Genomic DNA, 72,089 nt, shown 5'->3' on the forward strand with positions numbered 1-72,089 from the left:
CTCAAATAAGCCATAATCTCGCCTCTTAACACCGTCTTGGAAGCCTCCCAAAAAGTTTCAATTTTATTTCTATATTCAATGTTGTTAAAACCGTACTCCTGCCATTTTGATTGTAACCACAACCGAAACTTAGGCTCAGAACATAAAAAACGGGGAAAACAAAATACCGATTTTTGTACCTTATCTTTTTTCAAAGATGGGAATATTAATGAGATTATTGCATGGTCCGATATCAGAATCTCCCTTATCTCTACCTTTGATTGCCAAATAGATAGAGACTCAGAGACCAATAATAGGTCAATCCTGGAAAATGTCTTGTGGGCTCTGGATTCGCATGTATATACTGAAATGTCAGGGTTTTGAATCCGCCAAATATCTGTTAATTTTAATTTGTGGCAGAATCTCTGAAAATATTTAGCACTTTGTCTATTACTACCTATGTTTTTGCGTGAAAACCGGTCTATTGATGGGTCTAATGTCATGTTAAAGTCTCCACATAAAATTAGATTGTTCCCTATAAACGGAAATACCTTGTTTTGGATTTTTCCCCAAAAAACTGATGAAAGTTTATTAGGAGCGTAAATATTGCAAATTATGAATTTTATATTTTTAACCATTATTTGAAGTAAGATAAATCTAGCTTCAACATCGGTCTCTATCTTAATGATCTTATAGTCTAATTGTAATTATAGTCTAATAAGTAATATTGCTACCCCGCATTTTTTATTAGGACCGTTAGTGGAAATTACCTCCCCGACCCAGTTGATCTTAAGTTTGACTGCTTCTATCTCTTTGAGGTGTGTTTCCTGTAGACAGACCAGATCAGGTTGCAACCCAGCTAAAGTTTTAACAATCAATTTGCGTTTCACTGGAGAAGCAATACCCCCCACATTCCAAGAGAACATCCTAATTTCTGCTGTCATTTCCAAAATTAAAAATCAACACATTGTCCCCAGGGATAGAGAGGGAAGGGGAGAGAGGAGAGAAGAAAAAAAAAAAAGAAAAAAAAAAGAAGGAAGAGAGAGACTGATCCAGAAATAAACTATGATTTCTTATCTTTAACAATGCTCTCAGAATACTAAGAATATAGTATTTATATTTCGTCATTATCCCAGTGTCTTTAAAAATTCAATTACCTCAGTTGTCTCACTAAATACCTGCCTATTGCCATTGTCCTTCATTATAATTCTGTCCGGATAGCTCAGCCATGCATTAATGCCTTTATTTATTAATTGCGTACAATACGGGGCCATAACTTTCCTCCTAGCTGAGGTCTCGCCAGAGAAATCCTGGAACAACAATACTTTGTTGTTACCAAATATAAATGGCTCTTTTTTTTTTTTAAAGAGATTTAGGAGCTCAATCTTATCCTGAAATTTCAGGAGCTTGAGGATAACCATCTTAGGTCTATTGGACCCATTAACAACAGGCTTCCTGGAGCCAACTCTGTGCGCTCTCTAAATTACCAATGGTACCAAATGTGTAGGCATACCCAGTGCCTGTGGTAGAGTAGTAGAAGAGAAAGTCATAAGATCCTCAAACTCCGGAGATTCCGGTAGGCCAATGATTCTGATGTTATTGCGCCTGGAGCGATCTTCCAGATCCTCCAGGCGCAATTGCATACTGTTTAGCTTAACCTCTTGTTTTTGTGTAACTGTATGTTGCGTGTTTGCCTGATCTTCTAGTGATGAGATCCTCTCTTCAGCTTCAGAAAGTCTTAATGAAAATTGTTTTATTTCCGTTGAGAGTGCCCCTATATCAGCAGAGATAACTCCTAACTCTTTTTTTATAGAGTCAAATTGTTGTGAAAAAATAGCAGCTAACTGGCTGATAAGGGCCTGAGTGTCTATAGTTAGGGGAGTCATATCAGGTATATTTTCAACGCTATTATCAGCCGTCTTGGCTTTTTTATCTTTGGATTTGGCTGGCATTTTTGGGGAATTGGTTTTTGCTTGTGTAATGAATTTTTCCATTTATAGTGTGAAAAAGTGAAAGATACAATTTTGGTGAAAAAGGTACAGAAGAGACACTACTGGAGAATGTCTATAAATATTGTGACGTGAATAAATCCAATGAAGAGCCTTACTGTCTAGCTCAGGGAACTTGTCCCAGTGAATGGTGCTTTTTTTTTTTTTTTTTTTTTGTGATGGGAAAGTTAGTAGCTTGTGCAATTACTTGAGTTAGTGTTGCTAAAATTAAGCAAAATGATATAGCAAAACCAATTTACTTTACTAATTTCCACTGGCCTGTGCCATTATATATCCAGAATTGACAAAGAAGAAAAAAAAATAGCCAAGCAGCACCACCTAATGATAGAGTACTTATGGCTGAATACCTGGCCCTTTATATTCTATCTCAGGTCTCAGAGTTATATAATTTTACCTTATGACTGTTCTATGAACTGTGTGTCAGATTACTATCTATAACCTGTATAGCTGTTATATATATAACCTGAGCATAACTAAGATGCCCTTATTCGAACATTGTAACAGTTATGTTAACAAATATAACAATCTTTGAGCAGTATATAAACTTTTAAGAGACACCTCACTCCTTTCAATAAACAAATTTAGCAACACACTTCCCAACGGTTTATACAGATTGCACTTTAGCCTGTTCAGTTACAGCTGTACATTATAGGCCATGCATTTGATTTTATCATGAACAGTTTAAATCCAGCAACAAAGCAAAATCCAGCAAGAAAGAAAAAACTGTAATATACTTTCAGGGTTTTTTGTACTGGTATTTAGATGACAAACAAGTAGGCAAAGTTTGTTACAATAATGTCATTTTTTTTTTTTTTTTTTCACTGAGTTCCAATGACAGGCGTGAGAATAATATCTGGATTTTATCGTTCACCAGAGTGAGCTGAACACTTGATTGAACCCTGTCCCGGTCTAGCAAACCATTTATTGGCAGGGTCGGCTTTCTTTATAATTAAAATAAATAGAGCTTTATGTACACAGTCAGCACAGTCAATTATACTTGCGGGCTCTGCGAGACAAACCAGGATGCCTTCCTTGCAACGGGCCGCCCTTCAGCTGCGGAGACACCAACCAATGCAATGCCACGAGTTGCTGCTTTCACTGCTGAGCACTACCTCTGGTGTCAGGTCCTCGGTCCAATAGACTGATAACGCGAGTTCTTTCGGCACTTCACTGCCAAGCGCTGTAAGCGGATCCCTCCGCCGTCATCATGACAACAGTACTCCCTCGATCTAGGGAGCAATGCTCAATGTCCCGGTGTCCCACTCTCCTCTACTCCGGTAAGGCTATGTTCGTGCAGGGCCCCCGATGATTTTCTTGAACCGTATATAAGACCAGGCTGATCTAGGCAGGGGCAACAATATACAGACACTCTACAACCTGGCTAAACCACAGAATTTTTCCTCTCCTATTCAGGTTGTTTCTGAGAGTGCCAACTGAATCAGTCTCAAGATAGAAATGCGGCCAAAACCGCTGACCACATTGGCCACTGTAGATTCTTTCTCTGGCAAAGTCAGATTTGCCGCGGCCCCTCTGAACCACAGAGATCTGGGGCTATGGAGCTAAAAGAGGGGGATGAGATGTTAGCGGTCGACCTGAACGCCGACATGAGACATGCGGCCATTAGTCTCCACCCCCAAACAGGAACCTCCGGGACCAATTACACCTGATTGGAACAGCCAATAGAATGCGAGCTCAATCCTATTGGCTTATTGGATCAGCCAATAGGATTGAACTTCAATCCTATTGGCTGATTGCGTCAGCCAATAGGATTTTTCCTACCTTAATTCCGATTGGCTGATAGCATTCTATCAGCCAATCGGAATTGAAGGGACGCCATCTTGGATGACGTCACTTAAAGGAACCGTCATTGTTCAAGAAGACGTCGGATGAAGAGGATGCTCCACGTCGGATGTCTAGAAGATGGAGCCGCTCCGCGCCGGAAGGATGAAGATAGAAGATGCCATCTGGATGAAGACTTCTGCCCGTCTGGAGGACCACTTCGCCCGGCTTGGATGAAGACTTCTCCCGGCTTCGTTGAGGACTTCGGCCCGTTTGGGTGAAAACTTCTCCCGGTAAGGTGATCTTCAAGGGGTTAGTGTTAGGTTTTTTTTAAGGGGTATTGGGTGGGTTTTAGAGTAGGGTTGGTTGTGTGGGTGGTGGGTTTTAATGTTGGGGGGGACATTTGTACTTTTTTTTACAGGTAAAAGAGCTGATTACTTTGGGGAAATGCCCCACAAAAGGTTTAATTAGTGTAATTTAGTGTAGGTAGGGCTTTTGGGGGGGCTTTTTTATTTTGTTAGTGGAATTAGATTATGTGTAATTAGTTTAAAAATCTTGTAATTTGTTTATTATTTTCTGTAATTTAGTGTTTGTTTTTTATACTTTAGATAATTTTATTTAATTGTATTTAATTTAGGGAATTAATTTAATTATAGTGTAGTGTTAGGTGTAATTGTAACTTAGGTTAGGATTTATTTTACAGGTCAATTTGTATTTATTTTAACTAGGTAGTTAGTAAATAGTTAATAACTATTTAGTAACTATTCTACCTAGTTAAAATAAATACAAACTTGCCTGTAAAATAAAAATAAACCCTAAGCTGGCTACAATGTAACTATTGGTTATATTGTAAATATCTTAGGGTTTATTTTATAGGTAAGTATTTAGTTTTAAATAGGAATAATTTAGTTAATGATAGGAATTTTATTTATATTTATTTAAATTATATTTAAGTTAGTGGGGGTTAGGGTTAAACTTAGGTTTAAGGGTTAATAAATTTAATATAGTGGCGGCGACGTATTAGGGGTTAATAAATGTAGGTAGGTGGCGGTAGATTAGGGGTTAATAAGTATAATGTAGGTGGCGGCGGTGTAGGGGGGCGGCAGATTAGGGGTTAATAAGTATAATGTAGGTGGTGGCGATGTAGGGGGTGGCAGATTAGGGGTTAATAAATGTAGGTAGGTGGCGGCGGTGTAGAGGGGGGGCAGATTAGGGGTTAATAAGTATAATGTAGGTGGCGGTGGGCTCCGGGAGCGGCCGGATAGGGGGTAAACAGTATAGTATAGTGTGGTTGTTTAGTGACAGGGTACCAATAAAGTTGGGAAAAAGCCGAAGAGAAGCGAGATCGATGACTGTTAGTAACAACAGTCCGCTGCTCATCGGCTTTTTGACAGCTTTTTTGATAATTTTGGAGAACGTATTCAGGTCCGCGGCAGCGATGTTAGGCGATCTTAGGCGAGCGTATTGGTGAAGTGGAATGCAAGTAAGTTGACGGCTTGATAAGTAGATGCCATAGTGTTACTCTGCACATAGGAGAAGTGTTTTTAATTAACTTTTTGTGAGTCGGCAGCCAGATACTTACCTACACCTGCTGTCTTTTAAATTAATAGACAATAAAAGTTACTTTTTATTATTGTTTTCTTTACTATGATATCCATAATGTAATTAGTGCAAAGAAGCATTCTTTTTTGGACATTTCCATCTTCTGTAGGTTATGTCCTTACAACTATAATTATAAGAAATATATACAACGCCCACTGTTTATTTCAAACTATATCAATCATACATAGTCTATATGGGCATCGAAAAAGGGTGTTTTTCAACATTTTTTAAAAAAAGATGCTATTTTGTAGATAAAATAATATCCTAGTTTTATTTTCAAAAAAGCATGCACTTTAAAAAATAAATTAGCTCCAAGTGAGTTTAAAACAAAAAAAGACTTGATTAATATAGATCTTAATGGAGAAAAAATAGTAGGATTTTTTCCATGTATTACATGTAAGTCATGCAAGCATAGCACTAAAAAGAAAGAAAGTATTGCAACAAATAATAAGAAATTTGAGATAAGAGAAATGATTAAATGTACATATAAGAACGTTATTTACATCCTGCGGTGTTCTTGTAATTTATATTATTTAGGTCTAACCAGCAGAACTTTAAAAGATAGAATAAGGGAGCATTTACTAGGCATAGAACACAGTAGATTTGCAAAGGCAAATGAAGATCAGGATATCCGGTATAAAAGGATGAAATAATGAACCTTCAGGCATCTTGATAAAGGCCCAAGGGCTGAAACACGTAGAAGCTGCTGAAGGATACGTTTGTGTGTTCAATACATACAATTCCAATTGTAACTATCACCTAAAGAACAAATACTAACGTTAGCTAAGAATCTGGCAAGAATACTGCATTTCTGGGTACTTTATATCTCAAGTATTCACTACGAGGTATTCATAAGTATAATTCCCAGTCACTTGCTACTAGCAAGGTCAGTAATACTGCTTGGATATTCTTGAGCTGCAAAAAAGTTAGTTCGTTCTAAAAATCTGCAATACCCCTAAAGAGGGATTTGAATTTGTACACTTTAACTGTCATTGGTGGAGACAAAGAACAGAAGGATTTCTGACCAGTCAAATTCTATCACGTGACAAAAATCATATGACGTAACATCAACGGACTTTTGTGGACAAACAGTGAGTAAAAGAAGAAACATTGATACACTGTATAGACTGCTAAGATAAAAGGAATATTTTTCTTTTGTACCAATCCCACAATGAGATATTGCCATTATCAAGGAAAGACATTTTAATAGACTTGTTAACATCCTATTTGCAAGAAGATAACCGTTTTGCAAGGAATTTGTTGATTCAAAAATGTATTATATGATTTTATGCGCTCAAATTGCAGAATAAGAAATATGTATTCATGAAATGTGAACGGATACATCCGGGTTTTTATAAAAGTTGATTTGTAGAATAAATTACTATTTGTATCTAAACATTATACATTAATTTATCATTTGGTTTCTATATAAACACTATTTTAGGAGGTTAGGTTAGGAGACCTGTTAGATTTTTGAGGTTTGAGCTTTTTATTCACATAGAAGGAACTAGGTATTTGTGTATTTATATTGCATTATACGTCTTGCCACCCCATCATACATTACAGTCCATACCGTCTGATCAGAATATTTGAACTAAAAGAAACTGTACAAAAGACCACATTACTAATACCTAGATAGAATTTGTTACAATACAAAATTAAAAAAAATGAATGATGCTAAACCAACCTTTATTACCACATATAGTCTGGACTATTCTAAAGTTAGGAACATTGTGAATAGTTGTTTACCAATTTTGAAATGAGACTAGAAATTAAACTTAATTGTATCTCAAGGTTTTAATTATGTTACCAGAAAAGCTAAGACAATGAGGAATATTCTCTCACCTTCTATGTTACCAAAGAAAACATCAAATTCATGGTTTGCTGCTAGAATGGGCTGTTATAAGTGTAATGGCAATATTTGTAAAACTTGTAATTACATAAAAATAGGAAGTAAATTTAATTCAACTGTCACTGGAGAGGAATGATATTCTTCATAACATGCACACAACACGTCATATATTTGTTGACATGCAAAGTATGTGACAAACCATACGTGGGGCGCACTACGGGACAGAGCCCTCCAACACTTAAGAGATATCAGTAACACTGAAAGTAATACCCCCATAGCTAAACATTTTAGATATGAACACCAATCAAATGACATGCTTTTACAAATACAAGGAATTGACCATGAACCCAGACATAGAAGGGGCGGAGCTAGGGAACGATTGTTAGATCAGAGAGCGGTTTTATGGATCTTTACATTACAATCCAAACATCCAGATGGTTTAAATTCAATTATGGACGTCAATTTATTTTATTGAGTCCATTATAAATATTAAGGTTTCACAACCAAAGAGTTTAAAAATCAGAATAAATTCAACAAAAGTATATATACAATGACAACTGTAATATGATGCTGTGTTTCTTCCTTCAGTCCTTTTTTTTTTTCTTGTGAAATGTAATAATTTGAAGCATATACTAAAAATAAGCATATCAATGATACATGTTAATGATATATGTTAATTAAATTTGAATTGTAGCCATGAAATATGAGTATACGTTCCTTTAAGAAGTAATTAAATCATGTGCCCAAGTGTAACACATTTGGCTTTAAATAGCAGTCTGGTTGGAATTGGTGTGTATGCCAGTGATCAAGGGCTAGGGGAAGGCCCAGAACATGTTTGGCACTCTTTTCCACCAGACTGTGGATTTTTTCAATTGATTTTATAGCTTTTCTACAGTTTTTAATATATTGAGAATAAAATTTGAGATTTTTTTTTATCTTTGGATTTCCTTCTTTTGAGAGGTGCGGATTATACCTGTTTCCTATATATAAATATACATATATTATATTTTGTTTTCATGATTCAGATAGAGCTTGTGATTTTAAACAACTATCCAGTTTACTTCTATTATTAAAGTCTTGTCTTCATTCTCTTGTTATCCTTTGCTGAAGAAGCAGATATGCACTATTGGGAGCTAGCTGAACATATCTGATGAACCAATGAAAAGAGGCATTTATGTGAAGCCATTAATCAGAAGCTAATGCACAGTTACTCCTGAGCCTAACTAGGTATGCTTTTCAACTAAGGATACCAAGAGAATGAAGCAAATTAAATATGAGACGTAAATTAGAATGTTGCTTAAAACCATACAGGGAGTGCAGAATTATTAGGCAAGTTGTATTTTTGAGGATTAATTTTATTATTGAACAACAACCATGTTCTCAATGAACCCAAAAAACTCATTAATATCAAAGCTGAATAGTTTTGGAAGTAGTTTTTAGTTTGTTTTTAGTTATAGCTATTTTAGGGGGATATCTGTGTGCGCAGGTGACTATTACTGTGCATAATTATTAGGCAACTTAACAAAAAACAAATATATACCCATTTCAATTATTTATTTTTACCAGTGAAACCAATATAACATCTCAACATTCACAAATATACATTTCTGACATTCAAAAACAAAACAAAAACAAATCAGTGACCAATATAGCCACCTTTCTTTGCAAGGACACTCAAAAGCCTGCCATCCATGGATTCTGTCAGTGTTTTGATCTGTTCGCCATCAACATTGCGTGCAGCAGCAACCACAGCCTCCCAGACACTGTTCAGAGAGGTGTACTGTTTTCCCTCCTTGTAAATCTCACATTTGATGATGGACCACAGGTTCTCAATGGAGTTCAGATCAGGTGAACAAGGAGGCAGTGTCATTAGATTTTCTTCTTTTATACCCTTTCTTGCCAGCCACGCTGTGGAGTACTTGGACACGTGTGATGGAGCATTGTCCTGTATGAAAATCATGTTTTTCTTGAAGGATGCAGACTTCTTCCTGTACCACTGCTTGAAGAAGGTGTCTTCCAGAAACTGGCAGTAGGACTGGGAGTTGAGCTTGACTCCATCCTCAACCCGAAAAGGCCCCACAAGCTCATCTTTGATGATACCAGCCCAAACCAGTACTCCACCTCCACCTTGCTGGCGTCTGAGTCGGACTGGAGCTCTCTGCCCTTTACCAATCCAGCCACGGGCCCATCCATCTGGCCCATCAAGACTCACTCTCATTTCATCAGTCCATAAAACCTTAGAAAAATCAGTCTTGAGATATTTCTTCGCCCAGTCTTGACGTTTCAGCTTGTGTGTCTTGTTCAGTGGTGGTCGTCTTTCAGCCTTTCTTACCTTGGCCATGTCTCTGATTATTGCACACCTTGTGCTTTTGGGCACTCCAATGATGTTGCAGCTCTGAAATATGGCCAAACTGGTGGCAAGTGGCATCTTGGCAGCTGCACGCTTGACTTTTCTCAGTTCATGGGCAGTTATTTTGCGCCTTGGTTTTTCCACACGCTTCTTGCGACCCTGTTGACTATTTTGAATGAAACGCTTGATTGTTCGATGATCACGCTTCAGAAGCTTTGCAATTTTAAGAGTGCTGCATCCCTCTGCAAGATATCTCACTATTTTTGACTTTTCTGAGCCTGTCAAGTCCTTCTTTTGACCCATTTTGCCAAAGGAAAGGAAGTTGCCTAATAATTATGCACACCTGATATAGGGTGTTGATGTCATTAGACCACACCCCCTCTCATTACAGAGATGCTCATCACCTAATATGCTTAATTGGTAGTAGGCTTTCGAGCCTATACAGCTTGGAGTAAGACAACATGCATAAAGAGGATGATGTGGTCAAAATTCTCATTTGCCTAATAATTCTGCACTCCCTGTATGTTCTGTCTGAATCATGAAAGAAAAATTTTGAGCTTCATATCACTTTAAGTATAGAAACTCTCAGTATAGGTAGGGATACTACAAACAAAATCAGCTATTTCAAATGCCAAAATAAAGTAAAATTAGCTATTTTTAGACCATTTAATACACTGTAGCAGGTAAAATGGATCATTGGTAACAAATAAATGGGGAGAAAAAATTAGGGTATACTGTCCCTTTAAAAAATGTCTAAAAGGGGGCGGAGCCTGACTGAGCTCAGAGATGGACGTGTAATCTCTGAGCTCCAAGCTGAAAAGTATAGAAAGTCAGCCAAATAGCTTAAAAAACCTAGCAGAGCTACCTCAAAGTTCAGGGAAAGGGGCCCAGACATCAGGGCCACAAGTTAAGCTGCCAGACAGATAAACCGGACCTGCAATACGGACCCCAGAGTGCGCAGTGTGTTCGCGCCGAAATCGGAAGAGGCCCTGCAGAGATAATGGCGCGCTGAGCAAGCGCCACTCACTATCCCACAGCCAGACTTAAAGGTCAGAAGGAGATCGGCTGGAAAACACACGGGGACAGAGCAAGCAAACCAGATGCAAGGGGGCTCGCTTCCCGGACTTGTCAGATCCCATAAAGACTCACAGGTAGGCGGCAGCCATTAGTGACATACTCAGGCCCAGAGTAATCTGTCTCAACTAACATCTCATAGTTAAGAGCCGGAGGGGGGGACTACCCTGTCATATCAAATACACTACTTTTTACCCCTCCATGCATTATACGCTGAGCAGCATCAGAGCAAGGGAGCAGATGTCACAGCTCCGGTTCCTTTTCAAGCAATGAAGGGGAAATACTAAACATAGAGACATTAGATAAGACCATCTGAAGCATACTGTGAATCAGCAAAATTACAAGGAAGGGCTATTTTATATTAAATAGAAGAGTGCTGGGGCTAACTTGAATCATAGGATTAGCAAATAAAGTTTGCAATACACAGACACAGGAACGCTGCTTTAAAGGGAAAACTAATAACAACTTCACTACCCCTACTATTTAAGCCCACGCAGCAATAAAGAAGAGATACTAAAAAAGACCTGCATCTCAGTACAAGCATATAAGCAGACAGACTTATTCCTCTCAAATAACCAGAAACATTTTTTTTCTCCTCATTCGATTAGCAATTCTGCTCTGCATCACTACAATAATACTTCCAATCTGAAGGTTCCACATACCCATATATTACATCTCTACGGAATACAAATCTTATTCATAAAAACAGACAGCTAATATGTCAGTTAAAAAACCTGTTAAAGGAGAGAAAACAAATAAACCACCAAACGTGAGCACTTTCTTTAAGCCCACACGTCACACCAAATCAGTTGAGCGAGTAACCGCTGAAATGGATAATGACTCAGATACAGACGGAGACTCTTCTCCCCTTAGTGAGACAACTCCAGTAACAAAAGCAGATCTTAGAGAGTTAGTCTCAAAACAGGACATAGCGGCAAATTTTGAAAAATTGTGGGGGAAAATAGACTCGATGCATACTGCTGTCACGTCTAGCCTTACTGACATTCGAGCTGATTTGGCAGACCTGGGAGGGAGATTGGAAGTTCTGGAGGAGCACAAAGACACAGTAACAGAGGAACTAGAAGCTACGTCTCAGGCTCTACAATTACAACAACAAACCATTGATAATTTACAGGACAAGGTCGATGACCTAGAAAATAGGTCGCGCAGAAACAACATCAGACTAAAGGGAGTCCCTGAAACAATCACTAACCCTGACCTCAACACATATCTGCAACACTTATTCAGAAATATTACAGGGGAGATGGAAGAATCAGAATTTGCTATTGAAAGGGCCCACAGAGCGCTCAAAGCAAAACCCAAAGGAGAAGCACCCCCTAGAGATGTCATCATCAAGCTTTCATTCTTCCAAGATAAAGAGAAACTTATGCAGGCCTCCAGAAACAAACCAACCTACAAATTTCAAGGCAGCGTCATTCAGTTCTTCCAAGACCTCAGCCTCAGAACTCTTCAAAGAAGAAGCTCTTTACGCCCTCTAACGTCTCTTCTACGCAAAAATCAAATAAAATACAGATGGGGCTTCCCCTTCGCCCTACATATCATCAAAGATAACAAAACCATCACAGTTCAAAATACCGAAGATATCTCATCCACTTGCAAAGTACTGGGGTTGGAAACCCCGATAACACCAATTGAGGAACAGTCACAATCGACACCGGGGACCTCCGGCCAAACCAGATGGACAAAAGTAAATCGCAAAAGAGTTAAGAAATGACACACATCTGACACAAGAGAAACTGTTTCTTGCTCTTTACTTCTAGGACACCACACGGGCGTTCCCTAGGTGGAGCACCTGTGGTGGATATTTTCACTCTGCACCTGCAGCAACCGAACAAAGTTAATAGTTTACTTCCTTCTATACGAGGAAGACAGTTGAAATCAGTTCCTGTTTAAAAACACAATTAGTTAGGTTAAAATGATTTATCAGACGCTGACACACCAGCAGAATATATATCCATTGTTATTACTCAGCTTATTTAATTAGCCCTTAATTGTTCTTAGGAATAATGTACATTTACCTACCAGTTAGGTGTAAACTTTCTTTTTACAGATTTTATTTTTACTGTATGTTTTTCATTAGTTCTGTTTTATTAATATTTTCTCTTTTTTTTTAAGGATGCCGAGACTGCTCTCCTCCACAAGTCAGAACAACACATAATTATCCTCTTGGTGAACTCATTCATTTTTCCGGGACTGTATGTATTAATAGTTTGGGTTCTTAGATTGACAAAGACTATGCACCACAATACACTAGTTACATGATCCCACAAATACACCTCATATCTCATAATGTGAGAGGTTTAAATACCAATATCAAAAGACGTACAGCCATGTCTCAATATCACCTCCTGGGGGCCAATATTCTATTTCTCCAGGAAACTCACTTTACCAGAGATATAATCCCAAAATATTGGGCCAGAAATTTCACACAACACTTCCATGCAACTACAGCAACAAAAAAACGAGGGGTGTCAATCCTTATTCACGCAGATTTAGCCTTTAGACATGAATCTACTATAGCGGACAAGGAAGGGCGATACCTTATAATTAAGGGCCAGTTTGGTGAAACTAATGTTATTCTTTGCAACATATATGCACCAAATGACAACCAACACTCTTTTTTTGGTCATGTTTCCAACCTTCTCACTGACTGGTCCCAATATAAAGTTATACTGGCAGGTGACTTTAACATTACCATGACCAAATTTATAGAATCCAAATCCAAACTTACAGCTAAACATATAAGACATAATAAAATAGTGAATTCTATTCAGGAACATCTAGCTCCACATGCACTGTTTGACTCATGGTTCACATTATATGGAGATACAACAGACACGACTTTTTACTCAGCCGCCCACAAACAATACACGAGACTTGACTATATATACACATCAGCCAGATTTTACAACCACTCCTCCAGACATCGACAATCCACACATGTGTGTGGTCTGATCATTCTATACTATCCCTTCATCTAGAAGGACTTGTAGATACCCAGAGAGCTAGATCTTGGACGTTCGACTCATCACATCTTAAAAACCCCATACATAGAGATAAATTTGTTAAGTATTTGACTGACTTTTGGGAACTCAATAAAGATTCTACGTCCAATCCAATATCCCCTTGGGCTGCACATAAAACATACATGCGAGGATTATTCATCCAAGACAAATCCATTAGAAATAAACAGTACAAAACCCAACTAACACAACTACACAAAGAAATATCTGACCTAGAGAAACAACACAAGCTAACCCAGAAAAAGGAAGTTCTATCTAACCTCACAATTAAGAGGAACAATCTGGCCAACATACTAAACAACTACTCAACTAGAGCAATACAGAGACTAAACACACAATATTACATCCATGCGAACAAACCCGATAAGTTCTTGGCAAATAAATTAAGAGAGAGGAGTAGGGCTTCTATTATCCCCTCTATCTTTCTCACAGATGGCACCTCCGTGTCCCATCCACAGCGCATAGTGGACGCGTTCGCAGACTTTTACGGAAAGTTATATGATGGCAACAAAGTAGCACATTCCAATAAACTAGAACACCTCACTTCAAAATTCTTGAGGGACTCTGATTTACGCACACTCACATTAGAGGACAATGACACACTAAATGCCCCAATCACGAGAGTAGAAATCTTGACGGTCATCAAGGACCTCAAGACGGGGAAGGCTGCAGGGCCAGATGGATTTGCAGGGGAATACTATAAAACATTCAAAGAAATATTAGTTCCTCACCTTACAGATTTTTGTAATTTCATTCTAGAAGGTCATAGTATACCGAAAGACATGTTACAAGCCAAAATAATAGTGATTCCCAAACCAGGTAAAAACCATAAGCTGTGTGCAAGCTACCGCCCTATTTCACTTATCAACCAGGACTTGAAAATCCTGACAAAAATCCTAGCTAATCGGTTAAAACATATTCTTCCAAAACTGATACATCCGGATCAAGTAGGGTTTGTAAAAGATAGAGAAGCACCAGACAATGTACGTCGGTTGATAGATATTATAGATTATGTGGGGGGAACTCGGATGCCTTCTCTGCTTCTATCGCTGGATGCGGAGAGGGCATTCGATAGAGTAGACTGGAGATACATGTTAGCTGTGTTACGACAGATGGGATTTGGGGGTGCCTTTATCAAAGCTCTAGACGCAATCTATTCGATCCCCTCTGCCCAAGTATCTGTCTCAGGATATAAATCTAAGACTTTCCCCATACTAAATGGAACGAGACAGGGATGCCCGCTTTCCCCTCTACTTTTTGCGATATGCATAGAACCCCTTACGGCTAAAATTAGACTAGCAACAGACATTACAGGTGTGAAGGTCAGAGACCAAGAATATAAGCTGACACTCTTTGCGGATGATATCCTTCTAACACTTTCGAAACCACTCATATCAATGCCCAACCTATACGAACTATTAGACCAATTCTCCCAAATTTCGGGGTATAAAATTAACCTTGATAAATGTGAGGCACTATCTTTAGGGCTTCCACAACACACCAAAAAAATCCTAGAAATTAATTTTGAACTAAGATGGGCCAATCATTCACTTAAATATTTAGGAATAAATCTAACATCCCAGATTAACCAACTATATAAATATAATTATGAACCTATATACAAAGAGATCAGGAAAAATATAAACAAATGGAAGACACACACTTTTTCGTGGTTGGGCAGATTGGCGTCAGTTAAAATGTCAATCTTACCCAGGATACTATATTTATTTAGGACCCTTCCCATTAATGTACCGATAAATGATCTTCAAAAACTACAAAAAGAGTTAATAGCCTTCATCAGAGGAAATAAAATAGCCCGAATATCAACCGCACTTTTTACAAAACACCGGGGGTTGGGAGGAGTAGGAGCACCTAATATAATAGACTATTATAGAGCAGCGAGGTTAGCCCAGACGACATTAACAGGGGGAAGAATGGAAGGAATCATATGGCCCTGCCTAGAAACCAGGCTTAGAGACTCAACCTATCCTGACGATATTCTTTGGAATAGACACATTACGAAGGGGCTCACAGACACACCAGGCTTACATGCCACAACTCATTCTATTCAAATGTGGTCTTTTTTGACCAAAAGACAAAACCTATTATCTAACCAAACATTAGTATGTCCAATCAGATACCTACTTCCTAAAGATCTACATCTTACCTTAGATAAATGGGCCAATAAAGGCCTATATAGGGTGGCAGATTGGATGGAGGGTAAGAAACCTAAGACATTCAACCAGATTCAGACCCAACTAGACTCAACGAAATTACATTGGTTCCAGTATTTGCAAGTCAACTCGGCAATACATGATTATACAAAAGACCTCCTACCTAGTGTACCCACTGCGCTGGAGGCTCTGCTTAAATCCACACAGAGACCAAAGGGGGCCATCTCCAAATTATATTTGCAGATCCAAACATCTAGTAACTCACCTAAATCTAAGATGCTCCTGAGCTGGGAGAAAGATTTAAACCTGCACAAAGATAAAAAATGGTGGGATGACTTGTTTGATTCAGCTTGTAAAGGGCTACTAAGTGCAGACATGAGAGAAAACACAATCAAGACCATGTTTAGATGGTACCTAACTCCGGTTAAAACTGCCCACATGTCTTCTAGTCACAATCGGTTTTGCTACAGGGGATGTGGGGAAGTAGGCTCATATTATCATATGTGGTGGGAATGTGAGACAATACAAGAAACCTGGACTAAAATATCCGGCTTACTTAGCTCAGTCTTGGAGGAGCGCATTCAGTTGACCCCAGCTCAGGCTTTACTACATATACCTCTTTCACAATTTAATAAACAAATAAACACATTTATTAAAATCATCTGCACGGTCACCAGAACCTGTATTGCAAAATACTGGAAAATCACAGCTCCTCCATGGGAGGAAATATATAACAGAATATCCTTAACATACCGCATGTACGAATCGGCCTCACAAGTGATGGATACACAGGTACAATTTGAGAAGGTCTGGTTTTACTGGACAATGAACAAGGCGTTAACCACGGGGGTCTAGATGTGGCCGTGAGATGTAGAAAGAGAGAGAGAGACTTAGGGGTTGACAAGTAGAAAGAAGTGCAGGGGGGACTCTCGGCAATCCTTTATCCTTTTTTCTTTTTCCTTTCTGATACCCTTTTTTTTTATGCACTGATTAATTGGAGAATTTGAATGGTTTTTAGGAGTTTAATTTAGATCCTATTTCAGTCATTCCTAGTTGACTAATGTTACAGACTTTTCATATTTTTTTTTATTTATTTTTTTTTCTTACTTTTTTGTTATAATTTACTGTTATAATCTTATGTAAAATGGTATCTGGGAGACATCACTTCTTGGAGCCATTCGGAACCTGTAAACACACAAGGCTTGATCAGATATTTAATGACTAATCGACATGATGATAATGATCATTTGTATAGCTTCTATTGTTGAAGCAATTTGAAATGGACATGTCTACTCTAAATACTACACCTTGTATTCTAATCTATTCAGTGTACCAACTGCTCCATTGATGTGTTATTACCTGTTACACTTCGCATACCTTTAATAAAAGATTTAAACATAAAAAATGTCTAAAAGATTCCTGCATACAGTTTCTACAGTCTGAAATTTTGTTAAGAAATGGAAGACAAGCTGCTGAAGTGAAGAAAACATCTCAAAGACCAAGAAAGCTACTTGTAGAGTGGTCAGGAAAGCTAAACAAACCCCCGAAATCACTGCAACGGACCTGCAGGAAGATTTAGCTGACATTCAAGTAGTGGTGCACCTGTCCACTGCTCAGTTGTCAGCAGAAGTAAAAGGCAATAACCAGGACATTAGTGTGCAGGGGTTAACTTAAAAGGGAAATGAAACTGTTGGGTACAACTACACTATCATGATTACTGCTCACCATATTATTATTTTTCCTCCTGTGCCTGTAGATTTATTTAAAGCCATTCTCTTATTTGTAAACCTCTTACCAGTGCTGGTTAGTGAAGTATTTTTGTGATTCTGTAGAATAACATATCAGCCAAGTCTAGGCGGTTTTAAAACAAATAAACCTTATTTTTACGGCAATTGTTTATCAATAGCAAAACTCCCCCCACGATTTGACTTATTTGGAGGAGCCAAGCAGGGATTGAGTCTGCAGACAAGGCTAGCCATTGTATAATGTTAGTATAAAGTCAATTGTTTTCAGTTATTATCAGTTAAAGACAATCTGGGAAATATATGTAGCAGGTCAAAGGGACACTAAACCCAATTTTTTTCTTTTATGATTCAGACAGAGCATGCAATTTTAAAGCAACTTTCTAATTTACTCTTATTATCCATTTTTCTTTATTCTCTTGCTATCTTTATTTAAAAAGCAGGAATGTAAAGCTTAGGAACCGGCCCATTTTTGGTTCAGAACTCTGGATAGCGCTTGCTTATTGGTGGATAAATTTAGCAACCAATAAGCAAGCATAACCCATGTTCTGGACTAAAAATGGGCCGGCTCCTAAGCTTTACATTCCTGCCTTTTTAATTGACATAGCAAGAGAACATTTTTTTTATATAATAGGAGTAAATTAGATAGTTGCTTAAAATTGCATGCTCTGATAAATTTAGCCACCAATAAGCAAGCATAACCCAGCTTCTGAACTATAGATGGGCCGGCTCCTAAGCTTTACATTCCTGCCTTTTAAATTAACATAGCAAGAGAGCAATTTTTTTTATAGGAGTAAATTAGATAGTTGCTTAAAATGGCATGCTGAATCATGAAAGAAAAGATTTGTGTTTAGTATCTCTACGTCTATTTTGATGAATTAGTGTCCGGTTTTTAATAAACCTATTAAAAACAATGGAATTCATCAAAATTGACATTTCATTGTTTTCTTTTTTTTTTTTTAAATTTTATTTATAACCAACACATGGTACAGTGATAAAATGCATATCCGTGACGCACCACGCAGGGTGCAGTAAAATAATATAAGAATAACAAGGCAATTTGGTATACAACTGCATATTTTTACCAGATATAGTAACACGCATTGCTCACATTCGTTTTGAGAACTGCAAAAGATGTATATGAGTTAGAAAGTGTTCTAGCATATGTATTCCCTTGCACCATGATGTTGGGATTTTATTATTTTTGTAAACAAACAAACCAACCTAAACCTAATTTAACATAAAATACAAACACACAAACCAAACAAGCAGACTAACCCATTCACACAAACAAGGAGTAAGTAGCCTCTCCACGTAGGTGTTGAGCCGTACAACACAAGTAATCTACTGTGCAGTGCCCCATTTCACGTTAGTAGCCAAGTTTCTAGAGGCATGGGATAACAAGTTAAGTTACTAAGCAGCTTATATATGTGCCTGGACTATATGGAACTCTAATAAGATCCATGTTAACAGCCTAATGCTGAAAGTGTTACAGTAATGTTAACGTGTATCTTTAGTTTCGATCAGAGTAATTCTATGAAGTCAGGAGGAGCCCCTAGAAGCCAGTACATGCATAATGTCACCAAGCAGTTCTATATTGACCTGCCAATTAGATAGCCAATACATCCAGCGTTAATAGCTCCTTAAACAGAAAATCATACAAATTCATGATGGATTCTATGTTGTTAGCATGACATTGGAGTCATTGCGATAGGTTACATAATAGTAGACATGTTTAGAGTAATAGCGATCTTGGGAAACATGAAAGGAACATGGAGGTTCAAAGTGATATTCGCTTTTCAGGAATAAGGGTTTTTGTGAATTGATAAATGTGCACAAAGAGCTGATATACTTTGTCCCTAGGAGGACAAGCTAAAAATAAATGAATAATAATAAAAATGAAGCAATGAGAACTAAGTGTCGCACAAGCATACACGCACATAACATAACATAGCCCAACTTAGAAAGCAAGTCCTAGTGGCTGCTGCCTAACAAATAAGCATATTTGATGGAATTAAGCGGCTATATGTTGGCAGTCAAATATGCTGGGCATATTACCATGGTCTAGAGGCTAAGCGAGGAAGGCATGTCTAATATTTAACTATCTAGCTGTATGGGTAATGAGTGCATATAAGAAGGTTGCAAGCATGAAATAGACGTGTACATTTACGGCATGGTTAAGTGCATAGTTAGTACCTTTCTCTGCCCTTTTAGAGCTACTAATGAAATATCACTTCACACCATAACAGTATATTCACTATAAACTGGAATGGCCCCATTGTGTGTTATGAGCCACATTTTTGGCTATATACAGAAGCCAGGGTAAAACAAGGGATAATAAACATCAAACATTTCCTTAATGAACATTGCAAAATATACATAGCCACCATTTAAATGAGAAATAAAACACAGTATGGTATTAATGGACTGGTAGCAGACGTGCACAAACACTGAAGTGAGGTTTCAGCCTCTACAACCTATTGTTACAGAGTCTTTAGATTCACTCGCTCCCAGAATAAGATATTCATTAAATATTTGTGGGTACTGATAGAACATCAATTAAGGTGTATAGAGAGTTATGGCAGTTAAGAAGACAAAACAGAGCTCAGGCATACAACAGCAACCAACATTTCTACAACTAGCCAAAAATACAAAGAGGCTATGACTCCGCAACGAACAAGCAGGGCAAAGTAGGCAAATTGTCCGAGTCCAGCATAGATACAGTTCCGTGTAAGAGATGTACCGCCTGTTGATAAAATAGAATGTGCTCACATCTCCTTCATCGTTCGAGTCATGTACACAGCAGTTAGGGGAATATGCTGCAATACCCAAGAAGGGACGAATCAATCTTGCGTAGTTTTATCCCACTCCAGCTTTCGGTTGGTGCAGCCTATCTCTTAATCGAAGGCTGAGGCACAGTAAGGGGCTAGGTATAGGAACATAGAGCCAAGGAGAGTCGGCGGCAAAATTTGTGGCGCCAAAGACAGTGACCTTTGTGCTGAAGCTGCTAGCGGTCTGAGCATAGTGCCAGGGAGAGCAAGAGACCGGGTGTGCAGGGTTGTTAGATTTCATCCTCAAGCTACGCGGTAGGTCTCCCGATGTAGAGACAAAGTCTGCAAAGACATCAGTGGAGTAGTGCGTTTGGCGGTCGCCACCTATTCCAGTCTCCCCAGCAACCCGGCCACTCATCTGTGTTAGGACTGTGACATAGCCTGCATCTCTCGCCGGGGATGCCATGCCATGGTCCAAAATGGCCACCGCTGAAAAGGCCCCTTCTGCATTCCTTTTGCCTGCTGGTAACTGCAGTGGCACTCTCACCCCGGTAAGGGAAGTTTTTGTACTGTCGGTTGTGCGGAACACTCGTGTCTCCCAGAGTAGTTCATCCATAGCAGCCGCTAGGGAATCAAACAAGGGTTGAAAAATGTCAATGAGGGAGGAAATAGTGCGCTCCATCTTGGGTTCCGTAGAGAACACTCCCCCCCCCCCCCAAAAAAAAAAGGAGAGTGGGTTTAAATTTCTTTGTATGCCTTCTCAGTGGCCAGGAGTTGGAGCTTCCAGATCCCACAAGTTTCCCGGACACAGTTATTGTCAAGGGAGGTCTGGATGGCTTAAGATTCAGCCACAATTCTTTCAACAGCAGCTGACATACACAGAGCAGTGTGAAGCAGTGGCCATCTTGCTGAGCCGCTCACCGGAAGTCATTTTTCATTGTTTTCTTAAAAAAAATTTTACCTTTCCAGCACTTCCTCCACCCGTAGCAAGCCATCTTCGCAGATCCAAAATGATGAATCCGGCTTTCTCCAATCACAGCGTTGTATCGGGCCAAGACTCCCCCGGGGGGGGGGGGGGGGGACTGTGATTGGAGGAAGCCTGATTCGTCATTTCTGACGTCTGCAGAGGCTTCCGATGGCCGGGGGAAATCGCTGGAGCGGCATTCAGGAATAAAAGGTACGTTTTTGAAGAAAACATGTGAAATGTCAATTTTGATTAACCCATTAATGACCATAGCACTTTTCCAATTTCTGTCCGTTTGGGACCAAGGCTACTTTTACATTTTTGCGGTGTTTGTGTTTAGCTGTAATTTTCCTCTTACTCATTTACTGTACCCACACATATTATATACCGTTTTTCTCGCCATTAAATGGACTTTCGAAAGATACCATTATTTTCATCATATCTTATAATTTACTATAAAAAAAATTTATAAAATATGAGGAAAAATTGAAAAAAAACCCCACTTTTTCTAACTTTGACCCCCAAAATCTGTTACATATCTACAACCACCAAAAAACATCTATGCTAAATAGTTTCTAAATATTGTCCTGAGTTTAGATATACCCAATGTTTACATGTTCTTTGCTTTTTTTGCAAGTTATAGGGCAATAAATACAAGTAGCACTTTGTTATTTCCAAACCATTTTTTTTTCAAAATTAGCGCTAGTTACATTAGAACACTGATATCTTTCAGGAATCTCTGAATATCCATTGACATGTATATATTTTTTTTTAGTAGACAACCCAAAGTATTGATCTAGGCCCATTTTGGTATATTTCATGCCACCATTTCACCGCCAAATGCAATTAAATACAAAAAATCGTTCACTTTTTCACAAATTTTTTAGCAAACTTTAGGTTTCTCACTGAAATTATTTACAAACAGCTTGTGTAATTATGGCACAAATGGTTGTAAATTCTTCTCTGGGATCCCCTTTGTTCAGAAATAGCAGACTTATATGGCTTTGGTGTTGCTTTTTGGTAATTAGAATGCCACTAAATGCCACTGCGCACCACACGTGTATTATGCCCAGCAGTGAAGGGGTTAATTAGGGAGCATGTAGGGAGCTTTTTGGGGTAATTTTAGCTTTAGTGTAGTGTAGTAGACAACCCCAAGTATTGATCTAGGCCCATTTTGGTATATTTCATGCCACCATTTCACTGCCAAATGCGATCAAATTAAAAAAAACGTTAAATTTTTCACAATTTTAGGTTTCTCACTGAAATCATTTACAAACAGCTTGTGCAGTTATGGCACAAATGGTTGTAAATGCTTCTCTGGGATCTCCTTTGTTCAGAAATAGCAGACATATATGGCTTTGGCGTTGCTTTTTGGTATTTTGAAGGCCGCTAAATGCAGCTGCGCATCACACGTGTATTATGGCTAGCAGTGAAGGGGTTAATTAGGTAGCTTGTAGGGAGCTTGCAGGGTTAATATTAGATTTAGTGTAGAGCTCAGCCTCCCACCTGAAACATCAGACCCCCTGATCCCTCCCAAACAGCTCTCTTCCCTCCCCCACCCCAAATTGTCCCCGCCATCTTAAGTACTGGCAGAAAGTCTGCCAGTACTAAAATAAAAGCTATATTTGTTTTTTTGGTGGGTTTTTTAAAGCATACTTACATATGCTGCTGTGTACTATCCCCCCTTAGCCCCCAACCTCACTGATCCCCCCCAAACAGCTTCCTAACCCTCCCACTCTAACTTAATGGGCGCCATCTTGGGTACTGGCAGCTGTCTGCCAGTACCCAGTTTAGAAGAAAAAAGGTTTTTGTTTTACATTTTTTTAACTTTTCTGTAGTGTAGCTTCCCCCCACACAAAAACCAACCCCCCACCCCTCCACGATCTCTTTTTGTGCTTTTTTTTTGTGTGCTTATGGCACTTTTAACTTTATATTAATTTTCCGTAGTGTAGCGGTTCCCACCCGCGCCTGCCCGCCACCCTCCGTGCACGCGCGCGCGTCCGTGCTCGCCCCCGGCGGTCCCGCCCCCCTCGACGTCACACCGATGGCCGCCCACTCGCCTCCCACCCACCAACGATACCGGCCATCGATGTCCGGTGCAGAGAGGGCCACAGAGTGGCTCTCTCTGCATCGGATGGCCATATAAGGTTATTGCAGGATGCCTCCATATCGAGGCATCACTGCAATAATCGGAAAGCAGCTGGAAGCGAGCAGGATCGCTTCCAGCTGCTTTCCACACCGAGGACGTGCAGGGTACGTCCTCAGGCGTTAACTGCCTTTTTTTTTTTGAGGACGTACCCTACACGTCCTCGGTCATTAAGGGGTTAATTAAAGTGCCCTTGTTTTTAAAAGGTTTACTAAAAACCGGGCACTAATTCATCAAAATGGACCTTCACTTTAAGCCTTGAGAAGTCAAAAGGGCGCATTTGAAAGTTCAGAGAATTAGGAAATCATCAATTTCAGAGCTAAATTACATGAAAAGGGGGCAAAATAAATGTAAAAACGGTTTCATTACACACAACTAAACATTTTAAATAAAAATCTCAAGGTGTTTACTTTACATTTAAGCTAGGTAACCTAATATATGAAAGACTCCTTGTATTAAGAAAATATATCACTTGAAAACTATAAGGGAGCAGCAAATAACAATGAATTGTGGGATTACTGAATTGGTCTTACTCCTGAGATACTGTTTTCTGACTGGCTGACATCTTGCTGCTTCATTCATTTCGTTTTATTGCTGCTGAGGAGTCTGTGGTAAAGAAAAGTTTGGAAAATATTGAGTCCCTATTACTATTCATTCATTGACCCCTTAATAATTACTTGTATAATTAAACAATGTATGTCTGACGTTACAATGTTGTAAGAGCTAGCGCTATTACCAAATATGCCGTGCAGCAGTCTTCAGTGCCCCTCACAGCTAAAGTTGCAAGGTGTCCGGTAAAATATTCACAAAAATACAGGACACTTAAATGTCCAGTTTTTTTCATAAGTCCCTGTATGATAGCTAAATGTAAAAAAGCCTCATAAAAAATAGATTTCTATGTTACAGGCAGACCAGGGGTAAAATGATTGACCAGTTTCGAAAATATACATGATGGGGCTAATGTAGAGCTTTTGGGGGAGGCATTTTGTGATCCGACCAACAATTTTGCCCAGTAACCAACAAATTGCACGGTATTTTTGAAGAGGACACCTGGCAACCCTACCTGGCCTCTTGTCGGTACTTGAGGACTGGTGTACAATACGCACTACGCACACGCCATATTCATATACAGTATATTTCTATGTCAAGATATTCTGTAAATCAAATTATATTTGCAAACATTTCTTCCACTCTAAATGCGCGCGAAGTATTCTTGATGCCGTCGAGTCAGACACCTTGGTAACAGTCCCCCTGTATTACACCAACCAAAACTTCAAGGAATTACTACTGTGTTTTCGTTGGTTAGAAATGCACTATTGACATTAAAGTTGTTTTTTTACCCGCCTACCAGCGTGTAAATTGATACGATTGGTCAAGGGTGTTCGTGTGTGTTCTCATGGTTCTAGCTGTGATTGGACAATGGGGAAGTACACCTGGCTATTCTAAAGAGGAGGAAAACAGCTGACAGAAGACAGATTCCAAATAGAGTTATGTGTACAGCAGAGGCATTTACAGGTAGCGCAAAAACTACACCTGCTGCAGACTACGTATTAGTGACTTCCCCGTCTGTCTCGAACGTAAATTTCCCTTGCATCTATTGTAGATCGCTGACTGACTTAAAACATAGTAGTTAATGTTTCTATATAGCTTAGAGATTAGAGACTGGTCCTGCCTATAGATAATTTATTTCTGACATTCACTGCATATCAGTTGCTTTTCGTTTATTAGTTGCTCCGATATCCCAGTGACTAGATCTCCGCAGGTTACCAGATCGATAAATATTCTGTCTGGTATTACATTCGAAGCAGCCATAAGTTTAGTGTAATTGTGTATATTAGACCTAAAAATCACTTTCGCATACCTGTATTAGATAGGACAGGCAGCAGCAGGAAACGGTCTAATCTAGCATTCCCTATAGGTACTGACTGATACAGCATATTTTCCACTGATCTAGCATTCCGCAGCTGATTTCGTCTAAAAGTTATTGACTTATATAGTATACAATTCTTAACAATTCCAATAGTTAAATGACTGATCGTAGTTCAGTGACTGGTCTAGGTATCAAGGACATGTTACACATCCCTTGCAGATCAGTGACTAGTCTAAAATCGTATAATATATAAATGTGTGTGTATATATATATGTATATATATATATATATATATATATATATATATATATATATATAAATGTGTGTGTATATATATATATATGTGTGTATATGTGTATATATATATATTTATATATGTATGTGTGTGTATATATATATATATATGTATTGTGTGTGTGTATATATATATATATATATATATATATATATCTGTGTTGTATACAGATAAAGATGTGGCTATTGTGTTATATTTATATATATATATATATATATATATGTGTGTGTGTGTGTATGTATATATATATATATATATATATATATGTGTGTGTGTATATATGTGTGTGTATATATATATATATATATAAGTGTGTGTGTGTGTGTATGTATATATATATATATATATATATATATATATATATATATATATATGTGTGTGTATATTATATATATGTATGTGTGTGTGTATACATATAAATATAATTACATTTAAACTGGTATTGTAAAGAAAGCAAATCTTTTTGCTTTTCTTGCTAGGTTAGCATCCTTTTAAAGCGACATTTAATAGTAAATACATGCTAGATAATATGATGTATTCATAGCAAGCAGATAATACTAACAATCTATTATCTATGTTTCAAAATTATATTAAAGGGACAGTCAACACTTACTTTAACATGTTTTTATATTGAAAATAACAAAACGGAGGTCCGCCTACACTATACCCCTCCTGCCTTGCCGCCTTGCTTCTGTCCTAATCAGCGGCGCTAACTACTCTAATACCCGGTAAATATGGATGCCGGACTCCCCCCACCATTACGTAGCTGCCTTCTTCTTCAACTTATAAGCAAATCAGAATCCAGTCCTCGGACTGAAATTGCACGCGCTTGCAATTTCTGTCCGATGCCTGGATTCTGATTTGCTTATAAGTTGAAGAAGAAGGCAGCTACGTAATGGTGGGGGGAGTCCGGCATCCATATTTACCGGGTATTAGAGTAGTTAGCGCCGCTGATTAGGACAGAAGCAAGGCGGCAAGGCAGGAGGGGTATAGTGTAGACGGACCTCCGTTTTGTTATTTTCAATATAAAAACATGTTAAAAAAAACTAGAGGACTGGTCAAATAAATGGGATCTGAAATTTAATATTACCAAGAGCAAAATTATGCATACAGGATCCAAAAACCCAAAGGCCAATTATAGTCTCAATGGTACATTACTGACTGTAATTAAAGAAGAAAGGGATTTGGGAATTATTATTTCAGATGATTTAAAATTTGGTACACAATGCCGCAGTGCAGCCAGCAAGGCCAGTCAAATGCTTGGTTGCATTGGAAGAGGTTTTATTAGCAGAAATAGCAAGGTTCTTATGCCACTTTACAGATCATTAGTTAGACCAAATATGGAATACTGTGTACAGTTCTGGAGACCATATCTTAAGACAGATATAAATAAACTAGAAGCTGTCCAAAGGAGGGCTACTAAAATGGTACATGGTCTAAAATATAAAACATACAAAGAAAGACTCTATGATCTAAATATGTATAGTTTAGAGGATAGAAGGGAAAGAGGTGACATGATAGAAACCTTCAAATATATGAAGGGACTTAATAAAATAGAAGCTGAAAGCATTTTTCACAAAAAAATAAATGCCAAAACAAGGGGTCACAATCTAAAGTTAGAGGGTAGTAGATTCAGGAGAAATTTGAGGAAGCATTTTTTTACAGAAAGGGTGGTGGATTCATGGAATAAACTTCCATTTGAGGTGGTAAACACAAAGACTGTAAAGGAATTTAAAAATGCCTGGGACATGCATAAGGCTATCCTAAGGAAAAAGTAACATGTAATATGGGTAGACTTGATGGGCCTTTTTGGTTCTTATCTACCGTCAAATTCTATGTTTCTATGTTTCTATGTTTCTATGTTAAAGTAAGTGTTGACTGTCCCTTTAATTCAGTTTTGAAGAAATAAGTGTAAAGTTTTTTGTTTCTAAACTGTATTGGGTGCCACCATGTTGAAACCCAGGTTTCCCTTATATAATCTCTTCTGCTGAGGAGAATTAGGGACAAATAAAGTATGCAAACAAAACAAAGGGAAGTGATCCCATATTTGCTGGAAAAGGCAAACATTCTATTGTCTCTCAGCTGACCTTGTTGTCTATATTATAGAAGGAGGTAACTGGCTGTGGGTGTGCTTAGATTAGAGCATATTACAACATTTGAATCAAGGAAAAAACCCTATTAAAAGAATAGGGAAAAGTATGCTCTTTCTTAGCATAACATATATATTTTTCCACTTAAAATATAACTTTCACTAGTTGTTAAAAAAGGCAGCAGAAATAGAAGTTGTATCTAGCATGCCAGAAAAATAGTTAAAAACAGAACTCTGTAACTGTGATTTGTATAGAGTATTTTAATGTTGCTTTAGGTAGTCTATCACATATGAGGAGGAGGGGAAAAATCAACGATATTAGGTAAATGTAAGAGCCTCTATTTAGGAACTGTGTCCTGTATTGCCCTATATTAAGGTAGATAAGCCACTTTTTTACACTAAATATGCTATATATCTCTTCCCTATCCTTCCCACGATATGCCCCAAATGTTACAACAAATGTTACAACAACAAATAAAAATATCAATTAGTAGATAGTCTGAAATTAACAGAGTGCAGTTAAAATAAACACGAAGCCCCTGACGCGGTCGCGTTTCACTTATACGCTTCCTCAGAGGACACAGTTCCTAAATAGAGGCTCTTACATTTACTAAAGTGGATACACTAAGCGCCTACTACGTTCAGACCTCTGGCTCTGATGTGTTGACACCTAGTTGTCAACTATGGATAAGGCAAGTAATCAGAAATATACCAAAGCACCACCCTGGTGGAGGCTGGGTCTGAGTGGAACTATGTATAAAGTGCCACAGGTAACAATAGTGAAATTAAAATAGCAATTTATTTAACAAATATTAAAAACAGTACATATACATATATATCATGGATCCATGTAGTTAACAATACTAAATAAAAACAACTCAATAAATAGTATAAAATGATGATAAAAAGTTAAACAATCTTGATGAATGAGGTGACACTCGGCAGATTATGAGCGATCACAAAAGGTGAAAATGCACAACTTATACTTCTATAATGTGCTTATAAAATAATTCACAGGCGGAATGTGAAGAATACAGGTAAAATTCAGTTGGCTATTAGATTCCTATACAGGTAGCCCTCAGTTTACGCCAGGGTTAGGTTCCAGAAGAAATGGTTGTAAATCGAAACCGTTGTAAATTGAAACCCAGTTTATAATGTAAGTCAATGGGAAGTGAGGGAGATAGGTTCCAGGCCCCTCTCAAAATTGTCATAAGTAACACCTAATACATTATTTTAAAAGCTTTAAAATTAAGACTTTAAATGCTAGACAGCATTATAAACCTAATAAAATAATCACACAACACATAATATATAATTAAACTAAGTTAAATGAACAAAAACATTTGCTAAACATCATTATAAACCTAATAAAATAATCACACAACAAAGACTTCACTTGCATTTCTCTGCAAACAGTTTTTTCTATGCATTCCAATCTGGACTGAGTTATAGACAGGAAGATTTTGTTCCTTTGAAATCTGCTCTATAGCTCAGGTCTGGTTAAACTGATTAATTTCAGCTTGCTTGGCTTTACTGCAAACCAAGCGGATAGCTCCACCTACTGGCTATTTTAATAAATGCACTGCTTCTCAATGCTTTTCAATAGCAGTCACATGACTGGAAAAAAAGGTTGTTATTCTGAAACAGTGTAAATTGAACCGTTGTAAAACGAGGGCCACCTGTACATATAGAAATGAAGAAAGGGATGTAGGCAAAATGTGAATGCAGGTGGTGAAAAATGAAAGCTCACAATGTGTGCTTCAATTATGTGCTTAATATATTAGTCATACGCTGACTGCGACGATACAAATATTGGTTTTCAATTAACTATCAAATGGCTAGATGTATGTTCAAAATTAAGGCGGTGACATGAACAAAAACTAAAACAAAGAACAAAGAGCACGGTTATATTCCAAACTGGGTCTCTATATAAGTGTGTCAGTGTGAAAGTGATCCAGGTGTATAAACAAAGGTGTAAACCAACTTAGTACGTTGTCTTAAAACCAGTAAAAAGTCAAGTAAAAAATCCAAAGTAAAAATCCAAAAATGTGAAAAAATGCTGGGAATCAACGGTGATGAACTGTGCCTTTAAATTATAAAGTCTTTAACACCTGAAATGGCCTATACAAAAAATGTGTGAGCAAAAGTCCCAAAAAAATGAAGAGATGAGGTGAGGCTAGCTTAAAATCAAAAATGAAAAAGTACTTAGGTGTCCCAACTTCAGTGTTTGTGTGTCAGTAACGGCTCCTATGTTCAGTGGATAAGTGTTGTTAGACGAAAAAATATATATTTCAATCGCTGGTTCTGAATAGTCCTTCTGCCAAAGGAAAAAATATACAATAGTGTAGATTGCTTTCCAAAGAGTATAAAAATCAGAATTGTCCTTACCTAGTCAACGCGTTTCGGTCTCACAGTGACCTTTATCAAGACTAGTTTTTAATTTTAAAATGTGGTCTTTTATACCCTACTAGTTGGTGACAGCTGTTGCATAATACCGGAAGTGGTAGCTTAGTGGTTCTGGTTTTTTGAGATAGTAAATTCTATCAAACATAAATTTGCTAAAAATATAAATTTGCTAAAAATTTATAAATCATACTATGTAACAAAAAAGATCCTTATTTTACAAGTACAATATAATATATTGTAAGGCGGGTTAATATAATGTATAAACAACATTTATTCAACCAATTCATCCTAAGTAAAATAAGGATCTTTTTTGTTACATAGTATGATTTATATATTTTTAGCAAATTTATATTTTTAGCAAATTTATGTTAGATAGAATTTACTATCTCAAAAAACCGGAACCACTAAGCTACCACTTCCGGTATTACGCTACAGCTGTCACCAACTAGTAGGGTATAAAAGACCACATTTTAAAATTAAAAACTAGTCTTGATAAAGGTCACTGTGAGACCAAAACGCGTTGACTGGGTAAGGACAATTCTGATTTTTAAACTCTTTGGAAAGCAATCTACACTAATGTATATTTTTTCCTTTGGAACTATTCAGAACCAACTATTGAAATATATATTTTTTTGTCTAACAACACTTATCCATTGAACATAGGAGCCGTTACTGACACACAAACACTGAAGTTGGGACACCTAAGTACTTTTTCATTTTTGATTTTAAGCTAGCCTCACCTCATCTCTTCATTTTTTTGGGACTTTTGCTCACACATTTTTGTATAGGCCATTACAAGTGTTAAAGACTTTATTATTTAAAGGCACAGTTCATCACCGTTGATTCCCAGCATTTTTTCACATTTTTGGATTTTTACTTTGGATTTTTTACTTGACTTTTTACTGGTTTTAAGACAACGTACTAAGTTGGTTTATACCTTTGTTTATACACCTGGATCACTTTCACACTGACACACTTATATAGAGACCCAGTTTGTAATATAACCATGCTCTTTGTTCTTTGTTTTTGTTTTAGTTTTTCTTCACGTCACCGCCTTAATTTTGAACATACATCTAGCCATTTGATAGTTAATTGAAAACCAATATTTGTATCGTCGCAGTCAGCGTATGACTAATATATTAAGCACATAATTGAAGCACACATTGTGAGCTTTCATTTTTCACCACCTGCATTCACATTTTGCCTACATCCCTTTCTTCATTTCTATATGTATAGGAATATAATAGCCAACTGAATTTTACCTGTTTTCTTCACATTCCGCCTGTGAATTATTTTATAAGCACATTATAGAAGTATAAGTTGTGCATTTTCACCTTTTGTGATCGCTCATAATCTGCCGAGTGTCACCTCATTCATCAAGATTGTTTAACTTTTTATCATCATTTTATACTATTTATTGAGTTGTTTTTATTTAGTATTGTTAACTACATGGATCCATGATATATATGTATATGTACTGTTTCTAATATTTGTTAAATAAATTGCTATTTTAATTTCACTATTGTTACCTGTGGCACTTTATACATAGTTCCACTCAGAGCCAGCCTCCGCCAGGGTGGTGCTTTGATATATTTCTGATTACCTGCTCTTACATTTACCTAATATCGTTGATTTTTTCACCTCCTCCTCATATGTGATAGACAACCTAAAATCAGCAACATTGAAATACTCTATACAAGTCACAGTTACAGAGTTGTGTTTTTAACTATTTTTCTGGCATGCTAGATACAACTTCTATTTCTGCTGCCTTTTTTAACTATAACTAGTAAAAGTTAAATTTTAAGTGGAAAAATATATACAGTACTTTATGTGTAGAAAGAGCATACTTTTCCCTATTCTCTTAAAGGGATACTGAACACAACATTTTCCATTTATGATTCAGATAGAGCATGTAATTATAAGCAACTTTCTAATTTACTTCTATTATCAATTTTTCTTCGTTCTCTTGCTATCTTTATTTTAAAAAGAAGGCATCTAAGCTAAGGAGTTAGCAAATTTTTTGATTCAGAACCATGGACAGCACTTTTTTATTGGTGCTGTCCAATCAGCAAAGACAACCCAGGTTGTTTACCAAAATGGTCCGGCATCTAAACTTACATTCTTGCTTTTCAAATAAACATACCAAGAGAATAAAGAAAATTTGATAATAGGAGTTAATTAGAAAATTGCTTAAAATTGTATGCTCTATCTTAATCACAAAAGAAAAAATTTGGGTACAGTGTCCATTTAATAGGGTTTTTTTCCTTTATTTAAAAGTATGCAAACAATTGCTGTTAATAATAATAATAATAATAATAATAAAGTAGTTTGCACACTTTATGTGCCCCTGATTAGCAGCAAAAGAGATTTAGATAAGGAAAAGATTCAACAAGGTAGCATCCATTACTTTAACAAAACTCAGCGGAATGGGAAAGACCACAATTTTCAGTAAATTACATGAAAATAGGACAAAATAAATAATGAAAGTATATTTCAAACATTTTTCCATACATCATTTATTTTATATTACAATCTTAAAGTGTTTAAGGTCTCTTTAAGTTATATTTTATTTAGTTGGCATTATAATACGAATCTGTACAATCTGGTATCTGAAGTATTTTCATTCTTCATCTGCTTTTTTCTTTTCTTTCAGTACTTCTAAATAGTCCCATTGTATTAAGCAACATTAACGGAACAAATTAAAGACTGTCGTGGAAAAGAGGAAACAGAATAGTACTTGGACTGGGAATTAAAAACCCCCATTAGAGAGCTATAAACATAGGAGGTCGTCATGTTTTATTATCCCAACGTTCTTCAGCGACATACAGGATGCTTTTCTACTATATGGTATGATGGATGGATTACAATGTGTAATTATATTTCAGTTAGAATGATATCTGAGGGAGATTAATGTTCATTTGCAATAATTACAGCAATGTTGAAGCTGATAAATGATCATACCGGCTAATTACAAATTTGTGTAGAAGTAAAGTAGTGAATGTATATACACTAATATTGGCAGATTACAATGAGGTATACTTTCAATGGCATCTGCAAAATTGGTGTAGTGGTGGTATCTTATGGTAGTATTTTTTAAATGTTGCACAAGTCCTCTATTACTCACAGTTCATATATACATATATATATATATATATATATATATATATATATATATATACATACACACACACACACACACACATTTACATACACACATGGGTGTGAAAATATCACTATAGTTTACTAGTCAGAGGTTAAGCGCTACTAGCCCAGAGGGAAAAACTTACTAGTCCAATAAATGGTAAATATAGAAAAAAGACACATTTCTAAGTCGCCCGCTGCATCTCTCTCTTTCTTTCTCTTTTTTTTTCTCTCTCTCTCTCTCTCTCTCTCTCTCTCTCTCTCTTTCTTTTTTTCTCTCTCTTCTCTCTCCCCATACAGTGTGTGTATATATATATATATATATATATATATATATACATATATATATATATATATATATATACACACAGTATATATATTCCGAAAAAATATGGAAAATGCAAAAAATCTAACAAAAAGAGTAATTTTAAAATTCAATTCACCCTGTACTATATTGAAAACACATTATTAACACATTTGTCAGGGATCTGATCATTTTCTCTCTGCAAGGAGAGAAAAAGGTTTATAGGACCTCAACTGCAGAACTATTTATAATTAGAATATTTTTGTAGTTAGGTCAGTATAAAATACAGGATTATCAATGTGGAGGCAGCATATACAATCTGTATCATTTAGCTGACCCAGCAAATTATATAAGGTGTAAGTTGGCTGTGTCTGGGATGTATGAGTTAAGAACTCACCCCAGTAAAGTACCACAGTACCTATATTAATTGCAGCAATTAGCGTATAAGTTTGTAACCAAGCATATGAAATAACAGGGTTAAGTGGGGACACAAAAGAAGTACAATATATTTACTATATGTATCGTAGTTCTACAACAGAAGATATATTTTAACAATGTGGCAAGCTCATTCCTGAGAACCGTAGCATAGCTATGTGAGGCTAGTACAATTGAGTAAAATAATCAGCTTGCGTGGCTATTACTATTCTGCATTGACAATTTGAGGAACCGGTAAGCACTTACCAATATTCTAGGACAAAGTTAAACTTCAGGCTCCACGCTAAGAGACTCAGTTGAACTGCGATCGAGTGGAAGTTCGTGTGACACGAAAGCGAGGCTGGTTGCGCAACTCTGAGTTCCGGTGGTTCTCCGAGTGAGAACGTAGGCGCGTGACATCACTGCAATTGGAGAGAGATGTAGCGATCCGACGGCTTTAGATAGAGACTGGAAAAGTAATGCTGAGAGTAGGTAGGTTGATTCAAGCCTGTTCAGAATACCATGCAATTAGCTAGGTTTGAGGAGAGATTTTATGTGGTTGTAGGTAGGAGGAGTTTGGAAGGTTAAGTGCAAGAAGTAATGCACAAAGGATAGAAGAGAGCGTGAATGATTTGGAGAAACATGACAACATTATTTGATGTTTTACTTTGTGAATTTATGTATTTTTGAAAATATACACTCATTTCAAATCTGATGACTGCAACACGTTCCAAAAAGATATGTATACAGTTTGAAGCAACATATGCTGCCATCCAGATATCCATCTTTTCCAGGGATGTCCCTGCATTTTCCAGCAGGACAACGCCAAACCACATTCTGCCTGAATTACAAGCGCATGGTTGCGTAAGCAGAGAGTGCGGTTGCTATCATGGGCTACCTGCAGTTCTGACCTGTCTCCGATTGAGAATGTGTGGCGCATTATGAAGCGCAAAATAAGGCAACAAAGGCCCTGTACAGTTGCACAGCTGAAGACATGCATAATGGATGAATAGGGGAAAATTTGGCATGTTAAACCTAACCAACTTAATAAGTGTTATTAAAAGAAAAGGTGATGTTACACAGTGGTAAACAGTCGACTGTCCCAACTTTTTTGGAGTGTATTGCAGTCATCAGATTTGTTATGAGTGTATATTTAAAGTAAAACATTAAATTCACAAAGTTAAACATCAAATAATGTGTTTTCAATATAGTACAGGGTGAATTGAATTGTCAAATTACTGTTTCTTTCCTAAGATATGGAGAGTCCACAACGTCATTCAATTACTAGTGGTAATATCACTCCTGGCCAGCAGGAGGAAGCAAAGAGCACCACAGCAAAGCTGTTAAGTGTCACTCCCCTACCCATATTCCCCAGTCATTCTCTTTGCCTCTGTCAATGGAGGAGGGGAAGTTTGGTGTCTGAAGAAATTAATTCCTTTTTTGGGTACTTTTCCCTGCAAGCAAGGATTTGGATTTAGCTGAGTCCACGTCAATCTCTTCAGTAGAGTAGTGGTGGCTTTTAAGCAGTTATGAAGTTGTGAGGTAGTCCTTGCTTTCTTTCCTAACACATTGCTGCCTATGGTACAGAAAGCCAGAGTTGGTTACTCTTTTCTTTCTTTTTCTACAGGTCTCTGTAAGGAGTATGTGTCCTTTCACGCCTTATGAGCTCTCTTCCTGCCAGACAGCTAGACTGCAGGTAAGTGCTTTTGTCTTCTATGTCTTGGAGACTTGTACTTCAGAAGAATATGTCATATGCAGTAGATAGGGACATTTTTAAAATCCTTTATACAGGATTTTCTTTGACAGTGGGCAAGCACATTATGTATGTTGAAACTAGGGGTTAATCTTACCTTCATTAAGACTTTTTTTTTCTTTGGGCTAATTTTGTTGAAATACTTTCGGCTAGATCACGAGTTTGGCGTTAGCCTTAAAAAGCAGCGTTGAGAGGTCCCAACGCTGCTTTTTAACGCACGCTGGTATTACGAGTCAGGCAGGAAAGGGTCTACCGCTCACTTTTCTTCCGCGACTCGAGGCTACCGCAAATCCCCTTACGTCAATTGTGTATCCTATCTTTTTAATGGGATTTGCCTAACGCTGGTATTACAAGTCTTGGAAGAAGTGAGCGGTACACCCTCTCCTGGCAAGACTTCTACCGCATTTAAAAGTCAGTAGTTAAGAGTTTTATGGGCTAACGCCGGAACATAAAACTCTTAACTAAAGTGCTAAAAAGTACACTAACACCCATAAACTACCTATTAACCCCTAAACCGAGGCCCCCCCACATCGCAAACACTATAATAATTTTTTTTAACCCCTAATCTGCCGACCAGACATCGCCGCCACCTACATTATACCTATGAACCCCTAATCTGCTGCCCCTAACATCGCCGACACCTACATTATATTTATTAACCCCTAATCTGCCGCCCCCAACATCGCCGCCACCTACCTACAATTATTAACCCCTAATCTGACGACCGGACATCGCCACCACTTTAATAAATGTATTAACTTCTAAACCGCCGCACTCCCGCCTCTCAAACACTAGTTACATTTTATTAACCCCTAATCTGCCTGCCCTAACATCGCCGACACCTACTTACATTTATTAACCCCTAATCTGCCACCCCCAACGTCGCCGCTACTATATTAAAGGTATTAACCCCTAAACCTAAGTCTAACCCTAACCACCCCCTAACTTAAATATAATTTAAATTAAACTAAATAAATTTAACAAAATTAACTAAATTATTCCTATTTAAAACTAAATACCGATAAAATAAACCCTAAAATAGCTACATTGTAGCTAGCTTAGGATTTATATTTATTTCACAGGCAACTTTGTATTTATTTTAACTAGGTACAATAGTTAATAAATAGTTATTAACTATTTAATAACTACCTAGCTAAAATAAGTACAAAATTACCTGTAAAATAAATCCTAACCTAAGTTACAATTACATCTAACACTACACTATCATTAAATAAATTACCTAAACTACCTACAATTAATTACAATTAAATTCAATAAAGTAAATTACGAAAAAATAAACACTAAATTACAGGGGGAAAAAAAATTACAAGAAGTTTAAACTAATTACACCTAATCTAAGCCCGCTAATAAAATAAAAAAGCCCCCCAAAATAATAAAATGCCCTACCCTATACTAAATTACAAATAGCCCTTAAAAGGGCCTTTTGCGGGGCATTTCCCCAAAGTAATCGGCTCTTTTACCTGTAAAAAAAAATACAATACCCCCCCCAACATTACAACCCACCACCCACACACCCCTACTCTAAAACCCACCCAATACTCCCTTAAAAAACCTAACACTACCCCATTGAAGATCACCCTACCTTGAGCCGTCTTCACCCAGCTAGGCACAAGTGGTCATTCGATGGGGCTGAAGAGGACATCCAGACCAGCAGAAGTCTTCATCCTATCCGGGATAGGATCGTTTTAGAGGCTTCTGGCAGCCAAATTGTGTTATTAAAAGTTAAAAGTGACAGTGTATTTAAAAAAATTCTACAATTTGGGGAATTTTTTATTTAGTATTATGGACATGGACCAAGATATGTGATGACAAATGCTTGTTATGCCTTGAGGCACAAATTGTTGATCCTATGCAATTCTGTGCTTCATTCTTAGCTCTGAGCCCAATGTCTCTCAGGATGATGATGTTCAGGCAATGCCACAGCTTTCTGCTCAAACGTCCCAAGCCTTTATGACGTCAAATACAGTGCCCTGCAGTTCCTCTCAGCCTCCTGAAGGAGTTTATTTGCCTGCAGATTTTGCTGCACAGGTGTCTTCTGCGGTATCTGCAGCATGATCTGCTTTTCCTATGCTGGGAAAACGCAAGAGGAAAATTAGACATTCAGATAGTAAGGTTTCTGTTCCACCTATTGCTATGCAGGTTGCCCTTCTTAAGTCTGATGAGGATGATACGCCAGTAGCCTCTGAGGGTGAAATCTCAGATTCGGACAGTATTATTCCTTCATCTGATACTGAAGAAGTAAACTTGAGATTTAAAGGGACAGTCTAAGATAGAGCATGTCATTTTAAACAATTTTCCAATTTATTTTTATCACCAATTTTGCTTTGTTCTGTTGGTATTCTTAGTTGAAAGCTTAACCTAGGAGGTTCATATGCTAATTTCTTAGACCTTGAAGGCCACCTCTTTTCAGAATGCATTTTAACAGTTTTTCACCACTAGAGGGTGTTAGTTCATGTGTTTCATATAGATAACACTGTGCTCATGTACGTGAAGTTATCTGAGAGCCAGCACTGATTGGCTAAACTGCAAGTCTGTCAAAAGAACTGAAATAAAGGGGCAGTTTGCAGAAGCTTAGAAACAAGATAATCACAGAGGTAAAAAGTATATAAATATAACTGTGTTGGTTATGCAAAACTGGGGAATAGGTAATAAAGGGATTATCTATCTTTTAAAACAATAAGAATTCTGGTGTAGACTGTCCCTTTAAGCTTGAACACCTTTGTCGTGTACTGTTAAAGGAGGTATTGGCTACTTTGGACAACTCCGATACTTCTGTCGTTGTCAACCCTAAGAAGTCTAGTAAACCTAATAAATACTATGATGTCCCTACTTTTAAGGATCCCATGGACAAAAAGCTGGACTCTTATTTGAAGAAGATATATGTTCATCAAGGTCTTCAATTACAACCTGCAGTTTGTATTGCCACAGTAGCAAGTGCTGCATCTTATTGGTGCGACGCCTTGTCTGAATCAGTTTTAGTAGAGACTCCATTGGAGGAGATACAAGCTAGGATTAAGGCTCTCAAACTAGCCAATTCCTTTATTTCTGATGCTAACATGCAAGTTATTAGACTGGGAGCCAAGATGTCTGGCTTCACTGTCCTGGCCCGCAGGGCATTGTGGCTAAAATCTTGGTCAACTGATGTTACCTCTAAGTCAAAGCTTCTGGTGCTTCCTTACAAGGGTAAGATCTTGATCTGACCTGGTCTGGCAGAAATAATTTCTGATATTACGGGTGGAAAAGGGTCTTTTCTACAGCAAGACAAAAAGAACAGACTCAAAAGACGTCAAAGTAATTTTCGTTCCATTCGTAACTTCAAAGGTCAAAAGTCTTCCTCTCCCTCTTCCAAGCAGGAGCAGTCCAAGTCTTCTTAGAAGCCCAATCAGTCTTGAAATAAGGGGAAGCAATCAAAGAAACCCTCAGCTGAGTCTAAGTCAGCATGAAGGGTCGGCCCCCGGTCTGGGATCAGATCAAGTGGGGGGCAGACTTTCCCTGTTTTGTCAAGCATGGAGACGAGATGTCCCGGATCCTTGGGCTGTGGACATAGTATCTCAGGGTTACAAAATAGAATTCAAAACTTTCCCTCCCAGGGGCAGATTCCACCTCTCAAGATTATTTGCAGACCAGGTAAAAAGAGAGGCATCCTTCCCGTAAGTGATTGTTCCAGTTCCAGTAAGGGAACAGGGTCTAGGATTCTATTCAAATCTGTTCATGGTGCCCAAAAAAGAGGGAACTTTTCGACCCATTTTAGACCTAAAGTGCCTCAACAAGTTTCACAGGGTACCATCCTTCAAAATGAAAACCATTCGTTCCATTCTTCCTTTGGTCCAAGAGGGTCAGTTCAAGACGACCATAGACCTGAAGGACGCATATCTTTATGTTCCCACCCACAGGGATTATCACAAATTCCTTAGATTCGCCTTTCTAGACAAACACTTTCAGTTTGTAGCTCTTTCGTTTGGGCTTTGCCACAACTCCCAGAATTTTCTCAAAGGTTCTGGGGGCTCTCTTGACAGTGGTCAGGTCTAGGTCAGTTCTCTGTGGCGCCCTACCTGGACGACATATTGGTTAAGGCGCCATCTTTTCAATAAGCAAACTCTCATACAGAGATCTTGTTGCCTTTTCTACATTCCCACAGATGGAAAGTGAATCTGGAAAAGAGTTCCCTTGTTCCAGCTACAAGGGTGGTTTTCTTAGGGACCATCATAGATTCCCTATCTATGAACATTTTTCTGACAGAGGTCACAAAATCCAAAATGTTCTCCTCTTGCCACTCTCTTCAGTCTATTGTTCAGTCATCAGTGGCTCAATGCATGGAGGTAATTGGTCTGATGGTCGCTTTCATGGACATCATTCCCTTTGCTCGAATCTATTTGACAGCTCTGTAATTATGCATGCTGAGACAATGGAACGGAGACTATTCATATCTGTCTCAGAGGATAGATCTAGACCAGTCGACAAGAGACTCTCTCAGATGGTGCTTTCTCAGGACCATCTGTCTCAGGGCACATGCTTCCGGAGACCATCCTGGTTGAATGTGAACACAGACGGCAGCCTGCTAGGCTGGGGAGAAGTCTAGGACTCAATAAAGGCACAGGGACTATGGACTCGAGAGGAGTCTGCTCTCCCCATAAATATATTGGAATTGAGAGCGATTTACAATGCTCTGATGGCTTGGCCTCAGTTGTCCTAAGCCCGGTTTATCAGATTTCAGTCAGACAACATAACCTTTTTGGCTTACATCAACCACCAGGGAGGAACTCAGAGTTCCTTAGCCATGAAGGAGGTGGCACGGATTATTCAGTGGGCGGAAGTTTACAATTGTTGTCTATCTGCCATCCATATTCCTGGAATGGACAACTGGGAAGCAGATTTCCTGAGTAGACAGACATTTCATCCCGGGGAGTGGGCTCTCCATCCGGAGGTGTTCTCCAGGCTAACCCTCAAATAGGGGGTGCCGGATTTGGATCTGATGGCGTCTCGGCAGAACGCCAAGCTTCCAAGGTGCGGTTCAAGGTCAAGAGATCCTCAGGCCGCTCTGATAGATGCTCTGGTGGTTCCTTGGGATTTCAGTCTAGCATACCTCTTTCCTCCATTTGTGCTCCTTCCACAAGTTATTGCTCGTATCAAACAGGAGAAAGCATCGGTAATTCGAATAGCTTCTGCATGGCCTCGCAGGATCTGGTATACAGACCTAGTGAAGATGTCATTGCGGCCACCTTGGAGGTTTCCTCTGAGGAAGGACCTTCTAGAAGTGTAATTCTTTTTGCTTATGAGACTGCTGGATAGCAGCTTTCTGAGACAATGACAGCTCATTCCACTAGGGCTGTCTCCTCTTCTTGGGCTTTCAAAAATGAAGCTTCTGTGGAACAGATTTGCAAGGCTGCAACTTGGTCCTCTCTGCATACTTTTTCCAAATTTGATACTTTTGCCTCGGCTGAGGCCTGTTTTGGGAGAGAAGTTCTTCAAGCGGTGGTGCCTTCTGCTTAGGTTTGTCTATCTTGTTCTCCCTCCCTGTTCATTCTGTGTCCTGTAGCTTGGGTATTGGTTCCCACTAGTAATTGAATGACGTTGTGGACTCTCCATATCTTAGGAAAGAAAAAATGTATGCTTACCTGTGATAAATGTCTTTCTTTCCGGATATGGAGAGTCCACGACCCCACCCTTTATTAAGGAAGTTATTTTTGACTAAATCTCAGGCACCTCTACACCTATGTAGTATTCCTTTTCCATTTCCCTTTGGTCGAATAACTGGGGATTATGTGTAGGGGAGTGATACTTAACAGCTTTGCTGTGGTGCTCTTTGCCGCCTCCTGCTGGCCAGGAGTGATATTCCCACTAGTAATTGAATGACGTTGTGGACTCTCCATATCCGTAAAGAAATTTATCAGGTAAGCATAAATTTTGTTTTTTGTTTGTTTTTTTGTATTTTCCATAATGTCCCAACTTTTTCGGCAATTGGGGTTTTGCATGTGTGTGTAAATTAGCTACATACCTTAAAACACTGTCAAATATATATCAATAAAAGTACTTATTTTATAAAAATCTAATTAAATAATATGTATGTTTTTTTCATTGATAATTTAAAGTAACACAATTTAGTTAAATTGTTTAAATCATTTAAATAAATATTTTCACTATGATGATGCTCGTTTTCTATACTTAACGCAATTCAGACATTTCAGTCCTTTGGTGGCTAATAGGGTAGTGTTACTAGGCAATACTCTTTTAAAAATGGGTTCTTATGATATATTTGTATTATCAGAGGAATGGTAATTCCTTCTATGGAAGTACTAAACCACTCAAAATACAAATCAAAAAATATTTTTTGTGATGGAGTTGTTGCCTCATCCCCATTAATTTGACTCATATTCTTGTGGGCCTGTCAAATGATTGCTATTTCTATAATTACCTGAGTGTGAGGCTTTTTATTTAAAAGTGGGTTACTTGCCACTTTAAGGCAATCACCTACAAATAACAGGGACATGAGACCACTCACTGGAAATAGAACTTCACTCTTTCCAAAATGTGGTTCTTATGCTCTTTTGGATATTAGTCCTGAAAGGTCTCTGGTATCTAAGGGTGCCGGTGTTTGTATGGTATTCTCCTGCATGTTAGATCTCCAAAAGAGGGTGTACTTTCAAATGAGGGGTACCATGTCCATCTAAATAAAGCAAATGAGGATTTAAGGGCTCTTTTATAGTGTCCCAATAAAACAAAACTCCCTGGCATTCAGTGGAGTAGGTGATCACCTTTCTCCATGATGGTATGCTGTATCCTAGATTGTTTGCTTCCCCTTTTTTTTATATGATGGTTCATATTCTACTAGCTGAAATAGGTAAGGAGATAGGGGTTTTGCTAGTGCCTCCTTCCTCCTCAGTACCATTTTCTTGGTGTCTTGTGCTACAGATGAGTGCTATTTTATGGATATTAGGAGGCAGACACCCTTATTTCAATAGCGTAAGTGTTGTAGGGCACAGGGTCTCTAAGCTATGCTGCCCTACAATAAAAGCAAGGAGGAAGTGCCTCTGTTATTGGGTATTTTCACATTGTGTGTGTGACCTCATCATGATAAAGTCACCACTGTTGCTCAATGATCTTTGATCCCTCCCCATTATGCCTGTCCAGCTCATGCTTTAATTATTTTTTTTAAACAATAACAATTCTGGAGTAGACTGTCCCTTTAAAGGGACATGCAAGTCAAAAATAAAGTTTCATGATTCAGATAGAATGTACAATTAAAAAAAAACACAAAAAAAAATCAAAATTCACTAATGTTATCAAATACGTTTTGAGCAATATATGTATAAATTTGTTACAAAAGTATTTGCTAAAATTGCTGTTATATAATTCTGAAGCACGTCCACACTCCTAGGCCTACCTAGATATGCTCTCATGAAAAGGGACTTTCTTTTAAAAAAGGATGTAACGATAAAGATGTAAATTGGTAAGGTTTTTTGTTTGTTTTGTTTTTAATTGTATGCTGTATCTAGATCATTTAATTTTAAAGGGACGTGAAACCCCCACATTTTCTTTCATGATTCAGATAGATAATACAATTTTAAACAACATTCCAATTTACTTCTATTATCTAATGCACTTCATTCTTTAGATATCCTTTGTTGCAGAAATAGCAATGTATACAGGTGAGCCAATCACACAAGGCATCTATGTGCTGCCACAAATCAGCAGCTACTGGGCCTATTTAGATATGCTTTTCAACAAAGGATATCAAGAGAATGAAGCAAATTAGATAACAGAAGTAAATTGGAAAGTTGTTTCAAATTGCATGCTCTTTCTAAATCATGACAGAAAAAATTTGGGTTTCATGTCCCTTTAACTTCAAAGTCCATTTAAAACAACATTAGCATATAATCTTAAATTCAAGTCCTTTAGAAATGATAGGGACATGTTCACAGTAAATCACGTTAGGGCTATGCTGGTGTAATAACTGATGTAAGTAACAGGGTAGCTGACCATTATTACATTTGCAATGGTGACAACTAAAGCATGGAGATATTTAAAGGGACACTCAGGTTAAATTAAATTTTCATGATTCAGATACAGCATGTAATTTTAAACAACTTTCCAATTTACTTCCATTAAAAAAAATGTGCACAGTCTTTTAGATTTACAATTTTTGAGTCACCAGATCCTACTGAGCATGTGCAAGAATTCACAGACTATACGTATATGCATTTGTGATTGGCTGATTGCTATCACATGGTACAAGGGGAGTGGAAATATACGTAACTTTGAAATTTGTTATAAAAAAATCTATTACTCATTTGAAGTTCAGACTAAATTGCATTGTCTTGTTATCTTGCATGTGTTGATTATGCAAATCTAATGTGTTGACTGGTCCTTTAATTTTAATGGGGTCATATTTTGAAGTAGCTGAAATTATTTGTGTTTGTTTCAGGCTGGCTGCTACACGAGGTAGTAAGATTGTAAAACGAGAATACTTGAAAGTCAATGTCATCAAAACATGGTACGTTAATGATCTCACATGTCTGTTACCCTTGTTTTAGATCTCTTTATTTCTGTGATATCTGTCACTTCCTAGGATTTCAGCCTGTCTCCTTATGTACTAGTTGTCATATATCACACATAAAGTCAGTAAATTGTTTAAAGGGACACTCAATTAAAATTAAACTTTCATTATTCAGACAGAGCATGCTATTTTAAACAACTTTCCAATTTACTTCCATTAACAAAATGTGTACAGTCTTTTTATATTTAAACTTTTTGAGCCACCAGCTCCTACTGAGCATGTGCAAGAATAAGTGTGTATGCATTTGTGAATGGTTGATGGCTGTCACATGGTACGTGTATGAATTTGTGATTGGCTGATGGCTGTCACATGGTACAGGGGGAGTGTAAAAAGACAACTTTTAAAATTGTCAGAAAAAAAATCTAGTACTCATTTGAAGTTCAGACTAAGTGCTATTGCATTGTCTTGTTATCTTGCATTTGCTGATTATGCAAATCTACTGTGTTGACTGGTTCTTTAACCTAATAATAATTGGTCTTTTGTTAAATAATCAGTAAGACAATGAAAGTAGGGAGAAGAAGATGGTGATGAAAAGGACAGCTGAAATAAGAATGAAAATAGTGTGTATGAAGAGAAGATTGGACATGGGAAAGAGAAAAATTGATGATAGGAAAGAAAAGAAGATTAGAAATGAGAGAGAGAGGGAAGAAGAGTGGGGATAGGAGAGAGAAGATTTGAGAAGATAGAGGAGGAAATTAGGAATGCAGAAAGTCAGAGTAGAAATTAGATAAACTATGGGGATGTGAAAAAGAAGGGGTGAATGGGAGTGGGGATAATAAAAAAAATGATAATGATAAGGATATTGGTAAGAACAAGTACAATAACTGTGTAACAAACAGCAAACTCTTACCAAAATACTGCAAGCTTAGCCCAACAGTAGCAAAATAGGAGACAACGGTAAGACAGGGATATGCCAGACTTGGAAGCTGAACTCTTATCAAAATTGCTTAAAGGGACACTCAATCAAAATTAAACTTTCACTATTCAGATAGAGCATGCCATTTTAAACAACTTTCCAATTTACTTCCATTAACTAAATGTGCACAGTCTTTTTATATTTAAACTTTTTGAGTCACCAGCTCCATGTGCAAGAATAAGTGTGTATGCATTTGTGAATGGCTGATGGCTGTCACATGGTATGTGTATGCATTTGTGATTGGCTGATGGCTGTCACGGTACAGGGGGAGTGGAAAAAGACATAACTTTTAAAATTGTCAGAAAAAAATCTACTACTCATTTGAAGTTCAGACTAAGTGCTATTGCATTGTCTTGTTATCTTGCATTTATTGATTATGCAAATCTACTGTGTTGACTGGTCCTTTAAATCAATAACCTACAATGCAAAAGAAACAACGTAGTATTGAAAGGCAAATTAAGAGGTACTGTGCATATTCAGTACATAACAAATTTGGCTTTAAATAAGTTCGGTCACATAATTCACATGAATGCATTAGTCCTTAAGGTACCTGGTAAGTTGCTTTCACAAAATAGGGAACATATATTGAATGTAACATAGCAGGAACAGTGGAACCTCTAGAGTAAAAAAACTAAACAAAACAGGGATAGGATAGGCAGGGAAATAGCAAATAATACAGACAGGGAAGTAGAGGGTACTTTGTGAAACAGTCAAGGTCAAAAACAACTCACACAGATGTAATATCAATACAAATCGTCAGAGAAATGTCTCAAGCAAATCAGAGTCAAGCCATAAGTCAAAATGCAAAATCCAAGTTATAAGGGAAGATAAATATCTCAAGGAAAACTTAGACAAACCAAAGAGACCAATCCAAATTGTCACAAATTCACAATAAGGAAATGTCTAAATCTAACAATTAAATTCAAGTTACCAAGGAAGAGAAATCTCTAAAATACAGTTGGCACAAGCATCAAAGTTCCATAAAAGTCCCAGAACACAGCACAGAACAGAAGAAAGACTCAATATGCAGGACATAAGACTACAGCACTATACACCAGCATAATGCAGAAAGCCCAATGCACACGCATCCCCATACTGCACACACACACATACCATTTATATAAACACTAATATTACAAAAAACAAAACACAGATATGACAAACTGTGTAGCAATAACTTGCATTTAGTAAGACAATGGTGGGGATAAAAATGAGAACAGAAGATAAAATAAGTAAATGTTTGGCATAAGAAATAGGTGTACAGATGAGAAAAAGAAGAGAGAATATGAGACAGTGAAAGAGTTGAAATAAAAGAAAAATGAGGGTCAGAAAAGAAAAGTTATAGCGGGAAGAGAGGTTATCGGAGGTGAAAAAAAGAAGCTGAGTGAGGCTGAGAAAGGGAAGTGGTGGATATTCACAGAATCAAGCACACAAAGACAGAGGGAATGTTATTCCAAAACGTCATAGTTGGGAGGTCAAGGGCTATAGAAAGATAAATTTGAGCATCTGGACCAATTAAATCTGTCTGCAAAGAAGACTGGGAGTGGTACAGCAGAGTCTAATGAATGAGTGAAGCTCCTTTGCCAATCAATGTCAAATGTTAATGCAAGTGCTTACAATAGCTAGAAAGCACTTGTAAAAACACAATGTATCTAAAATTCTTACAACGTTAGATAAGTTCTCCCTTTACAAAAAAATATATAAAAAAAATACAATAGTTCATATAACAAATAGATCCAAAAACTTTTTTAATTGTCATTATACTTTAACTAAAAATGAACCTCTAGTCTGCCAGTGTGACTTGCCTAACTTTAGGTAGCAATGTAAAATAGAAATAGGCATCACAATACAGTGATTAAATAACGCAAACAATAGAATACAAAACAAATAAAACAATGTTTAAGTAGTCCAGTTCACTAATGTTAATCAAAATCTGTGTAATTAAAATTATTTTATACTTAAAGGGACAGTCAACACCAGAATTTTTGTTGTTTAAAAAGACAGATAATTCCTTAATTACCAATTCCCCAGTTTTGCATAACCAACACAGTTATAATTATACACGTTTTACCTCTGTAATTACCCTTATTTCAGTTCTTTTGAGAGACTTGCAGTTTAGCCAATCAGAGCTGTCTCCATGGTAAATTCACGTGCAGGAGCTCAATGTTATCTATATGAAACACATGAACTAATGCCCTCTAGTGGTCAAAATGCATTTAGATTAGAGGCGGCCTTCAAGGTCAAAGAAATTAGCATATGAACCTCCTAGGTTTAGCTTTCAACTAAGAATACCAAGAGAACAAAGCAAAATTGGTGATAAAAGTAAATTGGAAAGTTTGTTTAAAATTACATGCCCTATTTGAAACATGAATGTTTTTTTTGGACTTGACTGTCCCTTTAAAGGGATAGGAGAGTCAAAATTAAACTTGCATGATTCAGATAGAGCATGCAAATTTAAGACAGTTTTAAAGAGACACGAAAGCCAATTTTTATCTTTCATGATTCAGAAAGAGCATGCAATTTAAAAAAAAAAACCCATGAAAGAAACATTTTTGGTTTCATGTCCCTTTAAATTCACTTATATTTTCAAATGTGCTTCATTCTCTTGGTATCCCTTGTTGAAAAAGTGGGAGCTTGCTGCTAATTGGTGCCTGCACACATTTGTCTCTTGTGATTGACTAACTATATGTGTTCATCTAGCTGCCAGTAGTGCAATGATGTAACTTCAGCTAAGAGAATGAAGCCAATTTGATAATAGAAGTAAATTGGAAAGTTGATTAAAATGGTATGTTCTATCCAAATCATGAAAGAAAATGTAAGGGTTTCCTGTTCCTTTAATGTGTCCAATTTTCACAAATTGTATATTGAAAGTCCACAGCGTGTGTTGATATCCAGAACAGATTTCCTCAAAAGAAAAGAGAGTAATACTGTTATACAATGAATTAAAACACAGCTGATAAGAAGGGTACTCACATATACCAGGGCTTCAACAGCTCTGAATAAAAGTGCACTTTTAAAAGACCATATGGATATTCAGGATCTCTTCTTAAATTAGAAATTTATTTTGAATAAAAGTGCGCTTTTACCAATACTGTGGACTTTCAATATCTAGTTTGTGAAGATTAGACACATTAAAGGGACACTGAACCCAATTTTTTTATTTTGTGATTCAGATAGAGCATGCAATTTTAAGCAACTTTCTAATTTACTCCTATTATCACATTTTCTTCATTCTCTTTGTATCTTTATTTGAAAAGCAAGAATGTAAGTTTAGATGCCAGATAATTTTTGGTGAACAACCTGGGTTGTTCTTGCTGATTAGTGGATAAATTCACCCACCAATAAACAATTGCTGTCCAGGGTCTGAACCAAAAATTGGCTGGCTCCTAAGCTTAGATGCCTTCTTTTTTAAATAAAGATAGCAAGAGAACAAAGAAAAATTGACAATAGGAGTAAATTAGAAAGTTGCTTAAAATGGCATGCTCTATCTGAATCACAAAAGAAAAAATTTGGATTCAGTATCCCTTTAAGTATAAAATAGTTTTAATTATACAGGGTTTGATTAACATTAGTGTACATGATTATTTACACATTGTTTTATTTATTACGTAGCAAGGCTGATCAAAAACTTTTTATAATGTTCCTCATAATTTATTATTTTGAAAATTATGCTGAAAGTTAGTATATTTAATACAGAAATGTTGAATGAAAATTAATTTACTGCAATAAGGAATTATATTAAAGGGACAATGAAATGCATGAAGGTAAATTTAGATCTTTAAATAGAAACATATTTACAATATACAGTACATGTATTGACAAAAATACATTTATCACTGTTTTAGTGTTAGCCTTTTTCTCTGCACATGCATGCAAAGCATTGCTAGATATTCTCAGTGCACCAGCATTTTAAATACTACAGCTGCTCCGAGAACAAGTGGGGCTCATGTTAGCAATGATGCAAATTGAGTCATTACCAGATGATACAAGCACCTTAGGCTCTATGAGCAAGTGTTGTATTTAAAATGCTGGTGCACAGAGCATACTTAAATACACTCTTTAAAAAGCTGTAACTTTTATTAGAAGCATTTTTGCTAATACATGTATATTGCAAAAATGCTTCTATTCAAAGCTGAAATGCATCAGTGTTAATTCCAATTTTGGCTGAAATGTCCCTTTAATTTCTTTATTTTATTAGTTATATAACATATTCAAACATAATATTTCCTTCCTTATACAGGGAGAGTCCACAGCTGCATTCCTTAGTTGTGGGAAATACTGAACCTGGCCACCAGAAGGAGGCAAAGACAACCCAGCCAAAGGCTTAAATACATCCCCCACTTCCCTCATCCCCCAGTCATTCTTTGTCTTTTGTCACAGGAGGTTGACAGAGAAGTATCAGAAGATTTCAGAGTAGTTCCTTAGAAAGGGTATCTGCCCTTCGAGATAGGACTGGAGTTTTAAGTAGTCTTGTCAGCCTCTCAGGGAGAGTATTGACGAAAGTTAGAGTCTGGAGATGTAGGTAGAGTCTTTCTGCGAAACCATCCAGACTCATATTAACAACTCCTTAAGCAATCAGCATTGACAAGTTTTGCTGCCTGCTTTTTTCACTCAAGTCCGTGTCAGAAGCACTGCTACAATCTGTCAAACTTGAAGGACCGTGTTACTGTTCCACGGCATAGATTCCAGTAAGATTGTTTAATTTTTTACACGTATTGCAAACGCTAGAAGACAGGGTCACAGTGTGGCTCCTTTTATTATTATTATTATTATTATTATTATTATTATTATCATTATCATTATTATCATCATCATCATCAGGTATTTTTGTAGAGCGCCAACATGTTCCTTTTATCTAATGGAATCAAGGATTAATATCTCCTGAGGGGGATTATGAACAGTTGGGTTTAATCATATATGCTTTATTTGATTTTATGCTGCTTTATGTGTAAGATGTTTATGGGCTCATAGGCTGAGATGGGACATACAGGTTTCACTTTCACTTTGAAGGTTGCGCAGCTTAAAAGCTTGGCACACTTTTTCTCATAGCAGGGACGGTCCTGCATTGCGTACCATGTGACCGGAATGGTCGAGGCTTCCATTTCCTTTCTCTTGACCGAGTTACGACCAGAGAGGAGTTTTTATCTCTGTTCTGTCTGGGTCATAGGAGGTGGTGAGTGCCCCAGCCATTGGGGGTATAAAGGTGCAGTTTTTTTATTTAAAATAAAGTTTGTTTTTTCTGTAGTCCTCCGCATATCGTACTTTAGCTATGGAGGATTCTGATTCCTTTTTTCACCAGACGTTACTGCGCAGTTTCATCGGCGGTGTCTATGTCCATTAGTGCTTTCCCTCGCACTGCTAAGCGCAAGCGAAAGGGTAAATCTTGCACTCCTGCCCAGGTGGCATCATGTAATTTGTCGGACATATCTGATCAGTTATCCGAGGATGAGGTTCTCTCTGAAACTTCAGTGTATGTACTTTCAGGTTTGGAGTCTGCTGCCTATAATCCTCCGCCTGTGGAGGATCCAGTTTTTTTATTTAGGACAGAACGTTTACGCTTTCTACTTAAGGAGGTTTTGACTACATTAGAGGTTCCAAAGGCTGAGCTGCTCTGGGTCCTAAATTTGATGGCAATTATTATTAAAGGGACACTAAACCCCAATTTTTTTCTTTCTTGATTCAGATAGAGCATGCAATTTTAAGTAACTTTCTAATTTACTTCTATCATCAATTTTTCTTCATTCTCTTGCTAGCTTTATTTGAAAAAGAAGGCATCTAAACTAATGAGCCAGCCAATTTTTGGTTCAAAACGATAGAGCACTTTTTTTTCATTGGTTCTGTCCAATCAGCAAGGACAACCCAGATTGTTCACCAAAAATGGGCCGGCATCTAAACGTACATTCTTGCTTTTCAAATAAAGATACCAAGAGAATGAAGAAAATTTGATAATAGGAGTAAATTTAGAAAGTTGCTTAAAATTGCATGCTCTATCTGAATCATGAAAGAAAAAAATTGGGTTCAGACGAGTGGGACAGGATTAGATTCCCCTTCCCGCCATCTGCCTTTTAAGGATCCCGGTTCCATGCTCTCTATGAGGGTGGATTTTCTTTTTCCCATCCCTACTTGGCTGGCACTATTTTACGCTTGCCACACATAATACTAGCCTGTGTGAGGATAGTTCGTCGTTCATAGAGCCTAAGGGATATTTGCTTTTACTGGCAGTGCTTGTCGCTGCAGTTGCTGGATCGGCTACCTTTTGGTGCGTCTCCTTCGCGAAAATGATCGAGGTGGAGGGTTCCCTCAACATTTTTCAGAAAAGATTTATGGATTCTGGGTTACTAATTCTTTTATCTGTGCTGTTATTACGCAGATTAATTAGCCTATGTCTAAGACTTCAGGTTTTCTGTTCACTGACAGATATAACTTCTAAGTCTAGTCTCTTTCCCTCTCCTTTAAGGGAAAGAGTTTGTTTGACTATCTCCACGGTTTCAGGGGCCAAGGGTCCCTTCATACCGTAAGATAAGGAGAACAAATCTAAGGAATTTTTGTTCCTTTAGTTCTGATAAAAACCCAGCGTCAGAGGCCTCCACTAAGCCAGAGCAAACCAAGAGTACTTGGAAGCCGGCTCAGTCCTGGAAAAGACCCAAGCAGAGCCAGAAGCCCGCCAAGACTAAGTCCGCATGAAGGGGTGGCCCACGGTCCTATTTTGGATTGTGTAGGGGCAGACTGTCGCTCTTTCAGAGGCTTGGTTCAGGGACGTGCAGGATCCTTGGGTCCTGGAGCTCATAGCTCAGGATTACAAGATAGGTTTCAAATCTCATCCATCCAGGGGCAGATTCATCCTCTCAACCTGTCTTCAAGATTAGGAAAGAGGGAAGCGGGAAGTGCGTAAGGGATCTGTCCTCCTTTTGGAGTCATTGTCCCAGTGCCTATCGCAGAGAGAGGTTTGGGATACTAAAACATTTTAGTTAAAATATCAGATTCTATATTAAAATCTTCTATATTAGTGCAGATACGCTTGATTCTTTGATACTGCCCTAGAGGAATATTTTTCTTCCACTGTTTTAGATGGCCACTCTTAGCATTTAAAAGGCTATTTCTATCAGTTGGTTTACCAAAGTTTTTTACACAAACAGTATTCGTACTAGTATCTTGATACAGTATAATATCCAAAAAAGTAATGGACATAATAGAACTTATATATTAATGCTAATACTTATAATTTAAAATTCACTTATGAAAGTTCTATTATGTCCATTACTTTTTTGGATCTTACACAGTATTCGTACTAGTATCTTGATACAGTTTGTGTAAAAACTGATATTTTAACCAAAATGTTTTTTTAAAGAAAGGGTATAATCCCATTCTATTAGAGGAGAGTAAAAGTAAAGTAGTTTGTATGGATAGGTCATCTTTGATAAATAATCAGTCCAAAAATCTTAAACGGGGGGTTAACATGAAAGAGAACAATCCCAGATTTGTAACTAGATATAATAATCAGCACCATAAAATAGAAAATATTTTAAATAAACATTGGAATGTGCTTAAATTGGATCATGTGTTGGATAAAGTATTGGGAGGTAAACCAGAAGTAATTTTCAGAAAAAGTAAAGATATTAAGAATTACATTGTACCTACTAAATTGAGACAATCTTGTAAATCTGGACATCTAATTAGTTGGTGTGGAGCATCTTTGGGTCCCTGTAAAATAAAAGATTGTATCATGTGTCCACGTATAGGACAGAATAGTGCTTATTTTACTAACTTTGATGGCAGCAAAATTTATAAATGTAAGAGTAGATACACTTGCCACACCACGTATGTGGTATATCAGTTAACATGTAAATGTGGCCAAATTTACATTGGCCGCACAAAAAGAAAAATCAAATACAGGTTAAGAGAGCATATTAGAAATATTGAAACAGGGTTTGAAAATCATAGTGTATCTTATCATTTTAAATTATTCCATAACCAAAATCCTCAGGATCTTAGTATCAAAATTGTAGAATGTGTCGCATCTAATGTTTGGGATACAAACAAACTGTTAAGGCTTAGACAAAGGGAAACGTCTTGGATCAAAACATTTGATTGTTTGGAACCAAAAGGGTTAAACATTGAACTTGATATTCAGACTTTTTTATAATACTTGTCTTTTAAATTAGGTATTATGTATTTTATTTGATATAAAATTATGCTGTTTATAATACAATTTTTATCCTCTGATTTATGAGCTTTTATTATGAATTTTTTTGTTGCTGATCTTGTTTTTAATTTATTAATTTATAGTATCTATGATACATTGTATCTTTAAGAACTATTATTTTATTTGTTTATTTAGATATTAAAATATATTGTGTTTTTTAATTTTTAAACAGATGTTTATAAGGTCCTAGAATGTTTTTTTATAAACATAAAACAATATTTTCCTTTATTGTAACACAATATTGATGGTGCTATGTTGGGATCGACATTGTGCTGTGCATGAACAACCTTCATTTTTTAACTTCCAATGATTTGCCTCCGTTCTGGGGGTGTGTGAAATTACCACCCTTCATATAGAGCACAATGCCGTTCAGTATCTATTCTTGAGAAAGTCCCGACGGTCAAGACGAAACCCGTATAATTATTGCATGAACTCTTGTGACCCAGTCAGGATTCTGTAGATCCTCGTCTGCAGTGAGGTTTCTATTGGTGAGAGCCGAGGGTATTCACTCTTGTGGAATACAGCTCAGAGCTGGCTGTTTGAATTTCCCCAATAGCGGTGGAAAAATTACTCGGATACCGGACTCAATTCCTGTGGCTTCCTTTCATCGTATAGGACTACATCAGGCTGAAAAACATCTAAGTCTGGCCACACGCATCCGGCACAAGTCTTCCACCTATGGGATGCGTTTTTGTGATATGCTCATTTTATTCGTACCTCTTGTGAGTTATTTCTATTAGCGTGTATGCATTTATTAAATGTTCTTACTCTACACTTGAATCGTGTCTGCGCTCTTCTCCTGTTCACTTTTTACCCAAATATGGGTCGAGGTCCAGGGATCCTCAGGCAGAGCTAATAGATGCATTTGCGGTGCCTTGGAGTTTCAATCTAATTTCTCTTTTCCTGCCATTACCACTCCTTCCTCGAGTGGTGGCTCGAATCATACAGGAGCAGGCGTCAGTGATACTGATTGATCCATCGTGGCTGCGAAGGATATGGTTCGCGGATCTAGTGGGGATGTCATCATCTCCTCCTTGGAGGTTACCTTTTCGCAGGGATTTTCTGAAACAAAGCCCCTTTCTTCATCAAAATCTAGATTCTCTAAAGCTGACTGCGTGGAGATTGAACGCTTAGTCTTAGCCAAGAGAGGGTTTTCTGAGAGTATTATTAATACTCTCATTCAAGCTCATAAGCCGGTTACTCGTTGCATCTATCATAAGGTGTGGAGGACCTACTTATTCTGGTGAGAAGAGCGTGGTTTGTCCTAACACAAAGTAAAGGTTGGCAAGATTCTTTCTTTTCTCCAGGATGGACTGGAGAAGGGCCTCTCAGCTAGTTCCTTGAAGGGACAGATTTAGTCCCTGTCTGTTTTACTGCACAATAGGCTCGCTGAGCTTCCGGATGTACAGTCTTTTGTTAGGGTTCTGACTAGGATCAGGCCGGTGTTTAGATCTAATGCTCCTCCTTGGAGTTTAAATCTTGTTCTTAAAGTTTTGCAACGGGCTCCGTTTGAGCCTATGCATGAGGTTGACATTAAGTTGTTGTCTTGGAAGGTTCTTTTTCTACTAGCTATTGCTTCTGCGCGCAGAGTCTGAGATTGCTGCCTTTTAATGCGACCCTCCTTATCTGGTGTTCCATGCTGATAAGCCTGTTCTACAAAGTAATTTAGGATTTCTTCCTAAGGTTGTGTCAAATCGCAACATCAATCAAGAAATTGTGGTTCCTTCCTTATGTCCTAATCCTTCTTCATCGAAGGAACGTTTTACTGCATAATCTGGATGTGGTTTGTGCCTTAAAGTTCTATTTTCAGGCTACGAAGGAATTTAGACAAACTTCTTCTCTGTTTGTTATCGATTTTGGGAAGCGTAGGGGTCCGAGGGCCTCTTCGACTTCCTTATCTTTTTAGTTGAGGAGTATAATCCGCTTAGCATATGAGTCAGCAGGTCTTAAGCCTTCACAGAGGATTACAGCTCATTCTACGAGAGCAGTGGCTTCCTCTTGGGCCTTCAAAAATGAGGCCTCTGGATCAGATTTGTAAGGTGGCTATCTGGTTCTCCTTACATACTTTTTCCAAATTTTACAAGTTTGATGTTTTTGCTTCTGCTGAAGCAGCCTTCGGGAGAGGTTTTGCAGGCTGTGGTGCCCTCAGATTAGGGGCTGCCTTTTTTTTTAGCCTCCCATTAGCATTCAGTGTCCTCTGGAGCTTGGGTATAATTTACCACAAGTAAGGAATGCAGCTGTGGACTCTCCCTGTATTAAGAAGGAAAACATAAATTATGCTTACCAGATAATTTCCTTTCCTTCTGTACAGGGAGAGTCCACAGCTCCTGCCCGTGTTCTCCGTTGGGTGGCCCTAAATTTGAATTTATTCTTATGGAACCTTTTTCACCCTGATATTTTTCCTACTGTTCCTTGTTCCCTTGGCAGAATGACTGGAGGATGAGGGAAGTGGGGGAGGTATTTAAGCCTTTGGCTAGGGGAGGTTTTTGCCTCCTCCTAGTGGCCAGGTTCAGTATTTTTCACAAGTAAGGAATGCAGCTGTGGACTCTCCCTGTACAGAATGGAAGGAAATTATCTGGTAAGCATAATTTATGTTATTTCTTTCTTGTTTTCTCTACACTCAGTTACTACACTAAGAAAAACCTACCCCATTTTTTCATATTATTCTCTCTCTTTCAGCCAGCAGATTATGCAGTATATTTTACATCAGGCTCCTGCTCCATATCCCAGTGTCCCTGTCCCTCGACTGTCACTATATTTATCCGCACAGCTCAGTTATGGAGTAGTGTGTGTCTACCACCGACAGTGTGATCTACTTATAGGTAACACAAACACAGAATGATCCCCTGATAGCTAATGCAATCACAGATGGTGTAACATAAAGACAGGTAACAATAAAAAACAGTGTAGCATACAGGGGTATATAATGCTTTGTGTATTTACTTTCAGATTGTGACAGGTATGCAATTAACACTTTCCACTAATCCTATGTCACGATATGATTAAAATGTTTGTAACAATATATTCAAAATACATAATAAATACATGTGTGTGTGTGTGTGTGTGTATATATATATATATATATATATATATATATATATATATATATATATTTATGTGTGTGTGTATATATATTTATGTGTGTGTGTACGTGTGTATATATATATATATTTGTGTGTGTGTGTACTGTGTGTGTGTGTATATATATATATATATATATATATATATATATATTTATATGTGTGTGTGTACTGTGTGTTTGTACTGTGTGTGTGTGCAGTGGGTCACTAGGGTTGGTGTCACCCGGTGCGGTAAGTTATGGTGTCACCCCCCCCCCAGAAAGCAGACACACACAAAAACCTAGGCACACACACATACAAACACTCAGACACACTTAAAAACACACACAAACACTCGGAAACACACTCAGACACACACAAAAACACTGAGACACACACACACAAAAACAATGAGACACACACACACACACAAAAACTCAGACACGCACACACAAAAACTCAGACACACACTTACAAAATATGTAAACTGCACTGCATTAATTATAAAGAGACAGAAACAGAGCACTCTAAAATAAACCACTAAAGAAAAGGTTTAGGCGCGCAAACTATGAAAATTCTGCTCTCTGACTCTGTTTCAAGTCTGTCAGTGCACAGCCCCAGGCCGCGTGCCTACCGCTTCTTATGGCCAATCACCTCTGCACTCTGTCCACCCCCGGACCCCCGACCGCCCTCCCCTCCTACCTCTTCAGTGTGCACTTAGTGTACCAAGACTGTAACGGTCTGGTGGGCATCATACGTGGCTCCTTCACTTTAGAGACTGTCAGACAGTCATGCGGTCAGGTGCCAGGCATCCCCCTCACGATTTACCAGTTCCCGTTTAGAGAGACAGCACAGCAGTGAGTGACTCCACTGCTCCACATGTCACTGAGCAGTGAGCACAGATAGACAGGCAGGTTTAGGCTAGCAGTCCCCAGTCCCATTAATGTTCACAAATGCCTGCCCCTCTAATAAAAAAAAATCTATGCATCTCTACATGTATTTCTTTGAATGTCAATAAAATAAAGAAAATAAAAATATTTTTTTTGGTGTGGTGTCACCCCCTAGTGACGCCACTGTGTGTGTATATATATATATATATGTATACATATTAAACACACACACACATATATATATATATACATATAAATTATATATATATATACACACATATATATATATATATTTATATATATATATATATATATATATATAAATATATATATAAACCTGGCCAAAGGTATGCTGTGCAACTGGAAAAAAAAGCAGGCAACTCAGGATGCTTCACAATAAGCCTTTTAATCAACCGGTGGTAAGACACTTCGTCCAAAAAGGACATACAGTAATTGATCTGAAATACACAATCATTGACCATATACCCCCTTTATCTAGAGGTGGGGACAGAGGGAAAATTCTTCTGCAAAGAGAAGCAAGGTGGACCCACAGATTGGGTACTGTGGCCCCGAACGGCCTAAATGTTCATTTGGACTGGCATTGTTTTCTGTAGGGCCTCTCTCCATGGTTAACTGTCTTTAACAGTACTGTTGTGATTTATTTATATATATATATGGCAGGGATGGTCTCCCTACTCTTACATATCCTTTTTACATGTTTCTATCTAGTCTGATGTATGGTTCTCTCCCCTTTCTGCTTGGGTCCCTCTTGGGTTTTTAACCAACTGGCTATATTACTTGGCTTTTGTTAGGCTAACAGGTCACTAATGTATTACTTGGTTATATTCATATCCTGCTCTGTGCTGACTTTACAACAGTTGGCTAGCTTTATGCTACTATATTATGATTTGGGATCATATTGTTGCTATATACATATTATTTTTATGCTTTACACTTAAATTTATTTTTATGTTTATGTTCACTTCCAATGCTGGCCACTATATCTATTTTTTGGGGGGTTTGGGCTCTCCCCCATGTCCTAGAACATTTGATTGGCTTGCATATACCTCTCCCCTGATTGGGGGCCGTAGTATTGTTGATATGGTTGCTATGACAACCACCTACCGGCAGCAATCAATTTAAGCTATTTACAGCTTATCAAGTACTATTATTCTATCCCTGGGGTTTTTTCATTGTTTTTTTTTGTTTTCCAAACCAGTTCTGTGCAATGTCCTGCATGACTTCTGCTCTGTGGTGCTTTCATGCATATGTGTGATTTGGTGTTCACTATATATTTATTGTTTGGTGTCTATATGATTAGATAGTCACGCACAGTGGGGGCCCTCACCTGTTATATGCTAATTGTGAGAGTGGCATCACAGGTGTTGACCTGAAGCTGTATCACTTAGGGTAGTTTAAAAGACACGGTTTGTAACAGGTTGTGGATTGTTATTTTGTGTTGTCTGACGAAGGGGGTAACACCCCGAAACGTTACATTAAATGGTAACTTTTAAAATCCTGGCGAGTGCATACTTTTTCTTCACTACTATCTATACTTTGGAAGCACCCTGGGTGGGTGAAATGTTAACCGTGAGTGCTGGCCTACCTGCTGTATATATATTTACAAATTATTTACATAATGAATAGATTATATATGCATATTTTACAAATTATTCTTTTTCACTAGGTTTTTGACCGATTGAAGCATTTGCTTATATTTATTGGCTGCCTTGCAATATTCTCATTAGGAGTGGAATGGAAGTGTGCCATGTGCACAATTTGGCTATGCAGGGGTTAAATACTTTTACTACAAAGTGCTCTGAAGGAGGTTTCTGTGTGGTTCAAAAAAATTCAATAACATTTACATCCATTTTGTGGCTTTGTATGGTGCAAACTGTGCTAATACACTGAGAGACCTCAGCAGAAGAAACACTTATCTTATAGGTTTTATCAGATCCATTTGAAAACTAATTTTTGGCCTGTTTTGAGTGCATATATTGACTGCTCACACCAATTTAATTCAGTATTTATGTTTTCACGCATCCTCAGTTTACCTGTTCATAAACAAAATAGAACTTGTGCACAACTGACAATCATCTGAATGTTCATTTATAATAGTAATTAAGTGTTCTGATATTTACAAAATGTTTATGATAATATTATGCATATGAATATGAAATTGTTAATTGCATAGATGTCATGAATTGTTACCATAGATTAGGTTAAAAAAATATTTAAACACATCAGGAAGTTATCATTAATACTAATCAGTTAGCGGTCATGGTTTACGTTCACATTTTGTGCATACATTTTGATTCTGTGTATGAATACAGAAACATTCACAGATTTACATAATACAAGTGTTGTGACAAAATATCATTTTTCTGTTGTGTGACATCAGTGTATTAAATTCATACTTTGGTCTAACTTAATTAATTGGCTTCTAATGGATTAGAGTGCCAAAGAAAGCGTTTAGATGGCTGTAATTTTGAAAACCATTGTTGGAAAAGCTCCTTGAATGCTTAGAATATACCACATACATACAATAGGTAACAATATCATACACAGTGTGGCATATATATAGGTAGTAAACCATGTAGAGAGTTGACACAACCATAAAACTGCAGATTACAAGTGGTGCGCTATTGTTAGTGTAGAACACAATAAGCAATATCGCAACTGTGCTAGCTACCACACGTATTAAAAGTTTTAAAAAAACAGTTGCCAATGGTGTGTGGAATTTTTGAACCCTGTCTGTATATATTCATACATATATATATATATATATATATATATATATATATATATATATATATATATATATATATATATATAGGTATAGATAAATATTTGACAAAAAAATATTTTATATATATATATAATAAACAAAATGATTTGCACTCTCACCTATATTTCTTCTGTTATGTGTGATCAGTCCACGGGTCATCATTACTTCTGGGATATAACTCCTCCCCAACAGGAAATGCAAGAGGATTCACCCAGCAGAGCTGCATATAGCTCCTCCCCTCTACGTCAGTCCCAGTCATTCTCTTGCACCCAACGACTAGATAGGATGTGTGAGAGGACTATGGTGATTATACTTAGTTTTTATGACTTCAATCAAAAGTTTGTTATTTTAAAATAGCACCGGAGCGTGTTATTACTTCTCTGGCAGAGTTTGAGGAAGAATCTGACAGAGATTTTTTACTATGATTTTAACCGGAGTCGTTAAGATCATATTGCTGTTCTCGACCATCTGAGGGAGGTAATGGCTTCAGATCAGGGGACAGCGGGCAGATGAATCTGCATTGAGGTATGTGGCAGTTTTTATTTTCTGAATGGAATTGATGAGAAAAGCCTGCCATACCGTTAAAATGACATGTATGTATACACTTCAGTATTCTGGGGATGGTATTTCACCGGAACTACTGTGTTAAGGTCACTAATCCTTTTAATAACTATTCTCATGTTAAACGTTTTTGCTGGAATGTAGAATCGTTTACATTGCTGAGGTACTGTGTGAATAAATGTTTGGGCATTATTTTCCACTTGGCAGTTTTTTGCTTTAATTGTGACAGTTTCGTTTCTCTTCACTGCTGTGTGGGAGAGGGAGGGGCCGTTTTTGGCGCTCTTTGCTACGCATCAAAAAATTCCAGTCAGCTACTTTTATATGTCCTGCATGATCCGGTTCATTTCTGACAGATCTCAGGGGTCTTCAAACTTCTTTGAAGGGAGGTAAATTCTCTCAGCGGAGCTGTGAGAATTCTTATAGTGACTGTGTATAAAAAACGTTGTTTTGTTTTCTTATGTACAAATTTAATTAGTGTTGTTTTTTACTAATGGGAACAGACCTTTGCTAAAAGTTGTGTTGTTTTAAAATTTGATGCAATAACTGTTTTTCAGTTCATTATTTCAACTGTCATTTAATCGTTAGTACCTCTTTGAGGCACAGTACGTTTTTTGCTAAAAAAGATTATAACCAAGTTGTAAGTTTTTTGCTAGTGTGTTAAACATGTCTGACTCAGAGGAAGATATCTGTGTCATTTGTTCCAATGCCAAGGTGGAGCCCAATAGAAATTTATGTACTAACTGTATTGATGCTACTTTAAATAAAAGTCAATCTGTACAATGTGAACAAATTTCACCAAACAGCGAGGGGAGAGTTATGCCGACTAACTCGCCTCACGCGACAGTACCTGCATCTCCCGCCCGGGAGGTGCGTGATATTTTGGCGCCTAGTACATCTGGGCGGCCATTACAGATAACATTACAAGATATGGCTACTGTTATGACTGAAGTTTTGTCTAAATTACCTGAACTAAGAGGCAAGCGTGATCACTCTGGGGTGAGAACAGAGTGCGCTGACAATGCTAGGGCCATGTCTGATACTGCGTCACAGCTCGCAGAGCATGAGGACGGAGAGCTTCATTCTGTGGGTGACGGTTCTGATCCAAACAGATTGGACTCAGATATTTCAAATTTTAAATTTAAATTGGAGAACCTCCGTGTACTACTAGGGGAGGTCTTAGCAGCTCTCAACGATTGTAACACTGTTGCAATACCAGAGAAACTGTGTAGGTTGGATAAATACTTTGCGGTACCGGCGAGTACTGACGTTTTTCCTATACCTAAGAGACTAACTGAAATTGTTACTAAGGAGTGGGATAGACCCGGTGTGCCGTTCTCACCCCCTCCAATATTTAGAAAGATGTTTCCAATAGACGCCACCACTCGGGACTTATGGCAAACGGTCCCCAAGGTGGAGGGAGCAGTTTCTACTTTAGCTAAGCGTACCACTATCCCGGTGGAGGATAGCTGTGCTTTCTCAGATCCAATGGATAAAAAATTAGAGGGTTACCTTAAGAAAATGTTTGTTCAACAAGGTTTTATATTACAACCCCTTGCATGTATCGCGCCGATTACGGCTGCGGCAGCATTTTGGATTGAGTCGCTTGAAGAGAACCTTAGTTCCTCTACGCTAGACGACATTACGGACAGGCTTAGAGTCCTTAAACTAGCTAATTCTTTCATTTCGGAGGCCGTAGTACATTTAACCAAACTTACGGCTAAGAACTCAGGATTCGCCATACAGGCACGCAGGGCACTGTGGCTAAAATCCTGGTCAGCTGATGTTACTTCTAAGTCCAAATTACTTAATATACCTTTCAAGGGGCAGTCCTTATTCGGGCCCGGTTTGAAAGAAATTATCGCTGACATTACGGGAGGTAAGGGCCACGCCCTACCTCAAGACAAGGCCAAAGCTAAGGCTAGACAGTCTAATTTTCGTCCCTTTCGGAATTTCAAAACAGGAGCAGCATCAACCTCCACTGCACCAAAACAGGAAGGAGCTGTTGCTCGTTACAGGCAAGGCTGGAAGCCTAACCAGTCCTGGAACAAAAGCAAGCAGGCCAGGAAACCTGCTGCTGCCCCAAAGACAGCATGAACCGAGAGCCCCCGATCCGGGACCGGATCTAGTAGGGGGCAGACTCTCTCTCTTCGCCCAGGCCTGGGCAAGAGATGTTCAGGATCCCTGGGCACTAGAGATCATATCTCAGGGATACCTTCTAGACTTCAAATTATCTCCCCCAAGAGGGAGATTTCATCTGTCAAGGTTGTCAACAAACCAGATAAAGAAAGAAGCGTTTCTACGCTGCGTACAAGATCTGTTAACAATGGGAGTGATCCATCCGGTTCCGTGGTCGGAACAAGGACAAGGGTTCTACTCAAACCTGTTTGTGGTTCCCAAAAAAGAGGAAACTTTCAGGCCAATCTTAGATTTAAAGACTCTAAACAAATTCCTAAGAGTTCCATCGTTCAAAATGGAAACTATTCGGACTATTTTACCCATGATCCAAGAGGGTCAGTACATGACCACAGTGGATTTAAAGGATGCTTACCTTCACATACCGATCCACAAAGATCATCACCGGTATCTAAGGTTTGCCTTCTTAGACAGGCACTACCAGTTTGTAGCTCTTCCATTCGGATTGGCTACGGCTCCAAGAATCTTCACAAAGGTTCTGGGTGCCCTTCTAGCGGTACTAAGACCGCGAGGGATTTCGGTAGCTCCGTACCTAGACGACATTCTAATACAAGCTTCAAGCTTTCAAACTGCCAAGTCTCATACAGAGTTAGTTCTGGCATTTCTAAGGTCGCATGGATGGAAAGTGAACGAAAAGAAGAGTTCTCTCTTTCCTCTCACAAGAGTTCCATTCTTGGGGACTCTTATAGATTCTGTAGAAATGAAGATTTACCTGACAGAAGACAGGTTAACAAAACTTCAAAATGCATGCCGCGTCCTTCATTCCATTCAACACCCGTCAGTAGCTCAATGCATGGAGGTGATCGGCTTAATGGTAGCGGCAATGGACATAGTACCTTTTGCACGCCTACACCTCAGACCGCTGCAACTATGCATGCTAAGTCAGTGGAATGGGGATTACTCAGATTTGTCCCCTACTCTGAATCTGAATCAAGAGACCAGAAATTCTCTTCTATGGTGGCTTCATCGGCCACACCTGTCCAGGGGAATGCCATTCAGCAGGCCAGACTGGACAATTGTAACAACAGACGCCAGCCTACTAGGTTGGGGCGCTGTCTGGAATTCTCTGAAGGCTCAGGGACTATGGAATCAGGAGGAGAGTCTCCTTCCAATAAACATTCTGGAATTGAGAGCAGTTCTCAATGCCCTTCTGGCTTGGCCCCAGTTAATAACTCGGGGGTTCATCAGGTTTCAGTCGGACAACATCACGACTGTAGCTTACATCAACCATCAGGGAGGGACAAGAAGCTCCCTAGCAATGATGGAAGTATCAAAGATAATTCGCTGGGCAGAGTCTCACTCTTGCCACCTGTCAGCAATCCACATCCCGGGAGTGGAGAACTGGGAGGCGGATTTCTTGAGTCGCCAGACTCTTCATCCGGGGGAGTGGGAACTTCATCCGGAGGTCTTTGCCCAAATACTTCGACGTTGGGGCAAACCAGAGATAGATCTCATGGCGTCTCGCCAGAACGCCAAACTTCCTCGCTACGGGTCCAGATCCAGGGATCCGGGAGCAGTTCTGATAGATGCTTTGACAGCACCTTGGAACTTCAGGATGGCTTATGTGTTTCCACCCTTCCCGCTGCTTCCTCGATTGATTGCCAAAATCAAACAGGAGAGAGCATCAGTAATTCTAATAGCACCTGCTTGGCCACGCAGGACTTGGTATGCAGATCTAGTGGACATGTCATCCTGTCCGCCTTGGTCTCTACCTCTGAGACAGGACCTTCTGATACAGGGTCCATTCAAACATCAAAATCTAACTTCTCTGAAGCTGACTGCTTGGAAATTGAACGCTTGATTTTATCAAAACGTGGTTTTTCTGAGTCGGTTATTGATACCCTGATTCAGGCTAGGAAGCCTGTTACCAGAAGGATTTACCATAAAATATGGCGGAAATACCTATACTGGTGCGAATCCAAAGGTTACTCCTGGAGTAAGGTTAGGATCGCTAGGATATTGTCTTTTCTACAAGAAGGTTTAGAAAAGGGTTTATCAGCTAGTTCATTAAAGGGACAGATTTCAGCTCTGTCCATCTTGTTACACAGACGTCTGTCAGAAAATCCAGACGTCCAGTCCTTTTGTCAGGCTTTAGCTAGGATCAAGCCTGTGTTTAAAGCTGTTGCTCCACCATGGAGTTTAAACTTAGTTCTTAACGTTTTACAGGGTGTTCCGTTTGAACCCCTTCATTCCATTGATATAAAAATGTTATCTTGGAAAGTTCTGTTTTTAATGGCTATTTCCTCGGCTCGAAGAGTCTCTGAGTTATCAGCCTTACATTGTGATTCCCCTTATCTGATTTTTCACTCAGACAAGGTAGTTCTGCGTACTAATCCTGGGTTCTTACCTAAGGTAGTCACTAACAGGAACATCAATCAAGAGATTGTTGTCCCATCCTTGTGTCCAAATCCTTCTTCAAAGAAGGAACGTCTTTTACACAATCTGGATGTAGTTCGTGCCCTCAAGTTCTACTTGCAGGCAACTAAAGATTTTCGCCAAACTTCTTCCTTGTTTGTCGTTTACTCTGGACAGAGGAGAGGTCAAAAAGCTTCTGCTACCTCTCTCTCTTTTTGGCTTCGTAGCATAATACGTTTAGCCTATGAGACTGCTGGACAGCAGCCTCCTGAAAGAATTACAGCTCACTCCACTAGAGCTGTGGCTTCCACTTGGGCCTTTAAGAATGAGGCCTCTGTTGAACAGATTTGCAAGGCTGCAACTTGGTCTTCGCTTCATACTTTTTCCAAATTTTACAAATTTGACACTTTTGCTTCTTCGGAGGCTATTTTTGGGAGAAAGGTTCTTCAGGCAGTGGTTCCTTCTGTATAATGAGCCTGCCTATCCCTCCCGTCATCCGTGTACTTTTGCTTTGGTATTGGTATCCCAGAAGTAATGATGACCCGTGGACTGATCACACATAACAGAAGAAAACATAATTTATGCTTACCTGATAAATTCCTTTCTTCTGTTGTGTGATCAGTCCACGGCCCGCCCTGTTTTAAGGCAGGTAAATATCTTTTAAATTATACTCCAGTCACCACTTCACCCTTGGTTACTCCTTTCTCGTTGTTTCTTGGTCGAATGACTGGGACTGACGTAGAGGGGAGGAGCTATATGCAGCTCTGCTGGGTGAATCCTCTTGCATTTCCTGTTGGGGAGGAGTTATATCCCAGAAGTAATGATGACCCGTGGACTGATCACACAACAGAAGAAAGGAATTTATCAGGTAAGCATAAATTATGTTTTTACATGCCAGGGTGACAGGAGTAGAAGATAATATCATAACTAAGAGTCCACACTCGCTAGTCTTACATAAAGTGTATACTTTATTATAGCGTGATGTTTCAGGGATCAAAACACTCTCCTTTCTCAGACAACAAACGGCAAACAAACTCAAACTTTTAAAGGGTAATAGACCCCACCACCAGGAAGTGATATCATCAGTGTTACTATGGTGACAGTAAAACTAGTGAAAAAATATATTCATATACAACGATCCACTACAATAGAAATAATCAAATATATCTGAAGAATGATGTGAATCACCTGTTTTAGAAATTAACGATCTGTGATATAATTAAACATTGAATGGAACACAATAAATATGTTACACTGGTCTTGTCCTCTAGAGCTAATGTTGTCTCTAACTGCTTTAGGCTCATATTGGTAGATTGTGTTGTGTTAGGAGCCGATAATGTATTTCACAGTGGTATTCCTGCTTGAATTGTTATTCCTAACGCAACTTATACTCATTCTTCCCTGCTGATGTTAGCGTAATGAGAGATCACTGATGTTTTTAGTCTGGTGTTCATAAGATGCAAAAGCCTACCTCAATGTGTGGATCCTGTTTACATTTAATGTCCACGCCTCCTCATTGTGCTGTGTCATAGTGCTAGACCAATCAGGGAGGATCTGACTGTGATACACGCATCTGTCAGTGATGTCAGCGTGTAAACAAACATGGTGATACTAGAGACCACTAGCATCTGCAAGTTTGCATTGTAATGTTACGGGAACCACCATGGACTCCAACATGGCACCTGCCTATGCGAACATCTTTATGGAACAGTACGAAATTGATGTAATGAATGTCTTTGAAAATCCTAACATCCGTTTGTAAATCTACCAATATGAGCCTAAAGCAGTTAGAGACAACATTAGCTCTGGAGGATAAGGCATATAGTGTAACATATTTATTGTGTTCCATTCTTATGTTTAATTATATCACAGATTGTTGATTTCTTTAACAGGTGATTCATATAATTTTTCAGATATATTTGATTATTTCCATTGTATTGGATCGTTGTATATGAATATATTTTTTCACTTGTTTGACTGTCACCATAGTAACATTGATTATATCACTTCCTGGGGGTGGGGTCTTTTACCCTTTGAAAGTTTGAGTTGTTTTGTTGTCTAAGGAAAGGGAGTGCTTTGATCCCTGATATACACTTTATGCAAGCCCAGTGAGTGCGGACTCTTCGTTATGATATATATATATATATATATATATATATATATATATATATATATATAAATATTAAAAAATAAAAATAACATTCTTCTATGTGAAGAACATTGGAATGTTAAATATTCATAACTACCTCCCTGCTTTAGCACAGTTTGTCTCACGTGGTGCGATAAGTGTTAGTTTTTTTTAAATTTTTTTTAACAGCATGCATCATTGAAGTTTATGGGGGAAGAAGTTAACATGGTCCTGTTTGTTTTAACTTGTATTACGCACGCTAACCTGGTTGCATTAATAGTTTATTCTGAGCGCATTTAGCATGCAAGCATAAGAAAAAGTTAGCGTGCCACTTGTAATCTGCCCCACAGTATCATAGTCAGACAGGTAAAGATGTTATTAGCTCAGCTCTCTCTACTTTCTTAACTAACTATCTACATATTACCCCTATCTCTCTTACTTCCCTATGTCACTGTGACTGCCCCTAGAGGAGATGAAGAACACACTTGAGCGTTTGTATCGAGCTGAGAAACAGATGAAGATAGACCTACTGCAACCTGAACAGTGAGTGTCAGAGGCAGCATCAACTGAACATTTAATATTAGGCACTGTTTAAAAGGATAGATAATCCCTTTATTACCCATTCCCTAGTTTTGCATAACCAACACGGTTATATTAATATACTTGTTAGCTCTGTAATTACCTTGTATCTAAGGGGGGGAGTTATCAAGCCGTCTACTTTACCTGCCTTCGCCGGTTCAATGCGCCCGCCTAAGCTCACCTACCATCGCCGCCGGGGACCTGCAAAATTTCGCCTAAGTTATCAAAAAAGCTGTCAAAAAGCCACGCACCAAGTACGGGGCGATGAGCAGCGGACTGTGATAGTTATCACTCATCCGATCTCGCTGCTCTTCTGCTTTTTTACAGCTTTATTGACAAGCTGTCACTAAGCACCCACACTAAACTACACTGTTCTACCCCCTATACCGGCGACCCCGGAGCCCCCCGCAACTCAATAAAGTTATTAACCCCTAAACCGCTGCTCCTAGACCCCGCCGCAACTCTTATAAATGTATTAACCCCTAAACCGCCGCTCCCGGATACCGCCGCCACCTACATTATACCTAGTAACCCCTATCCTGCCCCTCCTATATCGCCGCCACCTATAATAAAGTTATTAACCCCTATCCTGCGGATCCCGGACCTCGCCGCAACTAAATAAATAGTTTAACCCCTAAACCGCCGCCCCCGGACCCCGCCGCAACCTATATTAAACTTATTAACCCCTAATCTACCCCCCCTACACCGTCGCCACCTATAATAAATTTATTACCCCCTATCCTGCCCCCCCTACACCGCCGCCACTGTAATAAAATTATTAACCCCTAAACCTAAGTCTAACACTAACCCTAACACCCCCAAACTTAAATATTAATTAAATAAATCTAAAAAATATTTCTCTTATTAACTAACGCCTAGATTTAGAGTTTGGCGGTAGCCGTCAAAACCAGCGTTAGAGGCTCCTAACGCTGGTTTTTACCGCCCGCTGGTATTTGGAGTCAGTCAGGAAAGGGTCTAACGTTCACTTTCCAGCCGCAACTTTTCCATACCGCAGATCCCCCTACGCCAATTGCGTATCCTATCTTTTCAATGGGATCTTTCTAACGCCGGTATTTAGAGTCTTGGCTGGAGTGAGAGTTAGAACTCTAACGACAAAACTCCAGCCGCAGAAAAAAGTCAGGAGTTAAGAGCTTTTTGGGCTAACGCCGGTTCATAAAGCTCTTAACTACTGTGCTCTAAAGTACACTAACACCCATAAACTACCTATGTACCCCTAAACCGAGGTCCCCCCTAATCCGCCTCTGCCGACCGCACACCGCCGCCACCTACGTTATACTTATGTACCCCTAATCTGCTGCCCCTAACACCGCCAACCCCTATATTATATTTATTAACCACTAATCTGCCCCCCTCAACGTCGCCGCTACCTACCTAGAATTATTAACCCCTAATCTGCCGACCGGACCTCACCGCTACTATAATAAATGTATTAACCCCTAAAGCTAAGTCTAACCCTAACACTAACACCCCCCTAAGTTAAATATAATTTAAATCTAACGAAATAAATTAACTCTTATTAAATAAATTATTCCTATTTAAAGCTAAATACTTACCTGTAAAATAAACCCTAATATAGCTACAATATAAATTATAATTATATTGTAGCTATTTTAAGATTTATATTTATTTTACAGGCAACTTTGTATTTATTTTAACCAGGTACAATAGCTATTAAATAGTTAAGAACTATTTAATAGCTACCTAGTTAAAATAATTACAAAATTACCTGTAAAATAAATCCTAACCTAAGTTACAATTAAACCTAACACTACACTAGCAATAAATTAATTAAATAAAATACCTACAATTAAATACAATTAAACCTAACACTACACTATCAATAAATTAATTAAATACAATACCTACAAATAAATACAATTAAATAAACTAACTAAAGTACAAAAAATAAAAAAGAACTAAGTTACAAAAAATAAAAAAATATTTACAAACATTAGAAAAATATTACAACAATTTTAAACTAATTACACCTACTCTAAGCCCCCTAATAAAATAACAAAGCCCCCCAAAATAAAAAAATGCCCTACCCTATTCTAAAATTAAAATAGAAAAGGTCTTTTACCTTACCAGCCCTTAAAAGGGCCATTTGCGGGGCATGCCCCAAAGAATTCAGCTCTTTTGCCTGGAAAAAAAACCCACCACCCACATACCCCTAATCTAACCCAACCCCCCCTTAAATAAACCTAACACTAAGCCCCTGAAGATCTCCCTACCTTGTCTTCACCACACCGGGTCCCGATCGGTCCAGAAGAGCCTCCGAAGTCTTCATCCAAGCCCAAGCGGGGGCTGAAGAGTGACGTCCATCCTCCGGCTGAAGTCTGGATCCAAGCGGCGGCTAAAGAATTCCATCTTCGGGCAGAAGTCTTCATCCTATCCGGGCAGAAGAGTCGATCCGGACCGGCAAACATCTTCATCCAAGCCGCATCTTCTATGTTCTTCCATCCGATGACGACCGGCTCCATCTTGAAGACCTCCGGCGGGCGGATCCATCCTCTTCTTCCGACGACTAGACGACCAATGAAGGTTCCTTTAAGGGACGTCATCCAAGATGGCGTCCCTCGAATTCCGATTGGCTGATAGGATTCTATCAGCCAATCGGAATTAAGGTAGGAAAATTCTGATTGGCTGATGGAATCAGCCAATCAGATTCAAGTTCAATCCGATTGGCTGATCCGATCAGCCAATCAGATTGAGCTCGCATTCTATTGGCTGTTCCGATCAGCCAATAGAATGCGAGCTCAATCTGATTGGCTGATCGGATCAGCCAATCGGATTGAACTTGAATCTGATTGGCTGATTCCATCAGCCAATCAGAATTTTCCTACCTTAATTCTGATTGGCTAATAGAATCCTATCAGCCAATCGGAATTCGAGGGACGCCATCTTGGATGACGTCATTTAAAGGAACCTTCATTCAGACTTAGGACGTCGCAAGAAGAGGATGGATCCGCGCCAGTGGTCTTCAAGATGGAGCCGCTTGTCACCGCTTGGAAGAAGATGGTTGCCGGTCCGGATCTACTCTTCTGCCCGGATAGGATGAAGACTTTGGAGCCTCTTCTGGACCTCTTCAGCCGCCGCTTGATAGAAGACTTCAGCCGGATGATGGATCTCCAGCCCCCGCTTGGGCTTGGATGAAGACTTTGGAGCCTGGAGCGATCGGTGATACCTGGCATGGTGAAGACAAGGTAGGAAGATCTTCAGGGGCTTAGTGTTAGGTTTATTTAAGGGGGGTTTGGGTTAGATTAGGGGTATGTGGGTGGTGGGTTGTAATGTTGGGGGGGTATTGTATGTTTTTTTTTTACAGGCAAAAGAGCTGAATTCTTTGGGGTATGCCCCCCAAAAGGCCCTTTTAAGGGCTGGTAACGTAAAAGAGCTTTTCTATTTTTATTTTAGAATAGGGTAGGGCATTTTTTTATTTTGGGGGGCTTTGTTATTTTATTAGGGGGCTTAGAGTAGGTGTAATTAGCTTAAAATTGTTGTAATATTTTTATTATGTTTGTAATTAATTTTTTTATTTTTTGTAACTTAGCTTTTTTATTTTTTGTACTTTAGTTAGTTTATTTAATTGTATTTATTTGTAGGTATTTTATTTAATATATTTATTGATAGTGTAGTGTTAGGTTTAATTGTAGATAATTGTAGGTATTTTATTTAATTAATTTATTGCTAGTGTAGTGTTAGGTTTAATTGTAACTTAGGTTAGGATTTATTTTACAGGTAATTTTGTAATTATTTTAACTAGGTAGCTATTAAATAGTTCTTAACTATTTAATAGCTATTGTACCTGGTTAAAATAAATACAAAGTTGCCTGTAAAATAAATATAAATCCTAAAATAGCTACAATATAATTATAATTTATATTGTAGCTATATAAGGGTTTATTTTACAGGTAAGTATTTAGCTTTAAATAGGAATAATTTATTTAATAAGAGTTAATTTATTTCGTTAGATTTAAATAGGGGGGTGTTAGGGTTAGGTTTAGACTTAGCTTTAGGGGTTAATAAATTTATTAGAGTAGCGGCGAGGTCCGGTCGACAGATTAGG

This window comes from Bombina bombina, chromosome 2 (assembly GCF_027579735.1).
Source record: "Bombina bombina isolate aBomBom1 chromosome 2, aBomBom1.pri, whole genome shotgun sequence".
Lineage (NCBI taxonomy): Eukaryota > Metazoa > Chordata > Amphibia > Anura > Bombinatoridae > Bombina > Bombina bombina.